This window comes from Pelobates fuscus, chromosome 7, assembly GCF_036172605.1.
Source record: "Pelobates fuscus isolate aPelFus1 chromosome 7, aPelFus1.pri, whole genome shotgun sequence".
Lineage (NCBI taxonomy): Eukaryota > Metazoa > Chordata > Amphibia > Anura > Pelobatidae > Pelobates > Pelobates fuscus.
In genome coordinates, this window is record NC_086323.1 from 142,281,110 (window position 1) to 142,353,198 (window position 72,089).

Here is a 72,089-nt window from a genome sequence, read left to right on the forward strand (position 1 = left end):
AATTCCATCCTCGATTCTCGGATTTCTCGGGGGAAGGTGCAATATCTTGTTGACTGGAAAGGATATGGTCCTGAGGAAAGATCTTGGGTGGTCCAGGAGGATGTGCATGCTCCTCGCCTTCTCAGGGCTTTTCATGCTCTCTTTCCGTCTCGCCCCAGTTCCTTCCGCCCGGTGGGCGTTTCTGAGGGGGGGGGGTACTGTCAGGGTACCTGAAGTCTCTACCTCGGAGGAGGTTAGACTTCCCGACGGCCGTTCTCTCAGGGGGGCTGATTCATCCAATCCTCACAGCTCTCTTAGTCATTCCCACGCCGGCCGCGATAGCCCCGCTTCCTTTTATGACACGACGCTCAGGAGCCGACGTCATGACGGCAATCACATCCCGACCTGTCAATCTAGTTCGGAACAACGAATCAGGGCTCGGCAAGGGCGGAGTCATCAATTAGAGAACCAGGGTATAAAAGAGGGATGTGTGTAATGGTTCATTGCCCTGTCGTGGTTCTAGCTTGTCTGGTTCCTCAGTGCTCTTATGTCTATTGTTCTATTTGGTTTTGACTCGGCTTGTACTATCGTTCCTGTTTACCTCTCGTGTCCTTTGACCTCGGCTTGTCTCTCGCTTACCTGTTCTCTCGGTCCCTCGACCTCGGCTTGTCTCTGACCATTCTTTGCTTTCTCCTTACGTTAGTCCGGCCATTCTAAGGTCCGGTATACGTACTCCTCTCCTGTTCGTACTCTGCGTGTTGGATCCCTGTCCCGATCCTGACACCAATATCCCTAGAATCCCTAATTTCTAGGAGTTCATATGTACTTATGCATAGTGCTAAGTAAAATAGACTGTGAGCTTACAATCTAACTGAAAATTCTGCATTGAGACAAAAGGTAACAGGGGAAAACCAACATAAGAGTTATTGATATAGCTACTGAAGAGTTGGTGAATTGGCGTGTGTGGTGACTTAACACAGATTGTGAAGTATTGTCTATAAATTAAACTGAAACCAGGGATGGTGGACAAATGTGTGCTGAGAGTTCTTGTATGTGGAGGAAGAGTCTGTATCGCACCCAGGAAAACAGGGGAAGTGTAGCTATAAACCCTGTGTCATTATAGTCTCATTGTAATGCAACTTTGTTCAACGTAGTTACTGCATCATTCACTAGAGAATTGATTTTTTACAGTGCAGTTAGTATTGGATACTATGGCCTGACCCACACATGACCCACCTTATGATTTAGGCTATGGGCTAATCACCTGGACTGTAATTCCCATTCTCCCCGCTAACCTAAACAATACCAAGCTGGAGTTACTGTAGTTACAGTGAATAGACTTTAGATTAAAGGGACACTACAGTAACCAAAACAACATTAGCTTAACCCCTTAAGGACCAAACATCTGGAATAAAAGGGAATCATGACATGTGTCCATAAGGGGTTAATTAAGTCGTTTCGATGTATAGATCATGCCCCTGCACTCTCGCTGCCCAATTCTATGTCATTTAGAAGTTACATAATTTTTGTTTCTGTTTATGTAGTCCTAGCCACACCTCCCATTGCTGTGACAGACACAGCCTGCATGAAAATTGTAATTTTCAATCAGATGTTACTTACTTTAAACGTTTTTATCTACTGCTCTGTAAATTGAACTTTAATTACATACAGGAAGCTCCTGCAGGGCCTAGCAAGCTAGTAACAGAGCAGGAGATAAGAAATTCTAACTTTAACATAATTTGCAATAAAGGAAGTGTAAACATTAGCTGACTCTTTACAGGAAATGTTTAAAAAGGCTGTGTAAGTCACATGCTGGGAGGTGTGACTAGGGCTGCATAAATAAAGTGATTTAACTCCTAAATGGCAAAGAATTGAGCAGTGAGACTGCATGGGCATGATATATACACCAAAACTGCTTCATTAAGCTAAAGTTGTTTTGGGGACTATAGTGGCAATTTAAGATAAAGTTCAAGGACAATGAACCTTAAGAGCTCAGGGATAAATAATTTCCAAATCTCTTTTCTTATGTTTAGCAAGGTGTATATGTATGAAAAACCAGTTGCTGTTTGTATAAAAGGCCCAGAATTTAAAATATTAGAATATGTGAAAGTACCCTTTGACCATCCCCTGTCATATTCTGGAGTGATGAGATAGAGGACCAGCTTGTCCAAGTGCTCCAAAATAAAGTGCTTTCTTGATAAATCCCCTTGCCTTTTGTGGGTTGACACAAAGTTGCCTCTATATAAACCAAAGCAATTCCTTCCCATCAATGCCCTCCTGGGCATTTGTCACATGTGCACCTGTTGTTCAATACTGTAGAAAGCTGGCCTTGCAAGGTCTGAAGTTGAAGGATATGTATACTTCTGGTAAATCCTCCTTGGTAGCATTCTCCAGGTAACACTGGAGAGCTTCTCTGAAAATATGGCCATACCTGGGTGTTCTAAATGTTAAATTTAGTGGAGGTCATGGCTTCATAGAGCTCAGAGCAAAGTAGCTTGCACTATACAGTCCAATGTGCCAAGCCAAACAGTTCCAGAGGATAAAATATATTAGGATAAGTTCCAGAGGATAAAACATTTAGTCACTCCCAATATCTATTAAATCCCAAAACACAGAGTATCGAATCTTCTTCTAAATGTGTCTGGACTGCAATCCCAATGGTGTGGTACACAACAAGTATGCAGTGAGGATTTGGCCCTGTACATAGATTTAATGCACTGCAACTGTTACTAGGGGATGTAATATCTATCCCATCTGGAAATGGTTATGTATATATAATCATTTTTTTACCCACAAAAAAAAAGTATGAGTCAACATTTGCACTTGTATAAAGGACTCATGTGACAACATACGCACTCTTCCCAGGTACCACGATGCTTAGTAATATCTAGTTTTGCTCTGGTGACAACTTTTTATATGAGTCAAAATCGTGTCTTCAAAAACATAGCAACTCACTTAACGCCCTCAGAGACCTACACAGGGAATAAGGAGAACAATGTGGACCCACATTAGATTGTTACCTAGGTAAGTATGTAGTCACATGCTTAATGCATACATATCGGAAATACTACGGAGGAGATTGCTCTAAGTATTTTGTTCTAAAATGTGATGCATAAAGATGTCACCAATGTAGTGTGCATGCTGGTTCCAATGGTTTCCATGGATAATGTCCAACTGTTAGTACTTTAGATATTGTTTTTAGGAAAAAGAAAAGAACTTTGATAAATCTCTGACCCAAGAGTAATTTTAATGCTCTATTGCACTGTAATTCTTTATAGCATCACTTTACTTCGCTACAGTCCTGGATCCAGCAGGACATTTTGAAATTTAGACACTTCTCCAATGTCCAAGAAAAGTCCCTAAGCAACGCATCGTCATATATAAATTGACTTACATTGTGAGCATTTCTGCTCATGCAAGTGCCCTTATTCAGTACTCTATGAATGTTTAACCCAGGCTGGCAAGTCTGATGTGCCTCTGTTGTGCTTGATACTTCGTGTCACTCAAACCTGAAAGGTGAGCATCTCTAGAAAAACTTGAAATATGGTCACGCTAGAAGAAAGAAATTGGGAAACTGGATATTAAAGGATCACTATAGGGTCAGGAACACAACCATGTATTCCTGAACCTATAGTGTTTAACCCACCATTTACATGTCTTGCCCCTCCTTAGCCCCCCTTTAAAAGTTTAAAACTCACCTTATGTAAAACGCCCTGTGGGTCAGACAACGCTGACTCCGCCCCCTTTGTGGCATCATCAAAATGGTCGGTTTTTAGGGAAAGCATTGGATTTGCTAAAGTTGGCACGGGGGCGGGGCCAAATGCCATTTTGATCAATCAGGACCTCCTCATATAGATGCATTGAATCAATGCATCTCTATAAGGAAAATTCAGCGTCTCCATGCAGAGCGTGGGGACGCTGAACTGCAGGGCTGCTTACTGTGCAGCCCTGAGCCCAGAAGCCCCTCCAGTGGCCATCTGAGGAGTGGCCACTTGGAGGTGTCCCTAGGGGCAATGTAATCACTGCCTTTTCTCTGAAAAGGCAGTGTTTACATGAAAATGCCTGAAGGGAGCTATTATACTCACCAGAACAACTACATTAAGCTGTAGTTGTTCTGGTGACTATAGTGTCCCTTTAAGAAATTGTCCCACAAATAAGTTGACATTAGAAATCTTATTATTCAACTTTTCTCATGCTTAATGTATTTGAGAACAACGTATGCCCTTATCTGACTGACGACAAGACACCGAAAACATTGGGTGAACTTTAGCCAAGGAAGGAAGTAAAATCATTAGATGTTTTTTTTTTTTTTTTAAGAAAGCACGAAACTGGATTCATAATATCAGCACAGAAACTGTAAAATCCACACCATAGAAATGGAGGGTGCACACCTCCCTCTAGTGGATAGCTAGATAAGCACACTTCTAGGACTGGTAGCGTGGATATTTTACTATCCTTAACAGGAAAAATGTAGCGGTACTTACCTTATCCGGGGGCCGGCCGCGGTCCTCTCTTCAAGCCGCGCGCGGTCCTGCGGCTGCACGAGCCGCGCGCGGCTCATCCGACTGCTCAAACAGGAAGGCGGGCAGTGACCGCGAGAAGCGGTCACGTGTCCCGCCTGCAGCTAAGAGCGCGCCGCGAATCTCGGGCGCGCTCTTAAAGAGACAGTGGGAGCCTAAATTGCAAAAAGGCTCCCATTGGCTCCTGTCACGCCAATCACCCCATACACTTACCTGTTGGGGGAGTGGAAGAGACAGGAGCCAATCACGTTAGTTTGAAGGCTACTTATACTTACCCTTTTCCCTTAGTTCCTTGCCCTATCGTGGTTTCTGCTACAGTTCCCTTTAGTGCTTGTTGTATTCAGTTGTGTTTCTCCGTACTTGACCTTGGCTTTGTATTCTGACTTCGTTTTCGCTTTATCCTTGTCTGTACTGTTTGCCGGCTTGCTGATTCCTGTGTACCAGACCCCGGCTAGTTCTCGTTTACGCTGTCTCTTTGTGCCCTTGACCTCGGATCGCTCCTGACTCTGTACTTCTCCTTTACGTCGAGTCCGGCCACTCTAAGGTCCGGTAGACGTATCTCTCCTCTGTGCTGTCTTCTGTTTTGCTGGATCCTGCGTGTAGGGGTATATACACGTTACATTACGATAGGGCCATGGACCCCGCAGATTTAGCTCAACAGATGGCGACCCATGAGGCTAGATTTGTAGAGCAGGATCACCGTATGGATCAAATAGCTCAGGCTCTCCAGACGCTCTTAGCTAGAACCATTCCAGCAACCGCACCTAACCCTCCTGCACCCCTGCTTCCTGAAGTATCGACTATGCCTAATGCTACAGCACATTTAACGCCTCCTCCTAGGTATGGAGGGGATTCTAAGACATGCAGAGGGTTCATTAACCAAATAGAGTTTCATTTTGAAATGTATCCACGTTCATTTCCCACAGAGAGGTCCAAAGTTGGGTTCTTTATGCACCAACTTACCGACAAAGCACTTGAATGGGCAAACCCTATTTGGGAGGCTAATGGACCTATGGTGCATAACTTTCACAGTTTCCTAACAGCTTTTCGCAGAACTTTTGACACTATGAAAAGGTCTAAGAATGCCGCTAGAGCATTAATGAGGGTTAAACAGGGTTCTAGGTCTGTGGCGGATTACGCTATACAGTTTCGTACCCTTGCCTCACAGGTCGATTGGACCAATAATGGGTTAACTACTGCCTTCATGGAAGGCTTATCAGATTCTATATTGGATGAGGTAGCGGCTAAGGAACTTCCTGTTGCCTTAGAGGACCTTATTGACTACCTCATCGATATAGATAATAGGATTCGGGACAGGCTCTATACCAAGAACAGGAATAGACGTTTTGTTACGCCTATTCACCCCAGAGTTAATCCACCGGAGAGTGTAAAAGTATCTGAAGAGGAGCCAATGCAATTAGGGGTTGCCAAACTCTCTGATAATGAAAAATTACATAGGAGAAGAGAGGGACTCTGCCTATATTGTGGTAGGAGAGAACATATGGTAAAGGAGTGTCCTCTGCTCCCGGAAAACTCTCGCACCTAAGACCTTATAGGGGACTGGCCTTGGGTGTGATTTCTAAGTCTCCTACATTGCCTCCTAACCGACTGCTTCTCCCTGTTTCTTTACATATGGGAGAGAGTTGTATAGTTGAAAACATATACGCCCTGGTTGACTCTGGGGCAGCTGAGAATTTTATAGACTCTGGTTTTGTAAAGAAAAACAATATTCCCATCAGGGAGAAGGAGATACCCTTGGCCGTTGAGGCCATAGATGGTAGACCATTGATATCTCCAGTTGTTACTCACGAGACTGCACCGCTACACATGTACACAGGGGTTCTACACTATGAAACCATTCGGTTCCAGGTCATCACCTCTCCCTCTTCACAGTTGGTATTAGGGTATCCATGGTTACGTGCCCACAATCCCATTTTTGACTGGGAGACAGGGCAGATAAAATCATGGAGTGAAGCCTGCCATGAGTCATGTACTATTGTAGTCACGCCTGTGAATTCTATTAACGTTCCTACTGTTCCTCCTTTATCTACGGCTATACCCTCTCAGTATTTAACTTTAAAGACTGTCTTTGATAAAAGAGAGGCTGACAAATTACCGCCTCACAGACCCTACGATTGTGCTATTGATTTGTTGCCTGGTACGATACCTCCCAAGGGCAGGGTGTACCCCCTATCGGTTCAAGAAAACCGTGTCATGGAGGAGTACATTAAAGAATCATTAGAAAAGGGATTTATTAGGAGATCCTCTTCTCCGGCTGGAGCGGGGTTCTTCTTTGTATCGAAGAAAGAAGGTGATTTAAGACCTTGCATTGATTATAGAGGTCTTAATAAAATCACCATCAAAAATGCTTACCCTATACCGTTAATAACAGAATTGTTTGACAGGCTCAAACATGCTACGGTATTCACCAAATTAGATCTTAGAGGAGCATACAATTTGATACGTATAAAAAAGGACCACGAATGGAAAACAGCCTTTAACACTCGGTCAGGTCATTATGAGTATACCGTCATGCCATTTGGGCTTTGCAATGCCCCAGCAGTGTTCCAAGAATTTATTAATGATGTCTTAAGGGACTTTATTCACTCATTTGTTATTGTGTACTTGGATGACATTTTAATATATTCTACAGACATTCACACTCATCACAGACATGTTACGACAGTTCTGAAGACCCTTCTTGCTAATGGTCTTTATTGCAAATTAGAAAAATGTCTATTCGACCAATCCGAGGTCCAGTTTTTAGGGTATTTGATTTCCGCTGAGGGTTTTCGGATGGATCCCCAGAAGCTCGCTGCGGTCATAGAATGGCCTCTGCCACAAGGTCTGAAAGCCATCCAGCGTTTTCTGGGTTTCTCTAATTATTATAGACGTTTTATCAAAGGTTTTTCGTCTATAGTAGCGCCTATTACTCGTATGACTAAAAAGGATGGCAATACACGTGTCTGGTCTACTGAGGCACTTCAGGCTTTTGACTTTCTTAAGACTACGTTCGCCTCTGCCCCTATTTTACAGCATCCTGTCCCCTCATTGCCATATATACTTGAGGTTGATGCTTCCGATATAGGGGTAGGTGCTGTCTTATCCCAAAGAGAGTCTCCTGACAAGCCATTGCATCCTTGTGGCTTCTTTTCTAAACAAATGTCCAAAGCAGAAAGGAATTATGATGTGGGTAATCGCGAACTCCTTGCTATCATTTTAGCACTTAAAGAATGGAGACATTTGTTAGAAGGCACTAAGGATCCCATCCTCATATTTACGGATCATAAGAACCTGTCCTACCTTAGCGAAGCTAAAAGATTGTCTTCCAGGCAGGCTAGGTGGTCACTGTTCTTGTCTCATTTTAATTATATAATAACCTATAGGCCAGGCGACCGGAACACTAAAGCGGACGCTCTGTCCAGACAATTCGAGACTATTGACAAACAGGAGATTGATGTCACTCCTGTCATTCCCCCAGACAGGATAATAGCAACTACTATATTGTCTATTTCCTCGTCCCTCTTGCAGGCCATACAAGCGAAACAGAGCATGGCACCTGGCGAGAGGCCTAATGATAAATTGTTCGTTGACGTTCCCGAGAGACGGGATATTCTGTCACTGTATCACGATACTAAGACTGCTGGACATCCTGGTATTTCCAAAACAGTGTCAGCCGTTTCTCGGTATTTCTGGTGGGACACCTTACGTAAGGATGTTACTGACTATATAAGTGCTTGTTCTACTTGTGCATGTATGAAAACCTCTCGTAGAGTTCCTTGTGGGCTGTTGCATCCGTTACCCGTTCCCGAGAGACCTTGGTCTAATCTATCAATGGATTTTATTGTTGAATTACCCCCTTCGAATGGTAACACAGTCATCCTAATGATAGTAGATCGGTTTTCCAAAATGGCTCACTTTGTGTCTCTTCGCAAGTTGCCCACTTCCAAGGAACTGGCTCTTATCTTCGCTAAAGAAGTGTTTCGATTACATGGTATTCCCTTATCTATTGTATCCGATAGGGGTAGCCAATTTATTTCCAGGTTCTGGAAAGCCTTTTGTTCGGAGATGGGTATTTCCCTCTCATTTTCTTCCGCTTACCATCCCCAGTCTAATGGAGCTGCTGAACGTGCCAACCAGTCTCTGGAGCAGTACCTCCGTTGTTTTGTGTCTCACCATCAGGACAATTGGTCTGACCTGCTTCCTTGGGCTGAATTTGCTCGGAATAACGCCACTCATGATTCTTCCGGCAAAAGCCCTTTTTACGTTGTCTATGGCCAGCATCCCGTTGTTCTTCCGGCTGCATTCTCCTCACAGGGCATGCCAGTTCTGGATGAGCATTTGGCTGGTTTGCGTAATACTTGGGAGCAGGTTCAGCGTTCTTTGGTGGACTCTGCTGCCCGCCAGAAGGCTCAGGCTGACAAGCATCGCAGAGCGGCTCCTTCCTATGTTGTGGGGGACAGGGTTTTGCTTTCCACACGGAATATTCGCCTCCGGGTGCCTTCTATGAAATTGGCTCCCCGCTTCATTGGTCCTTATCGCATTATACATAAGGTTAATCCCGTTTCTTATGCCTTGGGTCTGCCTAAAAATCTGCGTATACCCAATGTATTTCACACCTCGTTGTTGAAGCCTTACGTACGCAACCGCTATACCCGGAGTACACCCCCTCCCCCTCCTGTCTCTGTGGAGGGTCATGAGGAGTTCGAAGTGTCTGCTGTTATTGACTCTCGTTTCCTCAGGGGTCGGCTTCAGTACTTGGTACATTGGAAGGGTTATGGGCCTGAGGAGCGCAGTTGGATTTCTGCGGATGCTGTTCATGCTCCCCGCCTTGTACGTTCTTTCCATTCGCGTTTTCCTGCCAGACCTGGTCCTGCCCGCCCGGAGGGCGTGTCCTCAGGGGGGGGTACTGTAGCGGTACTTACCTTATCCGGGGGCCGGCCGCGGTCCTCTCTTCAAGCCGCGCGCGGTCCTGCGGCTGCACGAGCCGCGCGCGGCTCATCCGACTGCTCAAACAGGAAGGCGGGCAGTGACCGCGAGAAGCGGTCACGTGTCCCGCCTGCAGCTAAGAGCGCGCCGCGAATCTCGGGCGCGCTCTTAAAGAGACAGTGGGAGCCTAAATTGCAAAAAGGCTCCCATTGGCTCCTGTCACGCCAATCACCCCATACACTTACCTGTTGGGGGAGTGGAAGAGACAGGAGCCAATCACGTTAGTTTGAAGGCTACTTATACTTACCCTTTTCCCTTAGTTCCTTGCCCTATCGTGGTTTCTGCTACAGTTCCCTTTAGTGCTTGTTGTATTCAGTTGTGTTTCTCCGTACTTGACCTTGGCTTTGTATTCTGACTTCGTTTTCGCTTTATCCTTGTCTGTACTGTTTGCCGGCTTGCTGATTCCTGTGTACCAGACCCCGGCTAGTTCTCGTTTACGCTGTCTCTTTGTGCCCTTGACCTCGGATCGCTCCTGACTCTGTACTTCTCCTTTACGTCGAGTCCGGCCACTCTAAGGTCCGGTAGACGTATCTCTCCTCTGTGCTGTCTTCTGTTTTGCTGGATCCTGCGTGTAGGGGTATATACACGTTACAAAAAATCCTTGAAATATGTGATAAGAAAAATACATTTGCTATAAACCATGCATCTCCAGTCTGGTTTTGGTCAAATGGATTTAAATCTGGAACACTTGTAATTATACATTCATATCAGGATGCCAGATATGAATGTCAAAACAAGTCAAGGTCAAGGGGAAATCAAAAATAAAATATACGAGAGGCTAAGTCAGGTCTGGGAGGCCAGAAAACAGAATAATCAGGGTTAAGCTTAGTCAAATACCAGAATAGACAAGAGAACAATATAAACGTGCTATTGGTACACTAAGAATACACCAAAATAGGGCACTTGGCAAAACTACTTTTTTATAGGCATTATTGCAGTAACCATACCCTCAAAACATAAGGGGGTGGTGAAAACTATGTGAATTGGAACAGTGACATCGTGATGGTGGCATATGGGTATTGTGTCATTGAAAGGTGCGTGAGCCGGCATTAGAGAGGCCAAAGGAGTGAGTAGAGATTGGAGTAATGGTTGTCCGCCGGAAGGGGGGCGTCACGTGATCGGCGGATCTGACAGTGGTGTTTGGTGAAATCACACAAGCTGTAATTCTTTAATCTGCTTCAATGCGTCAGATTGCATCACACCAGGGGAGCAATGTGGTTGGTTGTCACAACCCAGCCAGTTACATTGCCATACATCAATCCAAGGATTAGTTAGCCTTGTAACTATAAGGTCAATATTTACTGAGCCACTGAGCCTAGTGGATATAGTGTAGTAGTATAATTTATTTTTATGCATTATGGATTTTCTTCAGCGTATTTTAAATTTTGTGGATTTTTAAAAATGCTCTGTCTTTGATAAACAGTTTTTTCCCAACTAACAAATCTGGAGAGGCCAAATATTACTACTATAGAGGTTCATTCATGGGGGGGGCGTGTCTGTCGAGGTGAGCGCGCGTGTTGAGCGCGAGCGGGCGCATGGAGTGAGAGCTCTCGGCTCATTAGCAACTCAGGTTTGGTAGCGGCAGTTCCTTACCCGCTACCTGCTATCCCGTGAAGAACTAACCACAGTTAACCGACTTTCCATACTGAAATTTAGTCTCATGGCCCCGGCTATGCAAGCTATACTGACCGATCAACTTCACCATGTTAAAAAAGATCGTCTACGGACAACGCATGAAGACGAAGAGGTAGACTCTTTACAAACTCCTAATTGGGTGCAAGAGAGTGAGGCCAGTCAGTATACAGACGACCCTGTTTCAGAGAAAAAACTGTACGCTATGTTGCAGAGCTTTGCAATCTGACCTGAGAGAGGTGACTAATGAGATTAAAAAAGAAATGGCTGAGATGGGTGAGAGAACCAATAGTTTAGAACCCGCTCGGATAAAATCTGCCAAGCTCAGAACAAACCGGCAGAGACTGTAGCCTCCCTTACCGATGAGTGCAAGCTATTAAAGAGGAAATTGGCAGATTTAGAGGATCGCTCAAGGCAATGTAATGTCGCGGAGTGCCGGAGAGCATCTCGAAAGATCAGCGCTCAGGATTCCTAACGACACTCTGCAGGTCATTGGTGCCAGAACTCGCTGAGCCAGATTGGCTTATGGATCGAATACATCGCTTTACGAAACCACAAAGATTGGGCTCTGAGATACCGCGTGATGTAATAGCACACTTCCAATTTTACAAATCAAAAGAAGCGTTGTTTAAAGCGACGAGGGATATACCAGCCTTACCTGAACCATATTCCAGCATACAACTGTATGCTGATCTCTCAGCATCAACTATGAATAAAAGAAGAGAATTTATCAACGTTACTAAGATCCTTAGACATAATGCCATTCAATACCGATGGGGCTTCCCAACTAAACTTCTCATTTGGAGGAACGGGAGAACGCACACCACAAACAAACCAGAGGAAGGTATGAGGCTGCTAAAAGAGTGGAACTTAATCCCTACAGAGATTTCGTGTGGTACGGCAGGAGCTACTTTGAATTGTCCGCAAGAAGAATGGCAGACGGTGGAATCATCAAGGGGGAAGTAGGAATGAAAAGTGAGCTGCTAATCATAATCTGGACTTTGGTCTACTGACTTGGGATTTGGACATCATAAAGTTAACAACCTGGGGAAATATAGAACTCAAACTTTCAGGTATCCAGAGATGTGAGTATATGTATATCAAAACTAAACTAAACTAAAAAAAACAAACCCAAACCCCCCCCCCCGCCCCCCAAAAAAATGGTAGATCCTAAAGGAGTGCAGTCCTAAAGGTAAACAAAAGGAAGGCAAACACTAGCGCAATATTGTCTATATATGAGTATTAAGGTGAATAAATACACTGCTCAAAAAAATAAAGGGAACACTTAAACAACACAATGAAACTCCAAGTCAATCACACTTCTGTGAAATCAAACTGTCCACTTAGGAAGCAACACTGAGTGACAATCAATTTCACATGCTGTTGTGCAAATGGGATAGACAACAGGTGGAAATTATAGGCAATTAGCAAGACATCCCCAATAAAGGAGTGGTTCTGCAGGTCGTGACCACAGACCACTTTTCAGTCCCTATGCTTCCTGGCTGATGTTTTGGTCACTTTTGAATGCTGGCAGTGCTTTCACTCTAGTGGTAGCATGAGACAGAGTGTACAACCCACACAAGTGGCTCAGGTAGTGCAGCTCATCCAGGATGGCACATCAATGTGAGCTGTGGCAAGAAGGTTTGCTGTGTCTGTCAGCCAGGGGCGGACTGACCGGTCGGGCACTTCGGACATGGTCCGAGGGCCCGGCCGGGAGGGGGGCCCGCCATCAGGGGGCCCGGCCGCCCCTTTAAATGCTGCAGCCGCCTGAGCGCTCTCTTAAGAGCCTCAGGCGGCTGCAGCTTCTCACCTCCCCTCCCCTGTAGCTGTGCGGTCCGCGGTGTCCGGCCGGAGTGATAGGAAGGTGCTTAGTGTGCACCTTCCTGTCAGTCCGGCCGGGTACAGGAAGCAGAAACTTCTGTTCCGCGCGGAACAGGAGTTTCTGTTTCCTGTACCCGGCCGGACTGACAGGAAGGTGCACGCTCAGTGTGCACCTTCCTATCACTCCGGCCAGGCACCGCGGACCGCACAGCAGCTCGGCCACGCTACAGGGGAGGGGGTAAAAAGAGAGTGGGAGGGGGGGGGGGGTTAAAAAGAGAGTGGGAGGGGGGGTTAAAAAGAGAGTGGGGTGGGGGGGTTAAAAAGAGAGTGGGGTGGGGGGGTTAAAAAGAGAGTGGGAGGGGGGGTTAAAAAGAGAGTGGGAGGGGGGGGTAAAAAGAGAGAGGGGGGTAAAAAGAGAGAGGGAGGGGGGTAAAAAGAGAGGGAGGGGGGGTAAGAAGAGAGAGGGAGGGGTAAGAAGAGAGAGGGAGGGGTAAGAAGAGAGGGAGGGTGGGTAAGAAGAGAGAGGGCGGTAAAAAGAGAGGGAGGGGTAAGAAGAGAGGGAGGGTGGGTAAGAAGAGAGGGAGGGGGTAAGAAGAGAGAGAGAGGGAGGGGGGTAAGAAGAGAGAGGGAGGGGGGTAAAAAGAGAGGGAGGGGGAGTAAGAAGAGAGGGAGGGGGAGTAAGAAGAGTGGGGAGGGGGTAAGAAGAGAGGTGGGAGTAAGAAGGGGGTAAGAAGAGGGGGAGAGAAGAGTAAGAAGAGAGGGAGGGGGGAGTAAGAAGAGAGGGAGGGGGGAGAAAGAAGAGGGGGAGGGGGTAAGAAGAGAGGGGGGAGTAAGAAGGGGGTAAGAAGAGGGGGAGAGAAGAGTAAGAAGAGGGGGGAGTAAGAAGAGAGGGAGGGGGGAGTAAGAAGAGAGGGAGGGGGGAGTAAGAAGAGAGGGAGGGGGAGAAAGAAGAGGGGGGAGGGGAGTAAGAAGAGAGGGAGGGGGGAGTAAGAAGAGAGGGAGGGGGAGAAAGAAGAGGGGGTAAGAAGGGGGTAAGAAGAGGGGGAGGGGGGAGTAAGAAGAGGGGGAGGGGGGAGTAAAAAGAGGAAGGGGGGAGTAAGAAGAGTGGGGAGCGGGGTAAGAAGAGGGGGAGGGGGGTAAGAAGAGGGGGTAAGAAGAGGGGGAGGGGGAGTAAGAAGAGGGAGGAGTTAGAAGAGGTGGGAGTAAGAAGAGGGGGAGGGGGGAGTAAGAAGGGGGGTAAGAAGAGAGTGAGTAAGAAGAGGTTGGGAGTAAGAAGGGGGGTAAGAAGAGGGGGAGGGGGGAGAAAGAGGAGGGCAATTGTCCCCTCCCCTGTCCGCAGGCACCGTGCGGGCAGCCGGCAGGGGAGGGAGGAAGAGAGGACCCGGGAGCTCAGCCTGCAGCTCCTCTGGGTCCTTCTTGCGCGAGCACAGATCGTTGCCGCGGTTACCACGGCAACGTTAAGGCTCTTGCGAGAGTAAACTCTAGCCCTGGAGCTACGGGCTAGAGTTCACTCTCAACACTGTGACCACCAGGGATTCCTGGTGGTCGCAGTGGTGAGAGTGAACTCTAGCCCCATAAACACACTGCCCCCACACACCATACACATTTACACACATTGCCTCACACACACACACATACACTGCCCACCCATACACACACAGCCCCCCATACTAACATTGCCACACACATACACAGCCCCCTCATACACACATTGCCCCACACACCCTACACATTCACACACTACACCCACTCACACACACTGAACCTTTCACACAGACTGCACCCCTTACACATTGCACCACTGCTCCTATACCCTACTACAGCCTCATATCCCAGCAGACCCCAGGTAAGTTGTCAAACTGTTCTTAAACGGTTTGACTACTTACTCTGGGAGGGGGGCCGGCCCTCCTGGCACCATAACGACTACACAGAGCAGTAGTGGTTATTGTGCATGGATTATTTCTTTAAATAATCTACAAGTGCCCCAGTAGCCAGCAAGCCAGCCAGCCCACAGGCTGGCCAGCCAGCCAGCCCACAGGCTGGCCAGTAGCCAGCCAGCCAGCCCACAGGCCACCAGTTAGGCTTACAGCCAGCAAGCCCACAGCCTGCCAACCGCAGCCAACAAGCCACAGCCTGCCAGCCAGCAAGCCACAGCCTGCCAGCCGGGAGTAAGAAGGGGGTAACAGCCTGCCAGTCGCAGCCAGCAAGCCCACAGCCTGCCGGCAGTAGCCAGCAAGCCCACAGCCTGCCAGCCGCAGCCAGTAAGCCCACAGCCTTCCAGCAAGCCCACAGACTGCCAGCCAGCAACAGTAATTAAGGTAAGAGGAGCCAACTTGGCCTAGGTATCAGCGAGCTATGTTGTGTTGCTATATTGTGAATAGGAACCAGTGTTGGAGACCCCCCTCCAGGCCCAATTAGACTCCATTGTAGTCTCTAATGGGACCTGGAGGAAATTCTTTCTAACACACTCTCTAAAGGACACTGAGATAGCCTCTGCTAGAATGCTCCCCCCCCCCCCTCCATGGCCCATTAGCCCTCAATTGTAGTCTCTACTGGGGCCTGGAGGCGACTGTTTCCAGCAGGGACACTGAGATGGCCTCTGTTAGAAAGACCCCCTTCCAAGCCTATTAGACTCCATTGTAGTCTCTAATAGGGCCTGGAGGGGATTCTTTCTAACACACTCTCTAAAGGACACTGAGATAGCCTCTGCTAGAATGCTCCCCCCCCCCCCTCCATGGCCCATTAGCCCTCAATTGTAGTCTCTACTGGGGCCTTGAAGGGATTATTGCACTTTTGTTCCTTGTGTCTAAAGATTGTGTAGGGTGTGGCTGGAGGCGGTGCATGGAGGCGGGACATGGGTGGCGCTTTCTGCGGAGTATAGGTGGGGCCTGTAAGGGGGCCCTTGATTTATTTTGCCCGGGGGCCCTGAGGGTTCTCAGTCCGCCCCTGCTGTCAGCGTAGTGTCAAGAGCATGGAGGCGCTACCAGGAGACAGGCCAGTACATCAGGAGACGTGGAGGAGGCCGTAGGAGGGCAACAACCCAGTAGCAGGACAGCTACCTCCGCCTTTGTGCAAGGAGAAACAGGAGGAGCACTGCCAGAGCCCTGTAAAATGACCTCCAGCAGGCCACAAATGTACATGTGTCTGCTCAAACGGTCAGAAACAGACTCCATGAGGGTGGTATCAGGGCCCGACGTCCACAGGTGGGGGTTGTGCTTACAGTCCAACACCGTGCAGGACATTTGGCATTTGCCAGAGAACACCAAGCTTGGCAAATCCGCCACTGGCGCCCTGTGCTCTTCACAGATGAAAGCAGGTTCACACTGAGCACATGTGACAGACATGACAGAGTCTGGAGACGCGGTGGAGAACGTTCTGCTGCCTGCAACATCCTCCAGCATGACCGGTTTGGCAGTGGGTCAGTAATGGTGTGGGGTGGCATTTCTTTGGGGGGCCGCACAGCCCTCCATGTGCTCGGCAGAGGTAGCCTGACTGCCACTAGGTACTGAGATGAGATCCTCAGACCCCTTGTGAGACCATATGCTGGTGTGGTTGGCCCTGGGTTCCTCCTAATGCAAGACAATTGTAGACCTCATGTGGCTGGAGTGTGTCAGCAGTTCCTGCAAGACGAAGGCATTGATGCTATGGACTGGTCCGCCCGTTCCCCAGACCTGAATCCAATTGAGCACATCTGCTCCATCCAACAGGAGTTGTCAGGAGACCATCCGCCACCTCATCAGGTGCATGCACAGGTGCTGTAGGGAGATCATACAGGCACGTGGAGGCCACACACACTACTGAGTCTCATTTTGACTTGTTTTAATGACCTTACATCAAAGTTGGATCAGCCTGTAGTGTGTTTTTCCACTTCAATTTTAAGTGTGACTCCAAATCCAGACCTCCATGGGTTGAAAAATTTGATTTAAATTTTTTTATTTTTGTGTGATTTTGTTGTCAGCAAATATCAGAGCCAGTAAATATCAGCTTAGTGGGGTCTATAGGCTCCCACTCCCTCTTTTGTGTACTGTGGTAGCGTCAACTTGTTGATTATAGTCACAATCTCAAGTGTTAATTAAAGTGCTTTATTATCCATAAAGTGCACCAAACATAAATACAAATAAAAATTAGACATTGGCAATTTCGGACATTTCCGGAATGCAAATTCGGACGACTTTCAGAAATTCAGACATTCAGATGCTTCCGAATGTCCGAAGTGCCGAATTTTGGAAGTGCTGAGGATTTCTGAAAAGTGGCAAAACAGGAGAGGGTTGGGGTTAGGGTAGGGTTAGTGGTTGGGGTAGAGGTAGGGTTAAGAGTTGGGGTAAGGTTTGTCGTTAGGGTAGAGGTAGGGTTTGGGGTAGGGTTAGTGGTTGGGGTAGGTTTAGGGGTAGGGTTAGTGGTTGGGGTAGGGTAACCCTAACCCTACCCTATCCCTAACCCTACTCCTAAACTAACCCTACCCCTACACTTACCTGAAGTCCCGAATTTCGGAATGCCAAACCAAATATTTTTCCCATGCGCATCCCTAATAAAAATAGAATAAGAAGTGCTTACAATATGGGTAGTAAGTCCTTATGGTGTGCAAAACTCATTTCACCTCTATGGGAGGCTCCCTCAGTTGCTGTGATGTGGTCTGTAGTCTGTTCTTCTTTTAAATGGTTATGTTTGCCATTTTCAGGTGTTTTGCATTTTAGTCGATTTACTTCCTGTTCTGGTTTTGTGTTCCATTATTGGAACGCAGTGTCTATTCGCATCTGATGTACTTCCTGTTTCTTTTGTTGGAACGCAACCCTGCGCTCCACTGTCGTTACTTCCTCTTCCTGAACTTTGTATGGGCATTTCCTTCTAATTGGAAGGCATGGATGCGTTACACCACTCTATTTGTGATTCTATGTTCTTAAATGGTCCATAAAGATGTTGGCAGCATATACAAGGAAGGAAAGAGGAAATAAAAAACATCCCACATAGGTGTTAGAGTATCAGACATTGTGTGGAAACTCACTCGGATTTTTTTTTTTTAAATTCTTTAATTTGTTGCGCAGTTGCTTAACACAATCGCTTGAGATGCCACAACAGCTGTCTCAGGCTTTAAACCATAAAACATGAAAAAAAACATTTGGCATTGAAATACTATGCACAATTTTAAATTAGGTCATTAAGTTCCTACGTTACAGCATTCTATTTAGAATTATCGCTAGATCGCCTTAGACTCCTGTTCGGAGGAAGAAGTTATTCCTGTGTAGTATATTCTGTACATCTATCATGTGTGCAGGGTTCTAAATATCAATCCCTCGTGAGTGTTTCCAAATGGTGGTTTTGGCGATAAAAAAAATTAAAAATACAAATTGCCCCACTCCTTTTTAGTGTGGCTCTGTTGAGGGCCCCAGGTTCTGGCTTGCTTGGTGTGAGCGTAAGTAATTCTATTCCTGGGTCGCCCTGGGTCATGTTTTATTGATACTCGTGTGGTGTCAAATGGTTAGTGGCCCCTGACCAGGGAGGTCGCGGGGGGGCGGAATATTCCTGTGGCCTATTGTTGGCCCAAACATGAGAGTGGTTTACCGTGTAGTGTGCTACTCGTGTGTGGCTTTAGCGGTGTGCAGGATTTGTGCCAGTAAGTTGGCCTTTAATCCTGAAGTAGTGTGCCTTACAGTGGTGCCTAGGTGCAAAGCAAAAAACAATTAAAATGAAAAGCAAATTCAAAACCAAGTGAAAAACAAATTATAACGGCAAAGACTTAATTGGTGAAGTGCATCTATGGGTTGGAAAGCAGTCAGTGGTGTCAAGTGGCTGCCTCAGGGGCTCCTCTTCCCCTCGGTACAAAAGGGACAGTCCTGGTGGGGTCCCACATATGGGAGCTGGCGGGCTCTTCTGTGTGGTCAGATACTTGTGGGAGTCCCAGTGTCCTGAGGAAAGAGTCCACCTCCTGAGTGGAGTTGAGGTGTAGAGTGGGGCCGTTGTGGTCCACCGATAGTGTTTTTGGTGCTGTCCAGCGGTAGATCAGCTTGGCGTCTTGGAGGCGGCGGGTCATAGGGCGCATGGTTTTTCTCCATTGGAGTGTGGATCGTGTCAGATCTTGATAAAAGGTAAGATTTGTGGTTTCAAAGTCCAATGGTGTTTTGCCTTTTAGGGCAGCGAAGATGGCATTTCTGTCCATTTGGGTATGGCATCTTACGATCACGTCTTTGGTTGCTTGGGGGGGTGCCTGTGGTGATTTCCGGATATGGAATATCCCTGCTATGGTTAATTTTTTGGCCTGTGCGTGTGACAGTATGGTGGCGACCAGGCGCCTAAAGTAGTGTGGCAGCTCCGCCTGACTTATTTCATCAGGGATACCCCTAATATTCACGTTGTTTTTACGGTTTCTCTCTTCTGCTGCATCCAGCTTGTTGGCCAGGTTTGTGTGTGAGGCTTTTAAGTGGGACACTGTTTCTTTTAGGCACCTCACTTCGTTTTGGACGTCTATGATGTCCTCTTCAGTGGTCTTCACTCGGTCTGTGACCGCCTGGACCTCCGTTTTCATTAAAGCCATGTCTGCCGCGGACATTTGTTTTAGCTCCATTAGGAGGTTTTTAATGTCTAATTTTGTGGCCGGTGTGAGTGCATCAGGGTCAGCTTGTGCACCTTGGGATGGCTGTTGGTCTAAGGTGTCTCCCATGGCAAGCTCCGAGCACGTGGAGCTTGTTTCTGGGTTGGGTGTGGCCGCCATTTTCGGGGCCGCGGTGCGCTGGAGCATGGTGCTAATGTCCTGTGTGTCTTTGCACGCACCTGTTGCTATCCGCTGGGATTTTCGTCCCATGTTTGCCGGGTCTGTGGCTGTGTGCTCCGTGGGCGGTAAGGCTGTGGAGTAGACCGCGTTGTGGAGCGCCGTTTCAAAGGCCCTGTAGTCTGGGTAGGCCTTGGATGTGTGGCGTACTTTCCGTCCCATCTGGCGGTATAAAAAGGGCATCGATCAGGTGAGCGCTTTGCCCCTCTGCCCTGGCTGTTGGTCGGTAGGGCTGTAAGGGCTGTGAATGATAATTTTCTGTCGTTTTAATCGCGTTGTTGCCGGAGCTCGCTGAGCATGCGACCGCTCCGTTCCGTGGTTAAGCTCCGCCCCTGGGATTTTGTTTTTATATGGTTTTACATTTTGGCCACTTCTGGAAGGTAATAGAGGAATCACTCTATGATCCTACATGGAGACTTTATTTTTTTTATTAATGGTAGGGACTGGCATCCTCTGATGCAATAAAGTGTGGCTGCATTCCCCCTGACATTTAATCCCCTCACCAACTGGCAATGAATTAAAGATATAAGTGGACATCATGTCAGGGTCCTCCTATTTATTTTACTATTTGCCCTATTCCACAGACCAGGTGATGGGTGTAGGACGTGGTTAGACAAGCTGGCTGTTCAGCTTCTGACATTGTTCACTTCTCACCCATTGGCACAATCTAAGGATTGTGATTTAAACAAAGTGTGAAGGCATCTTGTTACTACCATGATTAAAATTAAAAAAGACCCCCACTTATTTCTATTTTGACATGTCTCTCCCATGACACTTGATCTCATCTAGACATCAGATGGATGCATAAATATTCCATTTACTAGTTTTCTCCTCTCGTTCACCACAAAACCCCTTTAACCCCTTAAGGACACATGACATGTCTGACACGTCATGATTCCCTTTTATTCCAGAAGTTTGGTCCTTAAGGGGTTAAACTATTGTTCTCTCCCCCATATCTCATAACCCAACCACCCCCTTATATTAAAATTGTAAGTAACAATACTAGTCCAGGATGTCCTTCTATGTATGTGGATTGTTTGTACCTTATATGGCAGTGTGAGCCTCACAATACTGATAATTTCAATAATATGACAGTTTGAGGGAACGTAGCTTTACTCTAGAAAATATTTATACATTTTTGGATCTAATTATGTATGTTTATGCCAGAAATTTAAACTGATTAGGAAGCTATGAACCACATTAGAAAGGATTAGATTTTAAACTGTATTGTTTTGTATAGTATTGTATGTATTTAATTATGTTATGTTTATTTCAGAAACTCAACTTCGGAAAATGTTCAATGATAAGATTTCCGACTGTATGTCTTTTTTATATTGAAATATAATAAAATTATTTAAAAAACAAACTATTTCACCACTTTTCCAGTAGTTCACTTGAAGTATGCTGCTGGAAAGCTCATCCCTCCTCCAGATGGTTGGAGAGAACCCCGGTGGGCAACTTTAAAGTTTCTATTCCTATTTCGAAATACTCATGATGACTGTGTTAGACGTTCATTGAAATTTCACCACAATGCAAAAGATATAAGAAGAAGAAGAAATACCAGTGTCTTCCTCAGTGAATAACTCATTGACCGGACGCCTTTTAGACTGGCTAGGGTTTCACATCACTGAAAGTAGTAGAGACAGACACGATGAAGCCTATACCATGGGGAAAAATCACTGTATTTCACACAATAATGGGCTTTGTATTTATCTTTTTTACTTTCCACTCTCATTAACATATGTTCTTCCTAATCAATGAGAAGATGATGGGGTGATTAGAGGAGAAAGGGAATCCAACACACTCATTTGACATTATTTTACAGAAGGTGACCTATAGTCTTCAAAAAAAAAATTAATCTTTCAGACTTTTTTCCCCCAGTCCAGAATCAGCATGTGTTAACTACCCTGTAATATAATGTATTTTTAGTTAGTCCTTTTTCCTCCAAGCATCTCCCCATTTGTTTTTTTTTCTCCTTAAGCGACTTGTGTCTTTTTTTTCACTGAAGCAGGTCTTAAGTCTGTGCCCCCCTTAATGTCTCCTCAATCTGTAGTTTCCCTCACGTAGCCAAGTTTGTTTTCTCCCCAAAATCTTCTCTCTCCAGGTATCTCACCTTTCTTTCTTTTATTGTTCGATGATGTCCCCTGTCTTCCCCCCCCCCCCCCCCATGTTCTCTCCAACATGTCTGCTATTTTCACAAGACTCTCCCAAGATTGCAATTCTCCCCAGTATGTATTTTTTTCCCTAAAGTCTCCCCAAATCAGTTGGTCTTTCCTTACAGCACATCATCAGTCTTTGTTGGGTTTTTCTCTCCAAACATTTTCCAAATCCTTCTCCTTCAAGCACCTCATTTGGATACAGTCTGTACACATTGAGTTTTAGTCATTTGATAGGAAAGGAGCTGGAGAAGGAATGTGAGGAAAATTTTAGACTGTGAGAAGGAAAAGTTGACAAAATACATTTGTGGAGAGACATAAGTTACACCAGGCTGCTGGAGACAGGGAAAGCAAAGAAAGGCTGTGATTATACCAAAGTTGGAGAATTTTAACATAACTACATTTTACCATTCAGATTTCAACTCTAAACTTTTGAGTTTAGTGAATAAACCCTTATGAACAAAAGCAGAGAAAAAGAGGGGGAAATCAATAAACATATTACACCGGAGAAAGGACAACAATGAGATTTGTTTAAAAGAATGAAAGAGAGGACACAAAAATAAATTCTTGCACCGCACTGAGACCACTCTGGAGAGGTTAATATCAGCTTTCTAGGAAATAAAATTCATAAATCAGTTACACTGTCATCCAGTGGTGATGTAAGTAATAACCCCAGCTGTCCTGCAAATTTCACCTCTAGTATGTAATACACAACACATAAAAGATATACATCCAAATCAGGAAGAATCATTTGCTAGTTTAGTGGATCACAGAAATTGAAAACCAGGAGAGCTTGTTGTATTAACAAAAGTAAAAATGTGCTTTTAAAGAGTTAAAAGGAACTCAAGCAAATTCACAGATAACAAGAAATATAAAATGCTGCTAAAAAAAAAATAAAGACACTTGGCAAAAGCTGTGTTTACACTAAATGTACCCTCAGCAGCATAAAAAAAATAATAAATCAAAATTGTGCGTTGGCAAAGAATGACATTGATACCCATATGGTCTTCAACAAACTAAACTACAAATGTCCACATTTGCCCTCTTGCAGTTTTTTTTAACAATTCCCATAATCCATTGCAAGTCCCACCCCTGAGATAAAACAATTCTCTAATGATTTGCAATTAAAAAAAAAAAAAAAAAAAAAAAAGGGAGTTCTTCTGCAATATTCCCTTTTCTATAACCTTCCCCAATATATATGTGTAGGATGGGCAAGTGGCTTCAAGTTTATTACTGTCTGGCAAGGCTGGTTATTTTTTCTTTTTCTCCTGAGTGCTGGTGAACCAAGAGTCCAGGAGTTTCTTGCTGTAGTAAATTTGCCAGGCGTGAACCTGCACGGCCACCACCATGACTAGGTACAAAACAGACACTGCAGAGAAACCAAAAATGAACCGGTAAGCTTTGCCATGCCGATACAGCTGTTGGGCCATTGGGAACATCTCCATGCTGCCATAGATGAGGGGAGCAATGGAGAACAAGCCGGTGCTGATCATGGAAATCACCAGGTAGCTAATGTTATTACGGGGGAAGGAGAATAAACCAAAGAGCGAGGGTGCAAGACTTAGCAAGTATGGGTACTCCCACTGGTAGGGCATAGCCACTAGGTCATGTGGCACCAGTTTCAGATGAGCGACAGTGATCTGAGCAGCAATCAGCATCCAAATCAGCAGGTGGGCATAGATGAGTTTCTTGATTTCTGACTTCAGTGACACACTGAAAAAAAATAACATAAAAAATATCAATAAAGAAGAATTATCATACAATCCTAGTGACTGCTATTTATGATTAAAACACTATTGAATTGTGGTGAACCAAATAGCTATTACAAACCCGTGGCTACAATGCTGAGATCGATACGATCTCCCATTCAGCTCTGTTTGCAAAATGTACATTGTTTAAAAGTACACCCAGTTTTAGAATTAGGTTTTATAATGAAACACATGCAGTGCAGGCCAGACATTTTTGTTTTCTGACAAATGTTGTTTTAGGACCCACACTCCAGCATGTTATCTTTAGAAATGAAATACTGTCTATGAGGAGAAGCTGCTGTCTGTCAGTTTTAATTTGCGCATTAAAGGGACACTATAGTTGAATGGTGGTTTTAACCCTATAGGGTCAGGAATACACGTTTGTGTTCCTAACCCTATAGAGATCCTTTAACCTTGGAGCAAACATATCAGCAAACCAGGAGCTGAAAAGGCGTTTCACAGCATCACCAAAAATATACTCAATAACCGGTGAAATCTACTTAACTCAATGCCAGGAGCATGGGAGGCAGTAGCAATATTTAGTTGCTTTAATTAGAGGGAATATGTGTAAAAAGGGTTTGTTGTTCCTACCAAGTTCATAATTTATGGATTTAAATCAAATAAAAAATGTTGGTAGTTCACATACTTCACTGTCCAATTACATATGGAATACTCTGTATATAGACGTTGCATCACATTACATTCTTACCTCATTTGGTAGTGACCAGCTACCCTTTCTCGATGCTGATAGTCACTTCCATCTGTACCAGATGCTCGGGGACCTGCACGGGACGCCATGGATAACAGTCAAACCTTTAAAAATGAACAGAAGGAAGGATTGTTGATCAGAACGATAGTTCTTATTTGTCTATCTAGTGTTAAGTTAGGTAGTGCTAGATATGCGAAGTATACGATATACTAACAACATTTTGCAGTTGTGATGTCTCACCTAAGTAAACTTTCGTTAGATGAATTGCCTCCTACTGTATGTCTCAGTTACATTGGGTTACCTGACCACCCTTTTTCATTTATTTTTTATTTTCTCATTTGTTTAATTCAATCATATATGTCTATCTAGTGACTGCTATGGGCAGTAAAATAACAACACGATGATATGTTGGTGAATAGACATAACAAAGCTGTTGCTTTCACTACTTTTAAAAATCATCAATTTCCTTTATTTAGCACTTCTCATGTCCAGTTAACCTAGCAGGACTGCAAATATTGTTACAAACCAAAGAATAGACATTTTATTCTAGCCCAGCATTTCCCAATTGGTGTTTCGCGAGACCAAAATTGGGGTTCTGCGGCAATTTGCCGATCGGCTGGCCCATGAACTTAGGGCCACCCGATCGGTATCGGTAAAATACAGGGGCCCGGTCACGGTCTTAAAGGACCACTATAGTGCCAGGAAAACATACTCTTTTTCCTGGCACTATAGTGCCCTGAGGGTGCCCCCACCCTCAGGGACCCCCTCCCGCCAGGCTGGATGGTGAGAAGGGGTTAAAACTTACCTTTATTCCAGCGCCGGGCGGGGAGCTCTCCTCCTCCTCTCCGCCTCCGATCCTCCCTTTCGGCTGAATGTGCATGCGCAGCAAGAGCTGCACGCACATTCAGCCGGTCTCATAGGAAAGCATTTACAATGCTTTCCTATGGACGCTTGCGTGTTCTCACTGTGATTTTCACAGTGAGAATCACGCAAGCGCCTCTAGCGGCTGTCAGTGAGACAGCCACTAGAGGCTGGATTAACCCTATCATAAACATAGCAGTTTCTCTGAAACTGCTATGTTTATAAAAAAAAAGGGTTAGTCCTAGAGGGACCTGGCACCCAGACCAATTAATTAAGCTGAAGTGGTCTGGGTGCCTAGAGTGGTCCTTTAAATAGCCGTGGCATTTGACCAGGCCCCTGTATTATTGGATGCTGGGAGGAGCTGACAGAGTGTCACTTCCGCCCAGACTTGGAGCGTGCCAAGCGGGACAGAGAGAAGGCAGGGGAAGGGAGAGAGCAGTAGCCAGCAGCACTCCAACACCCAGCACTAGCACTACAGCACTTAGCTCCAGCACCCAGTATCCAGCACTCCCAACTCCCAGGATCTAACACTTCAACACCTAGCATTCCAAAACCCGGCACTCCAACACCCAGCATTCCAACATTCAGCACTTCAATACCCTGCAGCAGCACTCCAGCAACCAACACTCGAACACCCAGGAGCACTTCAAGCAAGTCACCCTCCTGCAGATAAAAGGTAACTTAACGGAGGGTGACTGCAAATATAAATATTATGACCTGTGTGTGTGTGTATCTGTGTGCCAGTGTGTTAACCTGAGTGACTGTGTGTATGTATCTGAATGTCAATATGTGTATATCTCTGCGTCAATGTGTATGTACCAGTGTGTGTATCTGAGTGTCAATGTGTGTATCTGTGTCAGTCTGCCAGTGTGCATGTATGTGGCAGTGTGTGTATCTGAGTGTCAATGCGTGTATCTGAGTGTGTATGTGTTATAGAATAATTAAAAAACTCTTATTAAAACTTCTCATTAACTTCATTAACTTCATTTATGATAGATTTTCCTAATAGCATTTAGAATATTAGAAAGAGAATGTATTTTCTAGAAGGATATGAGCAACACCGGAATTGTCAAGTTCCTGTAGTATGAAACATTGTATGCCATAGCTAGATCATGAGAACTGTACTAATGAAATGTCCATTCACTAAAAAGCCTTGAACCTGACCTCGAATCTAACAACACTAACTACTCAAAATGGCGCCTAAAGCCCCCCTCCCATCGAGTGAAGCCTCGTGCTAGCGAAATGGCGTCTGAGCCATCGTGTCCACTCCCGTGTCCAAGATGATGCCACCTCTCGGTGGAAGGACACTTAGCCGGCCACTTAGTACCTAAGCCAATTAATAATATTGATGGGTGGGTATTGACATAGCCACTTAACACCTAACCCAATTAATGATGTTTATTTGTGGTTATCTTGATATTCTATGATGATGTAATATTGCTTTTATAAGGGTCTGCGAGCCCGCTTTTTAACCAGATGCCATTAAATTTTCTCGAAGTTCTTTTAACCTGAACTCCGTGTGTCAGTGTGAATTTACTACTGCGTATACGCAATTTAATCATCTCTAATTTGGACAGGAATAGATAGTCATTCAAACTTATTTGTTTGCTTAAAATAATCTATATCATATGTATGTATGTGCCAGTATGTATATATGTGTCAGTGTTTGTAGCTGTTATGCACAGCAAAAATAAAGATTTATAAAAATAAAAAAAAATTAGCAGTTAGCTAATGCCACTGTTATACACAATAACTGTGCACCTGGCAATATTTTGACTTAAAGGATCTTGTTAAAGGGACACCCACTGACTATGTATGTATGTATGTATATATATATATATATATATATATATATATATATATATAAATAAAACAATCAATGTTTAGTAGATATACCCACAATGAAAACAGATATATCTAAAACAATTTGTAAAAGCTGCGTACCTCTTGTCTGTAGCCTTTGCAAACCCTCCCAGACTTTCTGTGTCTGTCCAATCACAAACTTCCCAATGTAGCTTAGTAAAAAGTCTTTGCAAGGCAGGTGCTCTCAGCAATTGCTGCCTCTTGAGTTTAGCTACACTGAGCTAACCAAATCAGGAAGTAACAGGACTAATTGTCTGATTGATAGCTGGGGTGTAGAGGGATTGTAACTATGTTAATGTATTAAAATGCCAAATTCTAATTAAATCTGCACTTATTGTAAAATAAAAAAGAGCAAGTTGTAGTGTTTTAGGGGGTCTGGAGTGTCCCTTCCAAGAAAGGTGTATCTCTCCTTGTGCCTCTTGGCCCTTGTGTCCCATGACGCTCTGCTAGTTGAGTCTTTCATTATGCCTCTAGGCACGTGTCCCTCATTTTGGTTGTACGAGACCCGATCTCCCTTGCCTGGCTCTTTTGCATAGAAAATCGTAAGGGCCAACTCTTTACAGCGATGTCCACTAAACTGTGAAAATGGGTGTCAATAGGCTGGTAGGACCTGCAGAATTGTTGATATCTGCTTATTCACCAGTTTCACCTATTAAAGGAACACTGCACTCACTATGACAACATAATCTAATTAAACTGGTTATAGTATCTACAGTAGACCCCAGTTGTCTTTGACCCAAAAAGGAGTTATTTCTGTGTGTGTGTGTATGTATGTATGTAGCTAGAAATCTTTGTGTGTGTATCAAATAAAAAAATACATAATACTCTGAGTGTGTGAGAGAATGTGTGCATGTCAGTGAATATGTGTCTGTCTGTGAATGCATATGTTTAGGTCAACAGCCCACCTCTGATCGCATAGTAATTGTGTTTTTTCCCCCCCACCATAGGAATGCATTGGGAAGCTATTGAGCATTTGCGCCAAAATGCATCTATATGGGGAACGTTCAGTGCCTCCATGCACAGCAAGGAGACGGTGAATGTAGGTACTGCACTGAGATAGGAGACACTTTAGTGGCCGTCTGAGTTACTGCACCTAGAGATGTTACCATGCACAATGAAAAGTCAGTGCTTACACTGAAAATCCTGCAGGGACAGGCTATAGAACCCAGAGCGGTTCTGGTGACTATAGTGTCCCTTTAAGAATTTTATTTTTGTAATTGAGAAAACTGTCTCCTAACGTTTTTAGCTGTCTCCTAGATTCAAAGCAAATTTGTCTGAGCATTTCATAAAGGTAATATCTATATGGATATGTTGGAATTTTATTGAAATTCCAATTGGGTCAAAAGATATCATACGATATCTTTATCTTCTGTCAAAATCTTACCGTGACAAAAAGCAGGTATGCCCATGTCAAGTCGTGTCACTTCCCACAGGCATTGGCAGCAATGGTAGTGGGGATAAGGCATTGCTTCGCTCATTGTGAGATATCATCTATGGAGACCCCTGCAGCCTGCTTCACTGACATCAGTATTGTATTCTCACGTCCGTGCGAGAGTGGACGTGGGCTACTGGCGGATAAAGTATCTGTAGCTGAAGATCAAAGAGGGCGATGCCCACAGGGAACCGCATCAAATAAGTACAGCTCCTCACTGCTACACCCTCAGGCCACTGCATCACAAGCAGCGACGTCACCATCTGGGGCTTTGCAAAATATGCAATATGATGACTTATCCAACTCTGTCAAATCTAAGTATTTTACAAAGATAAAATGTTTTCAAAATACTCACAATGACAGCGTTAACCCAGCATGGTAAACTGAAAAAACGGGGCCTGCTTCATTGAAATGAAGATGTTTTGGTGATTATGATGTCCCTTTAACCACCCTTTACATGGCCACATTTAGAGTGAGGGTCATTAACAGGAGAGCTGTCTCATCTTATTCATATATCCATAGGTGCAGAAAGAGCCAGCTAATTACATTTTAATGGTATGTTATTTTGCATTAAAAAAAAAACATCAGTGAAGGTTAACATTTTCTGTTTGATAAATACCAGACATCTCAGACTTTGTAATTTGAAATAATTTAGAGAAATTTGAAAAATGTATAAAAATATATTTTCTACTCGTTTTCTTCAAACTGTAAATGCCAGATAAGGGGTTAATCTCCAAATCTGCCTTTAAAAAGAAAAATGCTGCAATTGAAAAATTGAGCCCACTGTTCCTGAAGCTGAATAATCTTGGCCCTGCATGGGGTATTTGTACACAATTTCCTATGATCAGACAGCCTTAGAAATTACCATTCACAGAAGTCTGCAGTATAAGAAATCAATGCCCCAAGAAAAAAAACACACACACAAAAAAAAGCTATAATCTGGGGATATCTTTAGGAAGATTCATTGGGATTCTAAAAAAGAACCTGGAATTTTTCCTAGAGTCCCTGCTGCAGCTGTGATATACAGACCATCCCAGCTGATAAAAATAGATTTTGCAGACTTGTCAAAGCATCCAGTGTGGAAATTACATTTTTCTGAATGGCCTACCTAACCAGCCTCACTCACACTCAGCCATCTGCCCCTCTCTCTAACACCATGGCAGTCTCTGCACATAGCAATGCATTCAGACTGCATGCAATGGCTTTTCAATAAAGGTAGCTGGATCTTGGAGGGTTCGGAAATGCCATTTTACATGAAGACAAGGGACAAGTTATGTCTTACCTCCGCCAATGAGCAGGTACTGCAGCACAGTCAGCGCAGAACCCAGATCACTTCCGGTGACTGCACTGCGCCATCTTGCTACACCCGGAAGTAGTGGTAGCACACGTTGATGACTGTCATTGGCAGCAGTGCAACAGTAACTAGGAAGACATCTGTGTTTGTAGAATGCATTCCAGAGTTAGTTTCTATCAGCTGTTTAGTCATATGTGATTACATTAGTTACCTTTATGGATATATTATAATAGATCCATGATTTATGTGAGTTTATGTGTATTTTTTATGAAGCTTTAATCTTTTTTTATAAGCTGATTTTACAATACATGTGAAAGCTACTTATACAGTAGGGCAAGATTTCAGCAATCTCAGGCTGCTTGATGGTAAAAATCAATGTATGACCTCTGCTCTAGTTTTCACAATGCTGGGTTTACTGGAGTAATGACCTGACAACATCTCATTACACATGGTGGGCTGTGTGGGTAAAAGGGTGTGAGCAGTAATGAGGCAATGTACAGCTCATCAGGAAGCCAGTCACTGTATGGATCAAGCCTAGGGAAGGTTTGAAGCTGATCTTCTTCTTCTGAACTACATTGCCACTCATTACCAAACTGTAAGTATAACTTTATATTAAAAAAGTGTATCAAATATGGTGTGTAGCAAAGGGTTAAATGATTAGATACAACTAAACGTAGGAAAATGGAGAGTATTAAACCCTCGATAATATAATCCATTATATGTATTAATTTGCCTAATCCTGTTCATTAACATGTTAATTAAATGCTGGTTCTGGTATTAGATTAAAAAACAAACAAACACATTTTCATTGCATATATTATATAAACACACACATTATTATTATTATTATTATTATTTATTATATATATTTTTTATTTTTTATTTTATTTTTTTAGCTAATGGTATATTTGAAGAGAAAGAACATTAAAGCTGGTGAGAATTTTTCACTCCACTACTGAGTGGTTAAAACGTGAGAATACTTCTACTTAATCACTGGTGGAGTGGCACACCTGTGTTTAAGTAGGGGTATCCAGCCTGCTGGTAACTAATGATGCCTATTGCTCACTTTCATCTCTGTTGGTAACTTTCTGTTTAGCATAGGTAAATGAATTGCTGGTAAATTGGATCAGTCAAAAAACAATTAAATATAATTGCTCCGCTTTTATAGCTATATGCACCAGAATTGCACAATATATTTAACCACCATGATAATACCATACAATTATGCAAAGTTAAAAATAGCACATTATGTGCAGGCTTTAAGTAGTATTCCATTGATCATTGGATATTTTTTTGTGTTTGTGTTCTGGGTGAGTTTTGTTTTTACATATTTTCTACAGGTGAATTTAGGACTTTTAACAATGGAGTACTGCTATTTTATTTTTCTGTGTTTTATAAATTATTTAATCATCTGGGGTGGCAAAACCTAGCCATACATATTATTGGTATTTTCTAATTCAAAATATTGTTTCTTTCAGGGTAATTCAATTATACAGTAAGCATACTCACATGAAGACACAGAAAATCTCACTGACACAAGCTCATTGATACACAGGCTCATAGACAGTCTCATTGATATGCACAAAAATAGGTCACTGCTCTAGGAGAGGGGGGTCTCATGGACTGGGGGTACCTCGAGTGCCCGCTATACCGAGAAGCTCATTGGGGGGGGCTTTACCCGGAGCCGGGTGTTAATGTATATGTTGGCACCCACGGGTGCCTGATGTTGATGCACTGGGCAGGGCCCCGCAGAGGCTTCATACTACACTTCACATGTGACCCACTCTTGCAGGGATAGCTCCCACCTAAAGCAGGAAGTTCTTTTTACTTACTTAATTTTATTTCCTTAATTACTTACGTGTGTTTTTTTTTTTATTATTATTATTTTTTTATTCATATAACCTGGCCGCATGTGCTTGGACCAAGATCCCTGGGGTTCACAAGAGGACCTAACCGGGGATCTTCAAGTAGGGCCATATCCCACAGGCCCCTCCACAACCCCAAGGGCACCCTTCCCATCTTTTTTATTTCCCCATCCCTTATACTATCACATCATGATTACCTGGAGCGCTAGAGGGAGTTATACTTGGTACAAACTTAATATGGAGTCTGGGCTATGGCTACATAAGCCTAACAGTAGAATGGAGTAGGCCATACGCCATAGTTAATGACACTATTTCTGCCACAAGATAAATCATAAGAACCCAGGGGCTCCCAGGTGGCGATAAACAGCAGAGCTGCTTCTTCTTCGCTACATTCTTCTTCCCGCACATTAAGGCACAACGTTCATAGCTGTAACCCTGTAAATTGATTTAGTTTTTTTGGAATATACCCTTTATAATTGCAGGAAAACACACAGGAAATAGGACAGAGCAAACGAAAATGAACAATCAGACATACATAAGCGAAACACTGTGGGCTGACACTCGCCTTTAAAGGTTAACCTGAAAACTCACATAGCTCCTACAACTTGGATAGCAGGTGGGCCTGATGCACAGTTGCAACCATGCGAGCCATTCTGGTGAGCGTTTCCACTGCAAGTCAGACCTTCAGGGCCATGCGGGGTTTAGAAAAAATGCTCTTCCTGTCCACCAATCAATGGATTGTATAGGAGTTCCGCCCTAACCGAACCGTTCCATTTTCTATGGCCCTACATCTGAAGCAGGACCCTGAATGGATTGGTACGGTTCGCTTGTATGGACCACTTTCATAATGGAAACACCCAAAATAGCGAACCGTACCGAACTGAACCGAACCGGTCCGCTCAGTGGAAACGAGGCATTAGTTATCTTTATAAGACATGCGCTACTAAGCCTGCTGTACTTATATTAGTATTAATTTAAATACTTAAAGTTAGCACTGATAGACTTACATAAATAATATACTCGTTACTCTTGAGTTCATTAAGCACATCTTCATAAAAATGCCCACCTATTTTGTAATATCTGTCGGCAATGTCACAGTAGGTCATATTACATTCGCACCCTTTATTATAAACGCCTGTATACAGATATGACACCTGTAGTACACTTCATGGACGCGTTGGTTTCCAGACTTGTAATTATATTATTGCTATCATGACAGACTTTACTGCACTGCTGCAATATTATTGTACAACAGCTTATATCGAAACAAGCCCACTGTTTATTTATGCAAAATGATGTAAATAAAAGCCTATCTTGAATTTAAAAAAAATAGGTCACTGAAACACACAGCCAAGCTTGCTAGTACACACAAGCTTACACCGTCTACAAACAAGCTTACACTGACCTACAAACGAGCTCACAGTCTCACCCACATACATGCTGACTGACACACACATGCTCACCACAGAAAAGCTGACTGACAAACACATGCTTCCCACAGACAAGCTGGCTGACACACACATGCTTGCCACAGACAAGCTCACTGTCACACACAAGCTCACCACAGACAAGCTCACTGTCGCACACATGCTTGCCACAGACAAGCTCACTGTCGCACACATGCTTGCCACAGACAAGCTCACTGTCGCACACATGCTTGCCACAGACAAGCTCACTGTCGCACACATGCTTGCCACAGACAAGCTCACTGTCGCACACATGCTTGCCACAGACAAGCTCACTGTCGCACACATGCTTGCCACAGACAAGCTCACTGTCGCACACATGCTTGCCACAGACAAGCTCACTGTCGCACACATGCTTGCCACAGACAAGCTCACTGTCGCACACATGCTTGCCACAGACAAGCTCACTGTCGCACACATGCTTGCCACAGACAAGCTCACTGTCGCACACATGCTTGCCACAGACAAGCTCACTGTCGCACACATGCTTGCCACAGACAAGCTCACTGTCGCACACATGCTTGCCACAGACAAGCTCACTGTCGCACACATGCTTGCCACAGACAAGCTCACTGTCGCACACATGCTTGCCACAGACAAGCTCACTGTCACACACATGCTTGCCACAGACAAGCTCACTGTCACACACATGCTTGTCACAGACAAGCTCACTGTCACACATTCCTTCCACAGACAAGCTCACTGTCACACATTCCTTCCACAGACAAGCTCACTGTCACACACATGCTTGCCACAGACAAGCTCACTGTCACACACATGCTTGCCACAGACAAGCTCACTGTCACACACATGCTTGCCACAGACAAGCTCACTGTCACACACATGCTTGCCACAGACAAGCTCACTGTCACACACATGCTTGCCACAGACAAGCTCACTGTCACACACATGCTTGCCACAGACAAGCTCACTGTCACACACATGCTTGCCACAGACAAGCTCACTGTCACACACATGCTTGCCACAGACAAGCTCACTGTCACACACATGCTTGCCACAGACAAGCTCACTGTCACACACATGCTTGCCACAGACAAGCTCACTGTCACACACATGCTTGCCACAGACAAGCTCACTGTCACACACATGCTTGCCACAGACAAGCTCACTGTCGCACACATTCTTGCCACAGACAAGCTCACTGTCGCACACATGCTTGCCACAGACAAGCTCACTGTCGCACACATTCTTGCCACAGACAAGCTCACTGTCGCACACATTCTTGCCACAGACAAGCTCACTGTCGCACACATTCTTGCCACAGACAAGCTCACTGTCGCACACATTCTTGCCACAGACAAGCTCACTGTCGCACACATTCTTGCCACAGACAAGCTCACTGTCGCACACATGCTTGCCACAGACAAGCTCACTGTCGCACACATGCTTGCCACAGACAAGCTCACTGTCGCACACATGCTTGCCACAGACAAGCTCACTGTCGCACACATGCTTGCCACAGACAAGCTCACTGTCGCACACATGCTTGCCACAGACAAGCTCACTGTCACACACATGCTTGCCACAGACAAGCTCACTGTCACACACATGCTTGCCACAGACAAGCTCACTGTCACACACATGCTTGTCACAGACAAGCTCACTGTCACACATTCCTTCCACAGACAAGCTCACTGTCACACATTCCTTCCACAGACAAGCTCACTGTCACACACATGCTTGCCACAGACAAGCTCACTGTCACACACATGCTTGCCACAGACAAGCTCACTGTCACACACATGCTTGCCACAGACAAGCTCACTGTCACACACATGCTTGCCACAGACAAGCTCACTGTCACACACATGCTTGCCACAGACAAGCTCACTGTCACACACATGCTTGCCACAGACAAGCTCACTGTCACACACATGCTTGCCACAGACAAGCTCACTGTCACACACATGCTTGCCACAGACAAGCTCACTGTCACACACATGCTTGCCACAGACAAGCTCACTGTCACACACATGCTTGCCACAGACAAGCTCACTGTCACACACATGCTTGCCACAGACAAGCTCACTGTCACACACATGCTTGCCACAGACAAGCTCACTGTCACACACATTCTTGCCACAGACAATCTCACTGTCACACACATGCTTGCCACAGACAAGCTCACTGTCACACACATGCTTGCCACAGACAAGCTCACTGTCACACACATGCTTGCCACAGACAAGCTCACTGTCACACACATGCTTGCCACAGACAAGCTCACTGTCACACACATGCTTGCCACAGACAAGCTCACTGTCACACACATGCTTGCCACAGACAAGCTCACTGTCACACACGCTTGCCACAGACAAGCTCACTGTCACACACATGCTTGCCACAGACAAGCTCACTGTCACACACATGCTTGCCACAGACAAGCTCACTGTCACACACATGCTTGCCACAGACAAGCTCACTGTCACACACATGCTTGCCACAGACAAGCTCACTGTCACACACATGCTTGCCACAGACAAGCTCACTGTCACACACATGCTTGCCACAGACAAGCTCACTGTCACACACATGCTTGCCACAGACAAGCTCACTGTCACACACATGCTTGCCACAGACAAGCTCACTGTCACACACATGCTTGCCACAGACAAGCTCACTGTCACACACATGCTTGCCACAGACAAGCTCACTGTCACACACATGCTTGCCACAGACAAGCTCACTGTCACACACATGCTTGCCACAGACAAGCTCACTGTCACACACATGCTTGCCACAGACAAGCTCACTGTCACACACATGCTTGCCACAGACAAGCTCACTGTCACACACATGCTTGCCACAGACAAGCTCACTGTCACACACATGCTCGCCACAGACAAGCTCACTGTCACACACATGCTTGCCACAGACAAGCTCACTGTCACACACATGCTTGCCACAGACAAGCTCACTGTCACACACATGCTTGCCACAGACAAGCTCACTGTCACACACATGCTTGCCACAGACAAGCTCACTGTCACACACATGCTTGCCACAGACAAGCTCACTGTCACACACATGCTTGCCACAGACAAGCTCACTGTCACACACATGCTTGCCACAGACAAGCTCACTGTCACACACATGCTTGCCACAGACAAGCTCACTGTCACACACATGCTTGCCACAGACAAGCTCACTGTCACACACATGCTTGCCACAGACAAGCTCACTGTCACACACATGCTTGCCACAGACAAGCTCACTGTCACACACATGCTTGCCACAGACAAGCTCACTGTCACACACATGCTTGCCACAGACAAGCTCACTGTCACACACATGCTTGCCACAGACAAGCTCACTGTCACACACATGCTTGCCACAGACAAGCTCACTGTCACACACATGCTTGCCACAGACAAGCTCACTGTCACACACATGCTTGCCACAGACAAGCTCACTGTCACACACATGCTTGCCACAGACAAGCTCACTGTCACACACATGCTTGCCACAGACAAGCTCACTGTCACACACATGCTTGCCACAGACAAGCTCACTGTCACACACATGCTTGCCACAGACAAGCTCACTGTCACACACATGCTTGCCACAGACAAGCTCACTGTCACACACATGCTTGCCACAGACAAGCTCACTGTCACACACATGCTTGCCACAGACAAGCTCACTGTCACACACATGCTTGCCACAGACAAGCTCACTGTCACACACATGCTTGCCACAGACAAGCTCACTGTCACACACATGCTTGCCACAGACAAGCTCACTGTCACACACATGCTTGCCACAGACAAGCTCACTGTCACACACATGCTCGCCACAGACAAGCTCACTGACACACACACATGCTCCCTACAGACAAGCTTACTTACACACACACATGCTCCCTGACACACACAGATGCTCACAGTCACCTGCTCAATGACACACACACATGCTCGCCACAGACAAGCTCAATGACACACACACATGCTCGTCACAGACAAGCTTACTTACACACAGGCACACAAATACTAGCTCACTCACTAGCAGACACAAACACACACACAAACTCACTCACTAGCAAGCAGGCATTGGTAGGTAAAGTTGCCATTTTCTGGTCTCTTCCTTCCAGCGAGGTCAGCAGCTTTCATGCTGGGGGCGGGGCTTAAGTGCGGGGGTGGGGTACCAAATTGTCAGGAATTGTGAAGGGAACCTCAGAATGCTCCTGTCAGTCAGCAGCCTAATTGCGGCCGCACCAGCCCGAGCAACTCCTTCCTTAATCCCCTCGGACTGAGACATGCTGTCACAGTCCAAGGGGGAAATAATTTAAATGAGCCTAATTTAGGGCTGTCTGCACGGCCCACCGGGAAACTTCCTGGTATCCCAGTGGGCCGGTCCGGCCCTGTTTCATTGGGCCTGTATGTTCGGCCACTCACTGTCTCTTCCGGTCCCAATATGGAAGCTTTTCCTTTGGGAACCAGTGATAGTCTGAGAGCGTCAGCTGACGAGAGCTTCTACAAGCACATTGAGATAAGTGTTTTAGAAAGTACCTCTTCTATACAGAATGCTTTTTCCTGTGACAAATGTTATATCCCTCTGTCATTACCAGAATGACTAACACCATCTAATAAAGATAGTCCTGATTATCACCCTTACAGACATTAAACTGGACATTGTACTTACTATATAAGGTAACATTATAATATGTGGCACAGACTTTGATCCTCTGGTGACTACACAGCAGGGTAAGTGGGTAAACACCTCCCAGGAGAAGTCCTTTAAAACTGACTCTGATTTACCTAAGCTACATTTTCTCAGACCGCTTCACCAGTGATTGAGTTTGGCATAATGGCGTTTGAGTGAGTACAAGACAAGAAGCCTTCAGTTATTTTCTAAAATATGAAATCAAGTTTGGTTTTGATGAGTAGACATATTGGGAAAGAGGTCTATTATAAGAATATGACTAAAAGCTTGCAGATATTCAATAAAGTGTTAATTGTAGTGGTTTTCATCGTGAAGTTAACATTTTAAGTGTGCTAAACTTTCAGTTAATCTATTTCAGCCTAAAATTTAAAGTTTAACTTTATATTCATGGCAATTTTAAATAAATATCTCTTTAGATCAGCTTTGCTCTTTACTTAGGAACCACGTGGAAACACAAATGTAATACTTCTATTTTTTTATAGAGTGGACCACGTTATCATAACAAATATGGAGTATGCAGCAAAATCTTTGAGCTTTCTCACCACCAAATCTCTGTCTAAGTAAGTGCATTTGTTTCATGGTGAAACATTATTGGAGCTGTGGCATTCAATTGGGTTTTTTTGTTTTTTTTTGTTTTTTAAAGTGCTTTATTGAGATAAAAAGTAAACAGTACAATAGGAAAGGGGTTGCATGTTGCTGTGAAATCGTTACTACGAGGCATCTTGTAAAATGCAACAATTTCGATTTTTCATAGTGAAATGGTGCACATGCAGACTCCAGGCACCATGAGCACTTCAAATCACTGACATGGTCATGGTGCTTGGACTAACCCTTTAAATGAAAATAACGGTGAGCTAATAGTTCAGGGGTTGCCCTCTAAAACTGTCTCATACAGCAGGAACATTCAATTGGTTCAATAGTCACTGCTAAACATGTAGAACTCAACACAATAATTACTCATTTTACGTCTCTCTAAACATTTTATGCACCTTCTCATTTGCAGGAGAAGCTGTTTCTGTATCAGGCATTTAGTGGCATATTTTTTTTTATTTTAAAATGACTTATGAATGTCTGTGGTTTTGTTGTTTTGTTTTTTTTGGGAGGGGTCATGGGCTTCTAAATATTTCTTTTAGTCTGTGGTTTGTCTGTTTACGTTTCACTTAATTTCTCAATCTGTGTAGTGATAAAACCTATCCTAATGCAATGTACCATGTACCAGAACTGGTTTGTTATTTAGACTAAAGGTCAGAAAAGCTTGCAACATCTTTCATCAGAACACTCCAGGCTACACTTGGCAATAGAACAACAGGGAATGATTATCGACATCAAACTCCTATTAACAGGAGAAAGCATTATTTATAAATATATATATAAAGTTTTCTTTCTTATTTGGTATCTTTAGATGAGAAGGTAAACCTGTACTTTACCTATTTTGTTAATGTTGTCATGACTTGCACCACAAATAAAGAATTACAAAAAAAAGGTAAACCTGTTCTACAGCCAAAAAGCCAGATTGCTTATTGCTAACCTGATGTCCTGGCATTTACAGGTGCGTCTCAGTAAGTGCTTCAATGACTCAACAGCTTCTTTCTCGCCCTGCATCCAAACCTCGACCCTTTCGAGTCTGCAACTGTGACCGTAGCACACGCAAAGGGATCATGGCTGACAGCCTCGGGGATCTGATCAACAAGGTGAGGTCATTGGAAACCGTGATGTGCTTTGGACCATGCAGGCTTTCCATAGCATATCAAATCTTTTTGTTACAATACAATCACAATTCTTTATATAGCCCCAACATATTCTGCTGCGATGTGCAATAGGTAAAACAAGACAAACCATTCTAAAAAAAAACCAAAAAACAACAACCCACATTTAACATACAAGACCAGTAGGTGAATAGGGCCCTGCTCAAACTAGCTTTCAATCTTAGAGCTGGGTTAATGAAATCACACTCATATATTCAGTGTGTGATTCCTTTCCATTCCTTGTTTGCAGGTACAAGACTCCCTGCTTATATCTGAGGCTCTTACTCTGGTTTTGGATGAGGATGGAACAGGTGTGGATACAGAGGAGTATTTCCAGGCTGTGGATAGTGGTGCAGTTTTCATGGCTCTTGGGAAAGGACAGACATGGAAACCAGCAGAAGGCGTACGTTTGTCGCTGTTTTCTATAGCAAACAAGCAAAATGTCTCAGATGTTGTCCTGCACTTTGTGTCTGACTATGATCTAACCTCTTGCTGTGTTTTGTTTGACACAGACAGGATACCAGATTGATTTCTCCAACAAATCTGTAAGGAAGATGGATGTGGCTAGTGTCACCTTTGATCTATACAAAAATCATCCTGAGGATTTCATTGGCTCTCTTAATGTCAAGGCCACACTGTATGGCATGTACACTGTATCTTATAACTTGCAGTGCCATGGGGCAAAGAGGATGATGAAGTGAGTACTTGTTCCTTTGGTATATTACCGTACATAGAAATTAGTATCGGTCCATCTGTGTTCATCCCATATCATTTTTAATTATTCCAACTTTTATTCGTGATTTGAAAGAGAGAGAGAGAATGAATATAAAATTTTTTTTTTTTTGTTCTTTTTTAAATTCTTTATTTTTAAAGTGCAGATTCAAATACATGTTTCCATTATGACATTTAACATGAGAGAATATAACAAAGCATAGTTGTGAGTAATAATGAGGTACTGCACTATTTGTTTGTTTTTTAAACTGCACTGTTTTTTTTTGTTTGTTTTGGGGTTTCTTTTAAACAAGAAAACAATAATACCAGAGTTACACAGCATGGTAAGAGGCATTAGTAAACATAAAAGTTGTACTGAGGGACAGTTATATGCCGACTTGGGTTATTGATTAAACCAACATGTTTAACACAGACTAAGGTATATCCACTGCATCAAAAGTATGGGCAGCTAGAGAGGCTGGTATGACCTGTGACATCTGTTATTAAGGATAAGGACCCTGTATAGTCAAATCAGGCAGACTGACTATTATGTGTTGAAAAGCTGAGAGAGATTAACTAAGGGCAATGTGGTTGGACCATGCATTAAGTCAAAGGTAAGTAAGGCAAGACCCCGTGGCAGTCAGCTGATGCCCAAGATGGAAGCCCGGGATGAAGCTGCCGCTTTAACTGGATGCAGGAGTCTTGTGGGACAGCCAGTTCATGCAAAAAGCCATCTCCTGGTCTCCAGACGGTGGTGCGAGGCTAACTGTGACCCCAAGAGATGTCTGCCTGTCGTGTTTTTTTGGCCAGGTGGCCATGTGAGGTATGTAGAGTCCCTGGTGGTCGTTGTCTCGGAGGGTGTCTCCTTTTACTACTCATTCTCCATATGGGCCTAATTAGGTCTGCCCTGTGGACTCTCGCTGAGGCACCACATGATGAAGACAGGGGCTGCCTGTCTTGATTCCAGTCTGCCTGTGTTGGCCTCCTGCAAGCTTTCCCAGCACACAGTCAATCAAAGTGTTGCAGGAAGCTGCTGAGTGGTTGTGTCTGCTTGGAGTGACCTCTAGTTACAATCACGGTGCCATCGGCTGCCATTTTAGGTGCGTAGTTGTATGCTCCTATGCCCCAACACCTTGTTGCGTTTTGCCAGTTGAGGAGCAATATAGTGGTGTACCGGGATGATCTCACCGGTCTGGGTGGGGGAGGGGAACAGAGCTCCTCAAGACGTCAAGGTTGCACATTGGCGGAGAATCTGCCGCTTCCCTCGCCTCGTTTTCAGCTAACAGGCCGCAGGTAAGTATGCGGCATCAAACACCGGGTGCTCCTTAAGGAACTCGATCGAGGACCGAGCCAAAGTGTTCATGCTCACGTAGGTGAGGAGTGTCACACAATTTGGCCCCTTAAAACACGGTATCTCGGTGTCATTGGGACTTTTGATTGAGGAGCTCAGCCATGTTGCTTTGAACTCCTTCGGTCTCCAAGCCCCACCCCCTATTTTGTTGTTTTTAATGTATAGTATATTGCATTCTCCTATTGGTTATTTTTCTAGTACTCGTTTTATATTCGCCGCTGACATTGCATACAGTAGCAATAAAAAATATTTTTCAAGAAATGTTAATTTGCTCATTGTTGTGTTTTGTGTAACAAAAATAAACTCCAGAACTGTAAGGAGAAATAAAGTGGGAGAAACATGAAATGAGGGAGGATGGGAAAAAGTTCACTTATGTCTTATATGGCCAATTGTAACATTTGCTGTTGACGTCCCAGTAGCTCCTGTTGATATATTGACGTGGCTTTTATAGGCACAGCTAAAATATTTATGTTAATGTTAGACTAGGCCAAGAAAATATAAAAAAAAAACCTCTGTCGAGCAAAGCCCATGTACAACAGAATATATGGCACCATGTATGTCAAGAATGTACTGCAATATCTGTTTATGTTATTCATGTTTTTTTTTTTTTTTTTAGAACAATAATTGATATGATAATCTTGTAGTAGTTAACTCAGATTACTCGATTATTCATTAATATTTTGACCCACTCACTCATGCTTGTGAGCACGGTACAAATAAAATATTTACTAATGTTAATTAATATCCACTTGCTGTAGCTATTGAGGTAATGGGACAATTCTGACAAACCTACAATTCTTGGCTTTGTTACAGGGAGGCTTTACGTTGGACCCTTTTTGCCATGCAGGCAACTGGCCATATTCTTCTGGGCACCTCTGGCTACGTGCAGCAGCTTCTGGAAGCAAACGAGAAGGAGGTTCCAGTGGAGGAGAAACCTACCAGCAGGATTAAAGACTTGCTCCCCTTCTACCCTCTCAGAATGCTGCAGTAGAGTCCATGGGAGCTCTTTGAGATAAGGCAGGCATGATAAAAACCCTTCCTTGTCTGCTGACTTGATAAGTGACTTTGAGGCAGGATTCTGTGGATTACAAACTCTCCTTCAGACAGGCAATACAATTCAGTCTATGTTGTGCTAGTGAACAATTTTAGCGAATGTGTATATTCAGTTATTATGTTACTTGAAGATGCCTTTTTTGCTGTTGCAGTGGACACCACAAGATCCCATAATGCACAGCTCAAACTGTGAATTGAACAGGGGAAACTGGGAGAATCCGATGCTTCGGTTTGCAAAGTATGAATTGGTGGAGCACTAAGGACAGATATAAAATGGACATTTTTTATTATATAATCTGCATACATTTGCTAACAATTTGGCTATCACAAGGTATAAATGCACATGGATCATCTTACTAAAACAAAAAGAACACTTTATGACTTTCACATTTAAGGTATATTAGCGCAACACACTCCATAGCAAATGCTCACTTCATACTGAGTCTACAGGTGCTGTTATCTCGGGAGGTTCTATCCGTATTGGAGACCTAAGCTTAACATCCTGGATTTCCCCAATCTCCTGGTAGTTATTTCAATAACCATCAATTGGGGAGAACTAACAAGAGAATTGCATGTTTTAGGTGAAAGTAGTCATATTGGAAAACAAATGTCCAACCTGGCTATGTTTCTAGCTCGCTGTTTTGGTCTAAAATTTAATTTCCTTCTAATTTCACTGAATTTCTCTGTTTAGCAAATAATTCTATTTGTCTCTGGGACATTAGAGAAAACCTCTGCAAAATATCAAAATTTACAGGTACATCTCCGTTCTTTAGGTATCCGTGAATGTTTATTAGGACACTCTATGCTATACAGACTCACTGCTTTTCTTCATCTTTAGTCTGGCACTCGGAGGGTTAAAGCTGAGTGAAATCTTTCTTTCCGTTGCTGTTTATTGGAGAACATGTCCTTAATAGAGGTTTAAATGGAAAAGCAGACTAACTAATACACGTATAGACCTAGTTTACTTTCATCCAGCCCGCAATCTGCTTTTTAACCAAATACACTTATTCAGTTACATTCTTCTTATCTTTGAACGCAAGGAGCGTCGCATAGCTTTAGTGCTGTGAAACCGCCAGAATACTTCTTTGACACAATATTTCAGACCTATGGTATTTTGCACGCTTTATTTAATTTTTGCCCTATAATATATCATGTATTTGAGGGCATCAGGCACTTATCACTAGTGTGTTGGTAGTATTTATATTCTAGAACAGAGTCACTCACAGAGGAATCTGCGTCAGAAAATGGCGGCCAAACATGGCCCATAGCTGCAGGAAGTCTACATTCTGTGCAACCCTGATTTAAAATCTTGGGAATCCCTGTTTATAAAGTAGACCATACCATTTCTATAATTAGGAACACCTCTTAAAGATAAATCCTACAGGGAAAGCAGTTATTTTGAATACACCCCTGCAGTATACAGCAACTTACCCATATGTTCGCTGTAGTACAGCGATGGTTAACTTTGGCACAGTCGTTTTTGAACTGCATTACCAATCATGCTCATTTAACCCCTTAAGGACACGTGACATGTCATGATTCCCTTTTATTCCAGAAGTTTGGTCCTTAAGGGGTTAAGAAACATAGTTCACAACCATTTACTTTGCAGAGTTTTCCCATGAGTGGTATACCTAGACAGACCATATAACTTGAATTAGGGCACATATTTTATAGCACATGTTAAATCATGATTATTTGAGATGCCAGTTTGAAAAGTAAGATGAAAACGTGCCAGATAATTTGGTAAACCTCTCACTGAAATCGACTGTTACCAGTTGTACACAATGAATGTGAAGATGGATATGTATTAATGTGTAATACTTATTTATATTTAATGTATTTATAAACTAATGCTTCCTTGAATAATTTAATTAAACTGTATTGCATGTCCCCTGTGTGTGGTTTTATTTTCTCAATTTGTTGGTAAATTCCAGTTTATTTCACTATAAAGGCAGACCTGCTGTAACAAAAATCTATTTTTATTTAGCACATTTACTTGCATCCGTACGTTACTTGTCTTTTGCACATAGAATGGTATATTTCCCAGAATACACGTGACCTTTCCCTCATTGGTGTCTTGAAATAGTTTGTTGAGATCCATGAGTAAAAGAAAAATTTAATATTGTGTACGTGTCAGGAACCAGACAGAGACAGAAGTAGATGCAAACACACCTTTATTAATAAATAACAAATAATAAACAAAAGCAAAGTCCAGGAATCAAGCAGGGGTCAGTCACCAGAGCGGGTAGTCAGACAAGCCAGGATCAGGAGCACGGAGAGCAGCGGAGTCAGGAACAAGGCCGGAGTCAAGAACCAGGAGCAAACAGGAAACACAGGAACAAGGAGACTTCTGGGAAACAGGAAACCACGCAAGGGCAAGGAGGTTCTGGGCTTAGCTGCTTAAATAGGCAGAACTGATTAGCAGCAGGGTTGATTACTACTCACAGGTGAGTAACCGTGGCAACAAGCAGAAGGAGCTCATAGTGATTGCAGCTGAAACTCAATCACTGAAACAGAAAAGGGTTGCTGTTTAAAACAGCAAAGAAACCCTGACAGTACCTCCCCCTCAACGACTCCCCCCATCTCTGTTGGTGGGTCCGGGCTTCATGGGGAAGCGGGCGTGATATGAACGAAGGAGGGATGGTGCATGGACATCAGAGGCAGGAACCCAGGAGCGTTCCTCTGGACCGTATCCTTTCCAGTGCACCAAGTATTGGATCTGTCCTCTGAAGACCCGTGAGTCAATGATGCTGCGTTTTTCATATTCCTCATGATTGTCAATCAGAACAGGACGTGGACGTGGCACTGAGGTGGTGTAGCGATTACAAACCAACGGTTTCAAGAGGGAAACATGGAAAACATTTGAGATGGGCATGTTAGCAGGAAGGTCAAGTGCGTAAGCTACAGGGTTAACCCTTCGAAGTATACGAAATGGCCCAACGTATCGGGGTGCCAGTTTTTGTGAGGGAACACGGAGGCGTAGGTTGCGGGAAGACAGCCAGACCCTCTCTCCGACCTGATAGGTAGGTGCAGGAAGGCGTCTGCGGTCGGCCTGGAGTTTGTAGTTCTGCATTGCGCGTTGCAAAGAACTCTGGACCTGCACCCAAGTGGAACGGAGTTCCCTGAGATGTTCCTCCAATGCCGGTATCTCCTGTGGCAAGAACGTATCAGGCAACATGGACGGTTGAAACCCATAGTTTGCCAGGAATGGGGATAGCCGGGAGGAGGCATTAATCGCACTATTGTGGGCAAACTCCGCCCAGGGTAGCAGATCAGACCAGTTGTTCTGGTGGTCAGAAATGTAGCAACGCAGAAACTGTTCCAGTGTTTGGTTAGCTCGTTCCGCTGCACCATTGGATTGCGGGTGGTAGGCCGAGGAGAAGGAAAGCTGAATTCCCATTTGCTTACAAAAAGCTCTCCAAAATCTGGACACGAACTGGCTACCCCTATCTGAGACTATCACTTTGGGTAACCCATGCAAACGAAAGATCTCCCGACCAAAAATTGTTGCAAGTTCCTGGGAAGTTGGTAGTTTTTTCAAGGGAATGCAATGCGACATCTTCGAGAATCGGTCAACAACCATGAGAACGACTGTATTGCCACGGGAGACCGGAAGATCTACGATAAAATCCATGGACAAGTGGGTCCAGGGTCGTTCACCATTAGGTATGGTTTGCAGGAGACCCACTGGAGGGCGTCGTGGGGTTTTACTTTGAGCGCACACAGGACAGGCAGCTACAAAAGCGGTGACATCCGAACGGAGACCAGGCCACCAAAATTGCCGGGATACGGACCAGATTAACTGGTTTTTGCCTGGATGTCCAGCTGCTTTGGGGTCGTGGTATGTACTCAATAGTTTCGTACGGAGGTTAATAGGTACAAAACAACGGCCATTAGGTTTCTCTGGAGGAGCATTACTTTGTGCAGCCAGAATCTCCTCGCCTAGGGGTGAGGTGAGGTTAGTACGGATGGTTGCCAGTATATGGTCCGGAGGAATCACAGGAGTAGGGGTTATCTCCTCTCTAGATGGAGGGGAGAACTGTCGAGACAAGGCATCAGCCCGAATGTTTTTTGTACCGGGCAAGTAAGAAACCACATAATTGAATCTTGATAGGAAGAGAGCCCATCTAGCTTGCCGGGGGGAAAGTCGCTTAGCTTCCGAAAGATATGTTAGATTCTTGTGGTCTGTGAGTATGAGGATTGGCACTGAAGTACCCTCAAGAAGGTGCCTCCATTCTTTGAGAGCTAAAATTATGGCTAGAAGTTCTCTATCACCAATCTGGTAATTGCATTCCGCCGGGTTCAATTTCCTCGAGAAATACCCGCACGGATGCCTGGAGCTCTCTGGGTTAGGACGTTGAGACAGGAGGGCGCCCACTCCTGTCTCAGACGCATCGACCTCAAGAATGAATGGTAAGGCAGGGTTAGGGTGTGCCAGTATAGGAGCAGCAGCAAAGGCGACTTTGAGAGACTCAAAGGCAGTAATGGCTTCCTGTGACCAATGCTGTGGATCAGCATCTCTCCTGGTCATGTCCGTGAGAGGTTTAACCAAGGAAGAAAAGTTGCGTATGAACTTCCGATAATAATTGGCGAAGCCCAGAAAACGTTGTATAGAGCGAAGACCCGTAGGTCGAGGCCATTTTAGTACAGCCGAAAGTTTCTCCGGATCCATAGAGAATCCAGCATCTGAGATAACATATCCCAAGAATGTGACCCGTTTGCAGTGAAACTCACATTTCTCCAATTTGCAGAACAGATTATTCTCTCTAAGTCTCTGTAGAACACGAGAAACGTCTGCGTGATGGTTCTCGAGAGATGTGGAATGGATCAGAATATCATCAAGATAAACCACCACGCATTGCTGCAGCATATCTCGCAGGACGTCATTTATAAATTCTTGGAAAACCGCCGGAGCATTGCAAAGACCAAAGGGCATTACTAGGTATTCGTAATGGCCGCTCCTGGTGTTAAATGCAGTTTTCCATTCGTGGTCCTCTTTTATCCGGACGAGATTATATGCCCCTCTCAGATCAAGTTTGGTGAAGACCGTTGCTCCCTTGAGGCGGTCAAATAACTCCGTGATTAATGGAATGGGGTAGGCTTTCTTAATAGTAATGCGATTGAGACCCCTATAGTCGATACAGGGTCTCAACTCGCCATCTTTTTTCTTTACAAAGAAAAAGCCGGCCCCGGCAGGAGAAGATGACTTCCGAATAAAACCCTTAGACAGTGCATCGGTAACATACTCCTCCATGGCTCGATTCTCTGCTACAGACAGTGGGTAAATCCGGCCCCGGGGAGGATTGGTACCCGGTTGGAGTTCGATACCACAGTCATACGGACGGTGTGGTGGCAGAACGCTGGCTTGACCCTTGTCAAATACATCTTGGAATTCTTGGTACTCAGCGGGTAAGGAAGAGGCAGAACATGCGCCCAAAACTTTGACCGGTTTCTGGAGACAGGACAATGTGCATTGCTGGGACCATGATAATATCTCAGCTTTGCGCCAATCAATTGTGGGGTTATGCTTCTGTAACCAAGGGTATCCCAAAACAACCTGGTAATATGGAGAGGAAATGACCTGGAATTGGATCGTCTCATGATGTAGAGCCCCTACAGCCAGAGATATGGGCACGGTTTCTTGGGTCACGTGGGTTGGCTGTATTGGTCTGCCATCGATGGCTTCGAAGGCTAGTGGGAAGTTGCGAGACTGTAAGGGTATAGAATGCTTTGCTGCAAATGCACAATCTATAAACAAGCCTGCGGCCCCAGAATCAAGAAATGCCTGGGTTTCAATGGATGAATCAGGCCAGGAGAGGATAACAGACACCAAGGGTTTGCGCACACATATCTCTGGGTCTGCAGAAAGACCACCCAAGATCTGCCCCTGACAGTATCTTGGGTGCGGGCCCTTTGCCGGACGGATCGGGCAAAACTTTAACATGTGACCGTGGTGTCCGCAGTATAGGCACAGGCCCTCCCTCCTCCTAAAGGCTCTCTCCTCGACCGAGAGGCGTGAGAAGCCTAACCGCCTTGGCTCCACACAGACAGAGGACTCAGGCCCAGGAGGCATAGGAGGTGAGGGAGGTTTGGGTGGGCAAGAAAAGCTCGGTGCCAAATATACAGGAGGCCTCCGCAGGCGCTCCCTGGATGAGGATCTCTCTCGGAGTCTGATGTCAATGAGGGTGACAAATGAGATCAGTTCCTCGAGATCTTTAGGTAACTCTCTGGCTGCAATCTCATTTTTAAACACATCGGAGAGACCCTGTGCAAAGGCAGCCACGAGAGTCTCGTTGTTCCAGTCACCCTCTGCTGCCATGGTACGGAATTCACTGGCATACTCGACAATAGTTTTTGTGCCCTGAGCATTAGGCATGAGTAGTTCGGCAGTAGGGGTGGAGCGAGCTGGAATATCAAAAACCCTTTTAAAGGACGCAACAAATTCAGGGTAATTGTAAATAATAGGCCTCTCTGCCTCCCAGAGAGGTTTTGCCCAAGCTAGGGCCTTTCCAGACAGCAAAGAAATCATGAAGTGAACTTTGTCACTGTCTGTAGGAAATGCCTGGGGCAGGATTTTAAGGTATCCTTTAACTTGATTTATAAATTCTCTGCACTGAGCTGGGTTGCCCCCAAAATACTGAGGGAGCGGGACAGACCCAGTCATTTCTCTAGCCGCTACAGGTTTGGAGGCTACAACCGGTGCTAGAACAGGAAGTGAGGCAGAGGCGGCCGCAATCGCAGGCTGGCCGGGTACTGGATCCAGATGGGCATACTGGTCCAAATGGTGGTTCTGCTGGTCCCACTGGGTAAGCAGGTTAGGTATAGGTGTCTTGCCTGTACCATCTGTATTCATGGCCCTTGCGTAATGTCAGGAACCAGGAACCAGACAGAGACAGAAGTAGATGCAAACACACCTTTATTAATAAATAACAAATAATAAACAAAAGCAAAGTCCAGGAATCAAGCAGGGGTCAGTCACCAGAGCGGGTAGTCAGACAAGCCAGGATCAGGAGCACGGAGAGCAGCGGAGTCAGGAACAAGGCCGGAGTCAGGAACCAGGAGCAAACAGGAAACACAGGAACAAGGAGACTTCTGGGAAACAGGAAACCACGCAAGGGCAAGGAGGTTCTGGGCTTAGCTGCTTAAATAGGCAGAACTGATTAGCAGCAGGGTTGATTACTACTCACAGGTGAGTAACCGTGGCAACAAGCAGAAGGAGCTCATAGTGATTGCAGCTGAAACTCAATCACTGAAACAGAAAAGGGTTGCTGTTTAAAACAGCAAAGAAACCCTGACAGTACGTAGTGCACATTTACCGACAGACTCTCCACTGACCTGCATTTTTCCCTAAGACAGATACATTGCTCTCACCGCACATTAGTTAACCACAGGGAGTGGTAGTTACTTTCCAATTATGTTAAAAACTGTTCTTCTCCCCCTCTCCCCCCCCCCCCCCGCCCCCCATCCCCTCCACTCAAGTGTGTGTAGGTATATCTAAAACAGCTGCCAACTTATCTTACATTATTGTTTTACAATACCCTTACTCTTAGGATATTGTTGATTATATTATTTCTCTCTCTCTCCAGGGTCCTTCTCCTTAGGAGTGTGTTTACCACTATACAATATATGATTGAGAGCTGGTTTGGGGGGATTGTTTGACATTGGTTTGGTACATCCTCCTGTACACCCCTCTCTCTTGGCTCTGGTGGTTTCTTCGAACTGGACCAGATGGATATTGCTTACCCTTGTTTAGGGTAGTGCTTACCTAATGTGTACACAAGAGTTTACATTCAGACATTGTTTATTTATTGTTTCCTCCCATTCTTTCTCAATCTTTTTTTCTTTCCATACTGTGAGATACATTTCAGTTCTAATGTGAAGCTTGATGACGCTGTATATATTTCCTGGTAAGTCACATGGGTCCCCCTATCAAAAAAATCACTATCAAGTTTCTCCTCAAACCCCTTGTGGGTGCAGATATTCAATTCCTCCCATCTATTACGAATATAAAAACAGTCACCTCCCAGGTGTGTGATGGTAAAAGAGCTTGTCAATCCTTGTTTAATGTCAATATGGTATTTGTCTTTTCCTTATTTTTGCCTCAAGGGAAAATTTTTGTAGCAAAAAAGACTAAACCGGCTACAATTCCACAAACATATTAAATGATTTCTTCCCAATATTATTCTTGCAAATAGGGGAAACACAAAATACACCCATATTGCATGAAGGTTTGTCTTTGCCCAGACTAGATAACTACATCCCATTTGCCTGTCTTGCCCCTTTTGATATGCTAAGTGACCATTTGCAGTCAGGAGGCAATTCTCTTCCGTGGGGGTGTAACATGAAAATCACAATAATAACCCAGAGATAATAATCAAGCCTCCTGTTGTACACGATCAGAATGGTAAGAACGCATCCTTCCAAAATAGTCGAAACATAGTTAGTAAAACTTAAGCCATTTTGAAGGAACTGTGGGATAAGCAATCTATACTTGCTACAGTTATGTCTTATACCTATTTCTGATTCAACTTGGAAAAGGGCATAACGATCATGGGATTCTAATGAACCATTTGTTCACTGGATGTGGGATATATACATTATACAATTACATTAATTGGAGCAAATATGTAATCGATTTAATGGTTTGTGTGCCATTAATGTAGCACCCCACATTTATTTAAGGTCTTTAATATGCATACTCAAACGTTTAGGACAGGACGTGGTAAGCTATTTAGATCCATCCCCTTCAAAAAAACAAGGGCGAGACACTATGTAGCACACTGTACTTTTATTGTCCGAGGAATCTCCTTGAGCAGTCCCATGGTAGGGAGACAAGAAGTTTCCAGTTGTGTTTTTACATTTGTTTAAATGTGGTCCGATCATAGTCCAGTTTAAATTTCTAGAAGTTTCCCACTTCTAGTAAGCTATCTATTCTGATAAAGCAATGTTTACAGAAAAAAATACATGCATTTTGGGGACATACAAAGATAAATCACTGAAATGTGTGTTGACCCCAAAAAGATAAATTCTCTGGAATAAAACAAGTGCAGAATATGCCCAGAAATTCTATCACATGATAGGAGGCTTCATATTTTGCATAATCTTCCTTTTCTACTCCATAGAAGCAAAGATAAACGTATAGAGGAAAAAAAGGAACCAACCAGAGACAGGCAGAGAGTAAAAGATACGCTTTCCACTGAGTCACTTCCTCTTTCTTTGCTGCTCCATCACAAGTCAGGTCAGAATATTGTGTGTCTACACTTGTTGGCTGGTCTTGTTATATTTGCTTAATTGTACTTATTTACTTGATTGATTACTTTCTTTTCTTACTGTATATGTATCTATGTAGGGTTTTATCTGATAGTGGGGATGCTAGTTTTGTTTTGCAGGGTATAGACTTGGGATGTCTGTGTACCTACTTTATTCCCTGTTAGTTTTTTGTTTATCTTACAGTTTGTCAATACATGATACTGATTCCATTATTAGAGGATGAGCCCCTCTCATAAACTCAGCCCAATATTGATATATATACTGCTTCCTGACAGTTTTTTGTTTATCTTACAGTTTATGTCCGTACATAATACTGATTTCATTTTTAGAGGGTTAGCCCCTCCCACAAACTCAGTCCAATACTGATATTGATACTAATTTAATTATTAGAGGGTGAGCCGCTCTCATAAAATGTTCTCCTTGTGGCTACGCTTGCGACTCCACAGGCACTCTCCCACCGCCACACGCTGTGGAAATTTACCGCCTATCAGGCTTCTGCGTTCGCGGGATTTAAACGTGCGCCCGCATGCGTGTATTCTCGCGTGCGTTTGTATTTTCTATTAGGCGTTTGCACAGGTTCGTGCGTTCATGTACGCCTGTTTTTCGTCCTCAATCTACCAAACACATATTCAAACCAATGCACATCCTCAGCGTTCGGTAGTTTCCCTTTGGGTTGTTAGTACATTTGCGAGTTTTCTGTGTTAGTTTTGTGCTCAATTCAATTTTTCCTGTATTACTGTTCTTTCTCTGTTCGCTTTATTTCAAGCAACCGTTCAACAGATTTCCCGCAAACACATTTTCTCGCCTCGCGAGATCCGCAGTGGCCATTTAACCCATGACGGTTACTAGCAATTAAACTGGGGTGAGCCCCTGATTTATAAATGTACCCTAGCTTATGCTAGCTGTTGCTTTTACTGGAATACTTCTATACTAATATTACTGGAAAATATTGTCTATTTGATCTGTCTGTCACTGTTACAGCTCCTATGATTGGCCTGTCTGTGCCACCGTACCTCCCTACGGGATATACTCCATGAGATTTTATTATTACAAGTTATTACAGATATATATATTGGAATCGGTGCAGAAATTGGCTTCTGTTCAACTTGCCTGTTACAGGGACCTGTCAAGGTTGGTATTAACCTAGGGGTGGTTCAGCCGGTCAGGTTCATACCTAGTAACCGCTGCTGAGTGGAGCTGTGCTTGCAGTCTCCTTTTACCTGGGTGACCACCAGCGTTGCCTCTACAAACATTACTATGGGTCGCATTCTTGACCACCATGAAGAAGTCCCTTCTTCTACCAATTTGCCTATTTACTCACAAATCTATTAGGTGAGCCCCAAGTATACTAGGTGTTAATAATGGAAGACTCAGATGCCCTCAGACCTTCAGGCAGTAATAAACGCGGCAGTTACCGCTTCTGTGGAGAACGCCACAGCCAAGGCGGATGGGGGCCCTAAATACCAATAAGGAGGGGGGGACTGATGTCCTCCCCCCTGAGCGGTGGGTGTGGGCCCTAAATTAGAAAAAGGGAGGGGGGACCTAATGTCCTGCCCCCTGGCCCCCACCCCTGAGCGGTGGGTGGGGGCCGTAAATACCAATGAGGGGGGGACCTAATGTCCTCCTCTCTGGCCCCCACCCCTGAGCGGTGGGTGGGGGCCGTAAATACCAATGAGGGGGGGGACCTAATGTCCTCCCCCCTGACCCCCACCCCTAAGCGATGGGTGGGGGCCGTAAATACCAATGAGGGGGGGGACCTAATGTCCTCCTCCCTGGCCCCCACCCCTGAGCGGTGGTGGGGGCCCTAAATTAGAATAAGGGGGGACCTAATGTTACTTTCAATCCACCAATCAAAGTGTTTTTATGAGTCAAATTACACAGCGTGGGAAAATTCCAAAGAACTTTCCCACGCTGTGTAAAATGAAACAGAGCACTCTGATTGGGTGGATTTCAAGCTAACCAGAGTGCTGTGACAGGTAAATGTAGAGACTTACCGGTCAGTCTCTTCATTTACCTGTCAGAGTACTTTGATTGGATGGCTTAAACCAACCAACCAGAGTTCTCTGAGCCTAATTGCAGGGCGGGGCAAGGCTTTAAAAACATTCCCCCGCCCTGCAGAGCTCAGTCTGCGCAGAGCCCTCCATGGGTGAAGATGGATTATTTTTTGGCGCTCAGGTTTTTTTCTTTTCTTTCTAATTGCGACGGTCATTATGGATTTGGGGCTGAAAAAAGACATGAAATGGTGTATTTTTTTTTTTTTTTTTTTTACAGGTACAGTTAATGGTCCCCCCTCATTATTTTTAGGGTGAGAGGGGTAGGTAGGGGTAAATATTTTTTGGGAGGCGGGTGACTAGGATTTGAGGACCCCTAGTCACCTGGAAGGGGTTAAATTATTATTTAGGGTCCCCACCTACCGCTCAGGGGTGGGGGCCAGGGGGGAGGACATTAGGTCCCCCCCTTTATTGGTATTTAGGGTCCCCACCCACCACTCAGTGGTGGGAGAGAGGGGGAGGACATTAGGTCCCCCCCTTATTCTAATTTGGGGCCCCCACCCACCGCTCAGGGAATTTAGGTCACAGGCTGTTCACTGTTTACTAGACATGCCCCTACTCGTGGTATAGCGAGTAGGGGCATAATTTACTAATACTAAGTAATCTTTACTTAGTATTAGTAAATCTGTCTGAAAGACCAATTTAGTAGATAACTCCCTAATACCATGGGAATTAGGGAGTTATCTACTTATTCATTCCTGTGATTCCATTGAGAGGCTAAGTAACTTACATTTTATATGAATGTGTGTTACTTGATTGTTGTAAGTGTTGCAAATGCTTACAGCTGAATCCTGGCTATGTTTGTATACGTTTTATTTAAACTTGTATACAGTGTAACATTCTTCCACTGGAACTTCGGCAACTTCGGAACTTCGGCAATTTGGGACATTCGGAAATACCCGAATGTCCGAAATTCGCATTCATACCGAAACGAATTGCACAAGTCTACTTTTTACGCTTCCTCGGACGAGGAGCAGGAAGTCCCAGCATCACTATCGTTTCTTGATTAGTGGCAAGCAGAAGATTCCCATTCTAATCACGGGACTTGGGGTCCCAACTCCTTTGTGAAGGAGACCTTTCTAGGTGAGCCCAGCATGTGGGTGATGTGGAGGAAGAGCTGGTTTCAGCGCAGCCGGATGGCAAGCTCTTTTTTGACACCACGGGCCAACGCTGTTTGACCCAAGAAACATTCGCCACCCACGCTCGGGACATTGGACACATGTTCTTTTGGCTACGGAATGCACTTTAGAAGAAGGTCCGCAAGCGACTGAGATCAGAGTGCACTCCAAATCGCTCGCTGTGCTGGGAGGAAGCAATTAAACTTTACTTCATCCTGACTCCCAGACAGCAGTGCAGAGGAGCAAGAGAGGAGGCAGCATGGGCAGTTGGCACTAGGGACCCGCAGTTAAGAGAAAGCAACAGATCCTTTAAGTCCTCCAAGTTGCGAGGCAGGGACTCCATGGATCAACTTTGTTGTTCCTGCACATCCCACAGATGCTCAATCGGATTGATACCTCTTTGTCATGTTCCTCAAACCATTCCTGAACAATTTTTGAAGTGTGGCAGAGTGCATTATCCTGATAAAAGAGGCCACTGCCATCAGGGTACGTGGTCTGCAATAATCTCTAGGCGGTACGTATCAAAGTAACATCGACATGAATGCCAGGACCCAAGGTTTCACAAGTAGAACATTGCCCAGAGCGTCACACTGCCTCAGCCGAACTGCCTTCTTCCAAAAGTGCATCCTGCTGCCATCTCTTCCCCAAGATAAATGATGCACACACACCTGGCAATCCACCTAATCTAAAAGAAAATGTGATTCACCAGACCAGGCAAGATCCAGTTCTGATGCTTACGTCCCCTTTTGGTGGGTGGGCACAGGTCATCATGGGCACTCAGACTGGTCTTGACTATGCAGCCCCATATACAGCAAACTGTCATGCACTGTGTGTCCTGACACCTTTCTATCATTAAGTATTATGTTGTTCAGCAATTTGAGCTACAGTAGCTCTTCTGGGTGATTGGACCAGACAGCAAACCTTTAATCCACGTGTGCACCAAAGAGCCTTGGGTGCCCATGATCCTGATGCCGGTTCACCAGTTGTCCTTCCTTGAACAACTTTTGATAGGTACTAACCACTGTATACCTGGTACACCCCACAAGACTTGCTGTTTTGGAGGAGATGTTCTGACCAAGTTCTCTAGCCATCACAAATTGTCCCTTGTCACTCAGATCTTTTAGCTTTACCATTTTTCCTGCTTCCAACACATGAAATTCAAGAACTGACTGTTCACTTGCTGCCTAATATATCCCACACCTCGATTAGTGTCACTGTAATGATATAATGCTGGGTTACACTCTCCCCAGTCTCAGTTCATTCAAAAGATCTTTAAAAACACCCTTCTTTAGGAAAGCATATATTTAAAACTATCATTAGCTTTCCCTTCATGCACCTTGGTAATCCATCCTGATTCCTCTCCTGCAACTGTGTTATCCAATAAACTAACCCTTCATTGTAAACTATTCTAATAACCTACTTTTTCCCATACGTGAAATGCATCCTACCCTTACCTCTCGGCCATGTTACCTCTAGAATGTAAGCTCGTTTGGGGGCTCGTTTTGTTGCAAATATTTTTCTGTTTGTCCACCTACTGCACAGCGCTATGGAATTTGGCGCTTTATAAATGATAACAATATTCATCATGAATGTTATTTACATATGTATGTGTGTGTATGCAACAGTGTGTGCGTATGTATATATGTGTAACAGTGTGTGTATATATGTAACAGTATGTGTGAGTGTATATATATTTATATATATATACATACATACATACATATACACACATATGGAAGGCTGAGCCTGTAATTGCGGGAGGGGTTATTCCGACCTATAAATACACAGGCTGCCCCTTCCTCGGTGCTGAGACTGTCTGGTTCAGCCCACCCACCACCCCCTTTATCAAGCCATTTAAATTGGTGGGGCCTCTTTTGATAGGCTTACCTGAAAGTCGGTTTTGGCACACTACAACTGACTTATGCACCACTAACATTACTTGGCTAATTGTCCGCGACCACAAATATACAGTATCTTACAAAAGTGAGTACACCCCTCACATTTTTGTAAATATTTTATTATTTCTTTTCATGTGACAACACTGAAGAAATGACATTCTGCTACAATGTAAAGTAGTAAGTGTACAGCCTGTATAAGTGTATATTTGCTTTCCCCTCAAAATAACTAAACACACAGGTCTAAACCGTTGGCAACAAAAGTGAGTACACCTCTAAGTGGAAATGTCCAAATTGGGCCCAAAGTGTTAATATTTTATCTGGCCACCATTATTTTCCATTACTGCTTTAACCCTCATGGGCATGGAGTTTACCAGAGCTTCACAGGTTGCCACTTGAGTCCTCTTCCACTGCTCCATGATGATATCATGGAGCTGGTGGATGTTAGAGACCTTGCGCTCCCCCACCTTCCCCACAGATACTCAATAGGGTTTAGGTCTGGAGACATGCTTGGCCAGTCCATCACCTTTACCTTCAGCTTCTTTAGAAAAGCAGTGGTCGTCTTGGGGTCGTTATCATGTTGGTGTCAGGGGTGGCGGTCCGGTGACTGGGACCCAGTATGCCTGATCTTGATATTAGGAGTCACTGTGTGGAAATGGATTATCAGGGCCTGGTGCAGGGTAACCACACGCCCCCTGGTGTTGAGCACCAGCGTTTGTGCAGCCACATACCAGGACCCTGATGAAGCTTCTGCGGATCCCAGGTGCCAGATGACAAGAAGCAGACCTCCCAGAATCTGAATAGGGAGGCTCTGCAGTAGATATGTATCCAGTACAGAAACAAGGCAAGACTAGAATAGACACCAAACAAGAAGACAAGACAAAACTAGGAGAACCCAGAACCGGAGCAGGACAGAAAGCAGAACATGTACACAAGACATGAGGAAAACAAGAACAGGGCAGGACAGGACTGTACGTGAACTGGGAATACAAGAGAAAATAAAAGAAGACAAGAGATACAAGGCAAAACAAGGAGACATAACTAAATATTATATGTAAAACATTGGAGATTTAGACATACATAAATGGCCAAGATGTATGCAGCCCACCAATTGCGTCAAAGTACTCCAATTAAGGTGGGTAACTATCTTCCTAAATATGCATGACTAAATAAACAATAATAAAACACACACAGCACTTACCTCCAAGAAAGGGCAGAGGACTTGAAACAACTGCCTGCAGGAACAAATTGAAACAAAAGGATTCATGGAAAAGGAACGGGTGTGGCATCATAAAACAAATATTTAAAGGAATCCAAGAGACTGGGAATTCCAGGAACGGAATACAGGAATGAACCTAGAAAAAACAGCATAGAGAAAAAAAAAAACAAGAATTGTAAAAAGAGTACTGGATACCAGAAGCCAAGGTCAGACATCTTCGAACAACAGAGCAGGATGTGACAGTTGGAATACTGACCTGTGGCCCAGTCTCTGAAGGGAGGGGATCATGCTCTGCTTCAGTGTGACACAGTACATGTTGGCATTCATGGTTCCCTCAATGAACTGTAGCTCCCCAGAGCTGGCAGCACATATGCAGGCCCAGACCACGACACTCCCACCACCAGGGCCGGACTGACAGGTCGGGCAGATCGGTCATGGACCGAGGGCCCGAGGCAGTCAGGGGCCCGGCAGCACAGACATGATCTGGCTGAGGAGATCAGAGATCTCCTCAGCCAGAACAACATAATTTCTCTGTTATTCCAGTGATATGCTGCAGGGCCCCTGCAGCATATCACTCTGTAGTTAAACCCCTTCCTCCCTCACCTGTTTCCCCTCTCTCAGGGAGACCTGGCAGTGAGTATTCAGTTCTTGCTACCAGGTCTCCAGCCGTGCGGTGCTGTGTGAGGAGGAAGAGGCGGGGCTAGGAAATGACATCACTTCCTGCCCTGCCTGAAGAGCAGCCGGAAGATATGGAGCTGCAGCAGCCTGGCAGACAGCACAGGTAAGCTTCTTATAATTTTAATTACGCTCCGCACCCACCTCAGCCCCTCTGTACCCACCTCAGTGCCCACATCAGACCTCCAGTACCCACCTCTGATCCCACTGTACCCACCTCAGTGCCCACCTGTGCTCCCACCTCAGCCCCATTGTACCCACCTCAGCCCCCCCAGTACCCACCTCAGCCCCACTGTACCCACCTCAGTGCCCAGTACCCACCTGTGCTCCCACCTGAACCCCCCTGTAACCACCTCAGCCCCCCTGTACCCACCTCTGCTCCCACCTCAGCCCCCCTGTACCCACCTCAGCCCCCCTGTACCCACCTCTGCTCCCACCTCAGCCCCCCAGTACCCACATCAGCCCCCCTGTGCCCACCTCAGCCCCCCAGTATCCACATCTGCTCCCACCTCAGCCCCCCTGTACCCACCTCAGCCCCCAGTACCCACATCTGCCCCCTGTGCCCACCTCAGCCCCCCAGTACCCACCTCTGCTCCCACCTCAGCCCCCAGTACCCACCTCTGCTCCCACCTCAGCCCCCCAGTACCCACCTCTGCTCCCACCTCAGCCCCCCTGTACCCACCTCTGCTCCCACCTCAGCCCCCCTGTACCCACCTGTGCTCCCACCTCAGCCCCCCTGTGCCCACCTCAGCCCCCCTGTAACCACCTCAGCCCCCCTGTAACCACCTCTGCTCCCACCTCAGCCCCCCTGTGCCCACCTGCTCCCACCTCTGCTCCCACCTCAGCCCCCCTGTGCCCACCTCAGCCCCCCTGTACCCACCTCAGCCCCCCTGTAACCACCTCAGCCCTCGGTACCCACCGTATCCCCAGGTACCCACCTCTGCTCCCACCTAAGCACCCCTGTAAGCACCTCAGCCCCCTGTACCCACCTCAGCCCCCAGTACCCACCTCTGCTCCCACCTCAGCCCCCCTGTACCCACCTCAGCCCCTAGTACCCACATGTGCTCCCACCTCAACCCCTCCAGTACCCACATAAGCCCCCCTGTACCAACCTCTGCACCCACCTCAGCCCCCCTGTACCCATATCAGCCCCCAGTACCCACCTCTGCTTCCCTGTACCCAACTCAGCCCCCAGTACCCACCTGTGCTCCCACCTCAGCCCCCCTGTACCCACCTCAGCCCCCCTGTACCCACCTTAGCCCCCAGTATCCCCCTCTGCACCCACCTCAGCCCCCCTGTACCCACCTCTGCTCCCACATCAGCCCCCCAGTACCCACCTCTGCTCCCACCTCAGCCCCCCTGTACCCACATCAACCCCCCTGTACCCACCTCAGCCCCCAGTACCCACCTCTGCTCCCACCTCAGCCCCCAACATATTCTGCAGCGCTGTACAATAGGTAAAACAAGAGAAAAAATTAATCTAACACAACACTTCGACATACAGGAACACAACATCACTAGCAACATCCCCACACACGCAACCCCACAAGTAGACTCCAAACACATGTGGCTTCTTGTATGGTTGTACATGTGGGGGATGCTGCATGTGATGTCCTAAGCAAAATCAGTGGAAGTGTGTAATTAAATTTGCTTTATTTCTTTATTTTAACCCCTTAAGGACACATGACATGTGTGACACGTCATGATCCCCTTTTATTCCAGAAGTTTGGTCCTTAAGGGGTTAATTGCTAGGGAGGCACGCCAGCAAGGGTTACTCCATCTAATAACAGTGTTTATTAAAACACTGTTTTGGTTGGATTAACCCCTTAAAAGTAAATCTGGCCATTTTAGGGGGGCATTGCGGATGTGGGAGTCAGGTATGTGTGGCTCTCACGTAGCCATTCTGTGTGCTGGGCAGCCTACACATAATATATGTGTAAAAGCAGCAGAAAGAAGGGGGAGAAGAGTAGCAGGGGGCCAGAAAACCAGGAAGGCGGGCCCTTGATCACCCACTGCCCGAGGGCCCTGTGAGGTGTCAGTCCGCCCCTGCCCACCACCATGCTTGACTGTAGGCAAGACACACTTGTCTTTGTACTCCTCACTTGGTTGCCACCACACACGCTTGACACCATCTGAACCAAATAAGTTTATCTTGGTCTCATTGGACCACAGGACATGGTTCCAGTAATCCATGTCCTTAGTCTGCTTGTCTTCCGCAAACTGTTTCCGGGCTTTCTTTTGCATCATCTTTAAAAGAGGCTTCCTTCTGGGACGACAGCCATGAAGACCAATTTGATGCAGTGTGTGGTGTATGGTCTGAGCACTGACAGGCTGACCCCCCGCCCTTCAATCTCTGCAGCAATGCTGGCAGCACTCATACGTCTATTTCCCAAAGACAACCTCTGGATATGACGCTGAGCACGTACACTTAACTTCTTTAAGCGACCATGGCGAGGCTTGTTCTGAGTGGAACATTTCCTGTGAAACCGCTGTATGGTCTTGCCCACCGTGCTGCAGCTCAGTTTCAGAGTTTGGGCAATCTTCTTATAGCCTAGGCCATCTTTATGTAGAGCAACAATAATTTTTTTTGATCCTCAGAGATTTCTTTGCCATGAGGTGCCATGTTGAACTTCCAGTGACCAGTATGAGAGAGTGTGAGAGTGATAACACCAAATTTAACACCCCGGCTCCCCATTCACATCTGCGACCTTGTAACACTAACGAGTCACATGACACCGGGGAGGGAAAATGGCTAATTGGGCCCAATTTGGACATTTCCACTTAGGGGTGTACTCACTTTTGTTGCCAACGGTTTCAACATTAATGGCTGTGTGTTGAGTTATTTTGAGGGGACAGCAAATTTACATTGTTATACAGGCAATACACTTGCTACTTTACATCTTAGCAGAGTGTAATTTCTTCAGTGTTGTCACATGAAAAGATTTTTTTTTTTTTTTTTTTTTTTTAGTCAATCTTTGTTTTATTGAGGCATATTAGGTTTCGGGTACAGAATAAAGAAGGGAAGACAATAATAAGTTGTACATGTCGGAAATGTCACATCGCAATACATATTATCTTAGAGATTCGTCAGCCTCATTTTTTTTATATGTGAAGAACAAGTATATAACGGCATAACAAATTTAACCAAAAACAGTGCCTATCTAGGTAAGTTATTAAAATAAAGAGTCTGTAAGCTATACAACACCGTTGGCCTGCTGTAGGCGATTAAGTCGACTGGTTGGAATAGCATGTATAATGGATTAGTTAAGAGGGTAGCTTTACAAAAACCATACGGTTAATCTTGAAACGTGAGTGGCTTACAGGTTTAGACAGCAAGTTAATTGCTTGTCAGTCTGCGGGTTAGGCAGGTGGGTGCTTGGAACTATGGCTAGGTGCGATCCTGGTCGCAGAAATTAAAAGAATGGGCGCAAGCATGGAAAAATGGTTATACGTCTGCCTAGTCTACTGAAAGTTAGCTTAGTTTTAGTCTGGATGCAGTAGCAGTCCAACATATTTACCCCCAGTAATATGCCTATTTGAGCAGATCAGGGGTGCGTCTCTTACGATTACAGCGGAAAGATACTGGGAAATGCCACCTGGTGGCTGCATGATTAAATTACACAGCTTAAATAACTAGTAAAAACCTAAGTGTAGTAATTGGTAACGCAAAACATGAGGACTATCATGTCCCTTAAGTAGGTTGCCGGGGTAATATTGCGCCATGTTGTAAGTGTCCGTCAGCTTGTGGTCTGGCCTATTATTTCTGAGGTCTTGGAAACATTCAGCCGATTCCGGTCAGGATCAAGGTTGGTGTTGGACGGAGGGATGGTCGGTTGTTCAGCAGCGGAGGTGTCAGGTGGGTAAACGTGAAGGAGGATTGAGTGCGGTGTGAAGCTTCTCCCCAGCTCCAGGCTTTACATTGGGCCCACACCTCGTGTCCACAGACTCGGGTACCTCTCGGGGCCGGGTCTTTCCCGTTGTGGGCGCTGTGGAGGGCCCTGATGGTTCTCCGCTGCCGGCGGCGGTCGACCCTCCTGCGGTGTGGTCGGTGTTTTGGAGAGATTCTCCTGTTGGGCCCCAGCCTAGAAGGGCACTCCGCCAGTGAGTATATGGCGGCCATGTCCGGGGTCTGCCTTCTCCGGCTCGCGGCCACCCGCTTCCCCACTACTGCAGGTTGGTTGGGGGTTCGTTGTACTTGCCGCTGCTCCAGTTTCTCCCAAAAACTGTTCAACAGAGCCTCCAGGCGTTCGTGAAGGGGCTGAGTGTATGCAGGCTCTGCGTTAAGGGTTGTGGTCGCCATTTTGCGGTATACAGCTTGCTGGTGCAGAGCATGCTGTGGAGTGTCGCCGGTTTTTGCATCATTTGTGGGCTGATGATACATGCTGATGGGGACCGGGATAACCCCCGCCGGTCCTGGGGGGGGGAGGGAGGTCCGATACTGCGGGTGCTGTGAGGTTTGGTGAGCTGGGAGAGCGGCCGTCTCTCTCCAGCTCTGCGAGATGTAGGCCTTGGCCCTCCGGTTCAGCATCACAGCGGGTATGTAGGCTTTCAAGGTGTCCCCCGGTACCCCTGCCCCTGTGTGACAAGGCAAGGTGAGTTGGGGTGCAGGAATTGTCGATTATCCACTGATTTCTGCCGAAAACCGGGCTCAGGCTCAGGAGCTCTCAGTAAACGTGTCTGTTCAGCTCCCCGGTCAGGCTCCGCCCCCCACATGAAAAGATTTAATAAAATATTTACAAAAATGTGAGGGGTGTACTCACTTTTGTGAGATACTGTGTATATATATATATATTGTCCATAACAATGTGTGCGCGTATGTGTAATAGTGTGTGTACATGTATGTAAAAGTATGTTTGTGTATGTAACAGTGTATCTATCTATCTTTTTGTTTTGTTTAATTGTGTGCTTGCCTAACACTGAAATTGTATGTATGTTTAACTATGTGTGTATATGTATAACATAATGTATGTGCAACAGTGTGTGTGCGAAACTGTGCATATTTATGTGTAACTGTGTGTGTATATGTAACAGTGTGGGTGTGTATTGATGTGTAACTGCTGGGAGGAAGGGAGTTAAAATAGGGATGTTGTAATGTCAGGGATATAGAATGAGGGTGTGAGACAGAGCAATACTGACACAACAGAGGGCAGATGTGTTGCCTCCGATGTTTTAATATAGAGCCCACAGTCACTAAGCACAGGAGACAGCAAGGTACAGCAAGGTTTCCCTTCATTTATTCCTATATATTCACCACCATAGAGCGCTACACCGATATTTCTTCCTCAAGTACAGGAGACATAACTACAACCCCCCTCACCGCTAACTTACTTTCTTAGCAATTTGGCAGCAATAGCTGCCTAATAGCTAGTTTTAATAACAGTGAACAGGTCTGGTTATTCACAGTTTAGTAGATGTGCCTCCACCCATGGCATGACCAGAATTGACTTTAGTAAATATGAGAACTGTCAATCTGGAATTCGGCATTTTCACAGAATTTTGTCCACCGGGAATTTAGTGAATAGAACAGAGAGAGTGCGCGTGAGTGAGGAAAAGCGCAAGGTAGAGAAGTGAAAATAAGTGAAAGTGTGTGGGAGAGAGAATAAGAGATACACAGAAAGTGAGTGTTTGGGAGACCGTGACAAACGGAGTGAAACCCAGAGAGTTTGAGTGTATGGGAGAGCGCAAGACAGAGCACACGAGAGAGACATAGAGTGTCTGGGAGAGAGACAATAAGACTGGCGCTCAGAGCGAGCGAGTGTGTGGGAAAGAGATCATAAGAGAGAATCTGTGGAGAGAGTAAAAGAGATTGAGCAATGGACTGCGAGAGAGAACATCAGAGTGTGAGTGTGTTCGAAAAGAGAGTGCGGAAAGAACGTGAGAGAGTGCGTGCAGGAGATAGAACTTGAGAGAAATAGTGTGCCACAGAGAGCATGAGAGAGAGAGAGAGAAAGTGTGGGAGAGTGAGAGAACAGGAGAGCGAGAGAAAGAAACAGAGTGAGTGGGAAAGAGAGAAATCGTGAGAAAGTGAGTCTGTGGGAGATAGAACACGAGAGAAACACAGCATGAGTGAGAGATAAAGAGTGAATTGGTGAGTGGAAAAGAGAGCAACAAAGTGAGAGAGAAAGGCAGAGAGTAAGACACTAAGAGAGAGACCGTTTGTGGCAGATAGAGATTGAGTGTGTAGGAGAGCTAGCCTGAGAGAGAGATTGAGACAGTGTGTGGCAGAGAGAGATTGGGTGTGTAGGAGAGCTTGCCTGAGATAGAGATTGAGACAGTGTGTGGCAGAGAGAGATTGGGTGTGTAGGAGAGCTAGCCGGAGAGAGAGAGAGATTGCCAGGGAGAATGTGAATGTGTGACAGAGAGTGTATACTATGTTCTATCACAGCATCTGCTAGTGCTTTCAGTTCCCCACTTCCTGTTTCTCTGTGTATCATGTGACATGGGTAGCACATGGTTCCTGTGACCTCACAGCTCCTATAGCTGGAGGAGAACTAGCTGCTTCATTGATAACTTTGTTAGTATTTATTTTACTAGAGATTGCAGTTAGTAATATGAGAAAGATGGATGTCGTGTGTCAGCAGCTGGTGCTCAGCAAGTCCTTACTGACTCTATGTGATAGTGGCTACCGCATGGCCACCAGAAGCCTTTCTTCAGTCAGAGCCAGAAACACATTGCCATGGTAAGTTACTATTCCATGTCAGGAACTCATACTTCATGTCTGGATAGTGTAATAGGGAGTGAGCTAGCTGCCAAAACCATGGGGTAGAGACGGGTGCCTGTTTGGATCCCATAAAACATGACATTATATCTGCTCTGTGTCAATGCAAAGTCATTTAAGAAATTACCTTATTTTTGGTAATTGTTGCTGAAATTTAAAACAATTGATGCTGTCATAGGGAATAAAATACGCTAAAATAAGAAATTACCTTTTTTTTAAATCAAAAATATTTGTTTTAGAACTCACACTGTCTAAATACTCTGTCCCTACAATATATTAAGAAATTACACTAAAGTATGGAAAGGAAATATTGCTATATGATGGGAAAGTAATTAAGGGAAAACAAATGTGTATTCCCGAGGCTATAATTCCCTGGTGGCACCCAACTGCAGGGAGAAAAAAAATCCAACCCCAAAGAAATTAAGCTGTTATGGTGCCCAAAGGTCCCTGGCACTTTCTTACCTGAAGGGGTTAAACCATTATTGAAACTGGGGGAATTAATAATTTAACCCCTTAATGGCCAAGCTTAATTTGTTTATTTTTCACTTAAAGGGACACCATAGTCACCAGAACAATGACAACTTAATGTAGTTGTTCTGGTGTGTATAGTAAGTCCCTGCAGGCATTTTAATGTAAGCACTGCCTTTTCATTACATTATAGCCTAAGGACACTTCCAGTGGCAGTCACTCAGAGGCCGCTAGATGTGCTTCCTGGGTCAATGCTGCACAATGTGCAGCACTGACGTTCAGCATCTCCACACACTGCATGGAGGGGCTGAATGTTCCTTTATTAATCCAATGCATCTCTGTGATGAGATGCTGATTGGTGCAGCATGGCGTTTTGCCACGCATGCGCAAAAGCATACCTGTGCTTTCCTATGGGAAATGCACTGGATTGACTGGAGGGACAGGGACCGCCGCGACTAAACTCACATGGCACTGGAAATAAGGTGGGTAAACTCACCTTTTACCTTGCTGACAGGGGGGACAGCAACATAAATATCGCTATTGGAACTATAGTACTATTTCTGACACTAAAGTGTTCCTTTAATCCTAACCCATCCCCTAATTTTATGACTAACCCTAATTTTAACCTTAATCATAATATCAATCCTAAACTTATAAATAGTGTTAGAACAATTCCTTCTGCGTATTTCAGTCCTAAAATTATTGCTAAACTCATCTTCAATATAAACTTAATTATAGACAGAAAACTTAAAGGACCACTCTAGGCACCCAGACCACTTCAGCTTAATGAAGTGGTCTGGGTGCCAGGTCCAGCTAGGGTTAACCATTTTTTTTATAAACATAGCAGTTTCAGAGAAACTGCTATGTTTATTAATGGGTTAAGCCTTCCCCTAAATCCTCTAGTGGCTGTCTCATTGACAGCCGCTAGAGGCGCTTGCGTGATTCTCACTGTGTAAATGCTTTCCTATGCGACCGGCTAAATGCGCGCGCAGCTCTTGCCGCGCGTGCGCATTCAGCCGACGGGGCGGAGAGGAGGATGAGAGCTCCCCGCCCAGCGCTGGAAAAAGGTAAGTTTTACCCCTTTTCCCCTTTCCAGAGCCGGGCGGGAGGGGGACCCTGAGGCTGGGGGCACCCTCAGGGCACTATAGTGCCAGGAAAACGAGTATGTTTTCCTGGCACTAGAGTGGTCCTTTAACCTAATATTTATTCTAAACCTAGCCTAATCCCTAATTTAATCATAATCCATTAATTTTCCCTCGGCAAATATCAGTACTTATATTATCAAAGGGGGTTTTGAGCTCAAACAGAGTGGTATGTTGATGACATCTACTGGCTATTTTCAGTATGATAGTTTTATATCTTTAACATTGAATATACCATGCCAAATGCATTTTGATCAGTGTTGGGCAATTGAGAAAGTGCAAACACTGATCAAAAATGCCACTGGGCCCAGACCCAGGGAGTCTTCCAATCATTACATCCCATGAGAGAGTCACTATGGCTGAGCTTGATGATTTTAAACGTCTACGTGCAGTGCTGACTTTAAACATTGCATGCAGCTCATCAAAAACTCTGAGGCCACTAAAAACTGCCCAAGCTGACAGAGGGGAGTCCCGGGTATCAATGATTCCTGGTTTTCCTGATGTGAGCTGCTCACACTGCATTGATGTCTATAGGAATTTAAATCCCCATTGAAAGAGCTGCATGCCGATCTCAATTGACCTCTGAATGCAGCTCACCTGTCAGTTTGAAGCAGCATTTTTTTCATCTCCTGTCATTAAAATGGTGACAGGCGGCACTCAGGAGTGTAACTTCCACTGATCCTTGGCAGGCCATACACTGTAGAGAATAAGTGCACAGATGATGTCATATGTCAAATGTAAACACTGATTATTTATTGTAATAATCCCTGTTTCCCTTGTATCATCAGTAATCAAACAAGGTTGGATATAAAGAATGGAGACAAGAAGCCTCGCTTTACCCCACAGGACAGTAAAGTCAGCATTTTGAGGAATCCTGGAGTTTTCAATGTTACAAATCAGACAAGGGAGAAACTTTGTGAACTTGTTGCTCAAAATGTCGTTTACTCGAAAGGTAGGCTGTCACACATGGGAAGGCTGTTCTTTTCAGGAAAAATGATAATTTTTGCATTTATAAACACATAGAAAATGACAACTGGTGATTTTTTTCCTAGATCAGCAATACCAAACCCAGACTTTAAGGCACACTAACATTCCAGTATTTAGGTATTCCCCAGAACCTGGACATTGGGGTTTCTTGAGGACTTAATTAACATTGCTCTGGTGATGGTAAAATTTCCGTGAGGACCTGATGCACAGATACGATCGTCTAATGCTTCTCATAGTAAAGCATTGAAAGAAGGGGTCTGGGTGACTTTAGTCGTCCTTTGGAACTCTTCAAGCAACCTTTTCTGTCCACATAAACTACAAACACAATAGGTGGAGCAAATTATATACTTTCCTCTCTTCTCAATTGGTCCAGCAATGCTGCAAAGACAGAGAGGTATACAATAGTGCAGATAACTCAAAACTATGTTTAAAATATTGCTTTATATAGGAATGCGCTCATAAGAGTAGAGTCATAGAAATGACCTGGCTCTGGTATGGATGGCTTTAGGATCTATAAGGGTGATCCAAATCCCCCTGTGGATTGTCTGGGTACCTGGTCTAGATACCTTGTCTGGATTCCTGGAGTGTTGCAGTCTTCTCCCAGCAATTAGTAGCAGGAACTCCAAATAGTGTAAAAACTAAATTTATTATTCAACATATGGATAAAAGTAAAATAGAAATAAATACTTTTTATAATGTCCAATTTGTTGCCAAAACGCATTTCGCCTGGTATGGCTTCCTCAGTTGGCTTGGTTTAACATTATTCTGTCCTTTCTTTTCTTTATATATGCTGAATGTGTTCTAGTTCGCGGTCTTTTGCTACATGGCCACTTTAAATATTAGTCGTTTGTATTTTTTAATATATGTGAGGATTAAATTGAAATATGTGTGTTTAATTGACATATATATATTTGCCTATGTCTCCAATATAATACAATAACTGAATATGTACATGATTTTGGTGTAGAATAAGACCGCACAGAGATGCAGGGATACAGTGTTATCAGAACCCTTTTTTTTTTTTTTGATACAATTTACTGGCTTAATGGAACGCAAAGTGCATATGTTTGGAGCCTGCTTGTGGGATTGCGTGTGTGTAGAGTGTGGTGTGGTATTGTGTAAATAGGTCAATTTCATTTGTGTTTGTGGTGTAATATGTGTGGCATGGGGCTGTAGATAGTGTGTGTATAGGGGGCATAGTGTTATAGGGGATGTAGCGAGTGTGTGCATACAGGCTGTAGTTTGTGTGTGTGTATAGGTGACGTAGTGTGTGTAGGGGTTGTAGAGAGGGTGTGTAGGAGATCTAGTGTGTAAAGGACCCAGAGTGTGTATAGGAGATTGTGTGTGTGTGTGTGTGTGTGTGTGTGTGTATATAGAGGATTAAGAGTGCATATAGGGTAAGGGATCTAGCGTGTATCTGGAGCGTAATGTGTGTGGTGGTGCAGTGTGAGGGGTGCTGTAATGTGTGTGTGTGTGTTTGTGTGTGTGTGTATGTATATATATATATATATATATATATATATATATATATATATATATATATATTTGGACGTATTGTATGTGTGAGGGGCGCAGTGTGTGTGTGTATTTAAGAGGGGTGCTGTGTGTGAGGGTGTTTTTATCTGCCGTCACATTCTAGGTTTCTAATTTTCTTTGTCTGTTAACTCACTGAGGGTTATTTTATATATGTGTATGTGTGTGAGCGAGGGTGCTGTCTGTCTGAGGGTGCTGTCTGTCTGAGGGTGCTGTCTGTCTGAGGGTGCTGTCTGTCTGTGAGGGTGCTGTCTGTCTGTGAGGGTGCTGTCTGTCTGTGAGGGTGCTGTCTGTCTGTGTCTGAGGGTGCTGTCTGTCTGTGTCTGAGGGTGCTGTCTGTCTGTGTCTGAGGGTGCTGTCTGTCTGTGTCTGAGGGTGCTGTCTGTCTGTGTCTGAGTGCGCTGTGTGTCTGGGTGCGCTGTGTGTCTGGGTGCGCTGTGTGTCTGGGTGCGCTGTGAGTGTTTGGGTGCTGTGTGTGTCTGGGGGTGCTGTGTGTGTCAGGGTGCTGTGTGTGTGTCAGGGTGCTGTGTGTGTCAGGGTGCTGTGTGTGTCTGGTGGTACTGTGTGTGTCAGGGTGCTGTGTGTGTCTGGTGGTACTGTGTGTGTCTGGGTGCTGTGTGTGTCTGGTGGTGCTGTGTGTGTCTGGTGGTGCTGTGTGTGTCTGGTGGTACTTTGTGTGTCAGGGTGCTGTGTGTGTCTGGTGGTACTGTGTGTGTCTGGTGGTACTGTGTGTGTCTGGTGGTACTGTGTGTGTCTGGGTGCTGTGTGTGTCTGGGGGTGCTGTGTGTGTCTGGGGGTGCTGTGTGTGTCTGGGGGTGCTGTGTGTGTCTGGGGGGGGGCTGTGTGTGTCTGGGGGGGGGGGGCTGTGTGTGTCTGGGGGGGCTGTGTGTGTCTGGGGGGGGCTGTGTGTGTCTGGGGGGGGCTGTGTGTGTCTGGGGGGGCTGTGTGTGTCTGGGGGGGCTGTGTGTGTCTGGGGGGGCTGTGTGTGTCTGGGGGTGCTGTGTGTGTCGGGGGGGTGCTGTGTGTGTCGGGGGGGTGCTGTGTGTGTCGGGGGGGCTGTGTGTGTCGGGGGGGGCTGTGTGTGTGGGGGGGCTGTGTGTGTGGGGGGGCTGTGTGTGTCGGGGGGGGCTGTGTGTGTTGGGGGGCTGTGTGTGTCTGGGGGGGCTGTGTGTGTCTGGGGGGCTGTGTGTGTCTGGGGTGGGCTGTGTGTGTCTGGGGGTGGGCTGTGTGTGTCTGGGGGTGGGCTGTGTGTGTCTGGGGGTGGGCTGTGTGTGTCTGGGGGTGGGCTGTGTGTGTTTGGGGGTGGGCTGTGTGTGTCTGGGGGTGGGCTGTGTGTGTCTGGAGGTGGGCTGTGTGTGTCTGGGGGTGGGCTGTGTGTGTCTGGGGGGGGCTGTGTGTGTCTGGGGGGGGGTCTGTGTGTGTGTGAGGGGGCTGTTGGTGTGATTTTTTTTTTTAAATTTAAATTTTTTTTTTATTAATAATTAAAAAAAAAAAAAAAAAAAAGTTATATCCCCCCTCCCTTCTTACCTTTAGCATGGGAGGGGGGGGGAGCCGTTCTGCCTGCGAGGATCCGTTCTGCCTGGGGGGGACCATGCTTCCTTCCCTAGTGGTCCAGTGGTGAGAGTGAACTCTAACCTGCCAGCTAGAGTTCACTCTCGCGAGATCTGAGCGTTGCCGCTCAGACCTCGCGAGAGGACCCGGCGGAGCTGCTGGATTGAGCTCCGCCGGTCCTCTCTGCTGCCTCCCTCACACCCCACAGCCGGCAGCCGCCTGTAACTGTCTCTGGGCCGGTGAGGGAGATCTTTGATCTCCCCACCGGCCCATGGAGGCACAGAGCAGGGCCGGCGCTCGGGTAGCGCGCTGGCCCTGCTGGGGCTGGCAGGGGAGATCCTGTGATCTCCCCTGCCGGCCTCGGCCCCACGGCCATCGCGGCCCACCGGGCATTTGCCCGGTGTGCCCGATGGCCAGTCCGGGCCTGCATATGTTTAATAATAAATTTAGTTTTTACACTATTTGGAGTTCCTGCTACTAATTGCTGGGAGAAGACTGCAACATTCCAGGAATCCAGACAAGGTATCTAGACCAGGTACCCAGACCATCCACAGGGGGATTTGGATCACCCTTATATATCCTAAAGCCATCCATACCAGAGCCAGGTCATTTCTATGACTCTACTCTTGTGAGTGCATTCCTATATAAAGCAACATTTTAAACATAGTTTTGAGTTATCTGCACTATTGTATACCTCTCTGTCTTTGCAGCATTGCTGGACCAATTGAGAAGAGAGGAAAGTATATAATTTGCTCCACCTATTGTGTTTGTAGTTTATGTGTATTAGTGGTGTTGGTACAGGGGATACCACACAGGTGTTA

The 72,089-nt window shown here is 45.2% G+C and overlaps 3 protein-coding genes across 4 annotated transcripts in view; 2 read left to right on the forward strand and 1 right to left on the reverse strand.

Moving 5' to 3' along the window:
* Positions 1 to 21,865: 21,865 nt before the first annotated feature.
* On the reverse strand, positions 21,866 to 29,852 carry JAGN1 (jagunal homolog 1). Of its 2 annotated transcripts, none has more exons than XM_063426725.1 (3): positions 29,756 to 29,852; positions 24,318 to 24,421; positions 21,866 to 23,573 (listed from the first exon to the last, which is right to left on the reverse strand). In XM_063426725.1, exons 2-3 carry the CDS (start codon positions 24,404 to 24,406, stop codon positions 23,111 to 23,113), a joined length of 552 nt encoding a protein of 183 aa, XP_063282795.1. In that variant the 5' UTR covers positions 24,407 to 24,421; positions 29,756 to 29,852; the 3' UTR covers positions 21,866 to 23,110. The 2 variants fall into 2 exon arrangements, with proteins under 2 accessions (XP_063282795.1, XP_063282796.1); XM_063426726.1 differs by lacking the exon at positions 29,756 to 29,852 and adding an exon at positions 29,600 to 29,725.
* Positions 29,853 to 29,896: 44 nt separating this feature from the next.
* On the forward strand, positions 29,897 to 43,444 carry CIDEC (cell death inducing DFFA like effector c). The gene is made up of 6 exons (XM_063426724.1): positions 29,897 to 30,362; positions 38,264 to 38,341; positions 39,331 to 39,472; positions 39,777 to 39,929; positions 40,039 to 40,223; positions 42,402 to 43,444. Exons 2-6 carry the CDS (start codon positions 38,289 to 38,291, stop codon positions 42,577 to 42,579), a joined length of 711 nt encoding a protein of 236 aa, XP_063282794.1. The 5' UTR covers positions 29,897 to 30,362; positions 38,264 to 38,288; the 3' UTR covers positions 42,580 to 43,444.
* Positions 43,445 to 65,317: 21,873 nt separating this feature from the next.
* Positions 65,318 to 72,089, forward strand: part of RPUSD3 (RNA pseudouridine synthase D3) — a 12,852-nt gene continuing 6,080 nt past the window's right edge. The window contains exons 1-2 of the mRNA XM_063428148.1: positions 65,318 to 65,548; positions 67,986 to 68,149. Of these exons, the coding sequence (XP_063284218.1) occupies positions 65,421 to 65,548; positions 67,986 to 68,149 (292 nt within the window). The 5' untranslated portion in view covers positions 65,318 to 65,420. The remainder of the gene's footprint in view (positions 65,549 to 67,985; positions 68,150 to 72,089) is intronic.

Bases quoted from the DNA above. Each gene is read 5' to 3' on its own strand.
- JAGN1 (XM_063426725.1), bottom strand. From the start codon at position 24,406: ATGGCGTCCCGTGCAGGTCCCCGAGCATCTGGTACAGATGGAAGTGAC. The intron at 23,574-24,317 runs GTAAGAATGTAA...ATTTTTTTTCAG, and splicing joins GCTGGTCACTACCAAATGAG to TGTGTCACTGAAGTCAGAAA.
- CIDEC (XM_063426724.1), top strand. From the start codon at position 38,289: ATGGAGTATGCAGCAAAATCTTTGAGCTTTCTCACCACCAAATCTCTG. The intron at 38,342-39,330 runs GTAAGTGCATTT...TGGCATTTACAG, and splicing joins ACCACCAAATCTCTGTCTAA to GTGCGTCTCAGTAAGTGCTT. The intron at 40,224-42,401 runs GTGAGTACTTGT...GCTTTGTTACAG, and splicing joins GGGGCAAAGAGGATGATGAA to GGAGGCTTTACGTTGGACCC.